At 65.1% G+C, this 67,917-nt stretch overlaps 2 protein-coding genes across 16 annotated transcripts in view; both read left to right on the top strand.

Annotated features, from left to right (window-relative positions):
- The window catches only part of SLCO4A1 (solute carrier organic anion transporter family member 4A1), a 20,592-nt gene extending 10,720 nt beyond the window's left edge, over nt 1–9,872 (top strand). For 8 of the 15 annotated variants that reach the window (XM_041733334.1, XM_041733336.1, XM_041733333.1 and 5 more), the window contains 10 exons: nt 675–765; nt 1,328–1,449; nt 1,817–1,928; nt 4,480–4,634; nt 5,898–6,093; nt 6,519–6,684; nt 6,777–6,949; nt 7,152–7,216; nt 7,447–7,595; nt 8,889–9,872. In XM_041733334.1, the coding sequence (XP_041589268.1) occupies nt 675–765; nt 1,328–1,449; nt 1,817–1,928; nt 4,480–4,634; nt 5,898–6,093; nt 6,519–6,684; nt 6,777–6,949; nt 7,152–7,216; nt 7,447–7,595; nt 8,889–9,053 (1,394 nt within the window). In that variant the 3' untranslated portion in view covers nt 9,054–9,872. Of the gene's footprint in view, nt 1–674; nt 766–1,327; nt 1,450–1,816; nt 1,929–4,479; nt 4,635–5,897; nt 6,094–6,518; nt 6,685–6,776; nt 7,217–7,446; nt 7,596–8,888 lie in introns of those variants that run through there. The other 7 variants (XM_041733342.1, XM_041733339.1, XM_041733340.1 and 4 more) reach the window with 7 other exon arrangements.
- Nucleotides 9,873–26,759: 16,887 nt separating this feature from the next.
- NTSR1 (neurotensin receptor 1) lies at nt 26,760–65,260 on the top strand. Its single transcript, XM_041732968.1, has 4 exons — nt 26,760–27,781; nt 58,213–58,414; nt 61,810–61,900; nt 63,257–65,260. The coding sequence occupies exons 1-4, from the start codon at nt 27,059–27,061 to the stop codon at nt 63,504–63,506; spliced, it is 1,266 nt and encodes a 421-aa protein (XP_041588902.1). The 5' UTR covers nt 26,760–27,058; the 3' UTR covers nt 63,507–65,260.
- The last annotated feature ends 2,657 nt before the right edge of the window (nt 65,261–67,917 follow it).

The raw sequence follows: 67,917 nt of genomic DNA, 5'->3' as shown, positions 1-67,917 counted from the left end.
CCCCACGTCCCTCCTGCCCGGCCAGGCGTCCCCAGGGGTGACACCGGCCGGTGCTCTGGGCCCGGCTGCACCTGCCAGCCGCCTGCAGCCCCCGCGTTTCCGCCTCGGGCCCAGTCCCTGTAAGTCCCGGCGGTGCCGACCCAGGGTCGCTCCAGGAGGGGCTGGGGGTGATGCTGTGCGGAGGCGTCCAATCCCGTCATCCCACCATCCCGCCAAGCGACGCCCTCAGGAGCTCGGCTCTCTTGAAGGAGAGAGTCCCCCCCCCCCCCACTACAGTTGGCTTTGATGGAAAAAACATGAAATCATTTTAGAAAGTTAATGGGGGGGGCGGGGGAGGAGGGGGCGCCTGGGTGCTCGGCCGTTGAGTGTCCGACCCTTGCCCTCAGCTCAGGTCCCGATCTCAGGGGCCTGCGTTCAAGCCCCGCGTTGGGCTCCACCCTGGGCGTGGCGCCTGCTTTAACAAGTAAAATCAATAAAAAATAAGAAACGATAAGGGGTTGGCAGCGGCCGGATCCGGGACGCAGCGGACGCTGCACAGATGGAAACCCCGGGCCAAAGGGCCCGTGCGCCGGGGCAGAGGGCGCGGGTGCCGAGGGCTCCCCCGGGGGGCCGTGGGGCTCCGGCGTCAGCGGCTGCGAGCCCCGGGGCCCCTCAGCAGCGCCGCTTCCCCGCAGCCACCTTCTACACGGCGGCCATCCTCGGGCCCGCCGCCGGCTACCTCATCGGGGGCGCCCTGCTGAACGTTTACACGGACGTCGGCAGCCGGTGAGTGTGCAGGGCCGCCGGCCCCTCGGGGACCCCGTGTGCTCAGGGACGACGCCGGCTGCTCCGGGGCCCGGGGTCCGGGGGTCCGGGGGTCCAGGGAGGGGTCCCTGATCGCTGCGGGGGGCGGGCACCAGCCGGGCGTCCTCAGTTCAGCCCAGTCCCCGCGGACTCCCCGGAGTCGGCGCAGACCCCGCAGGCTAAGGCCCAGCCCCGGAGGCCCCCTTCAGACGGCAGCCCCAGGCGCGGGGCCCGCTTCGGTCCAGCTGCACATCCGTGGCGCCCGCGGCCTCGGGCGTGAGAAGCCTCCAGAACGGCTCACGGCCCCGGGAAGGCGCTGTGCGCGCTGGACACCAGTTCACTAAACAGCTTAGGAGGCAGGAGCCGCCAGAGGGACGGGCCGCCGAGGGCGAGGGGGGAGGGCGCGGGCGTCCGCGCTGTGCGGGGCCACCCCAGCCGCCCGCCCAGAAGCCCCCAACGCCCCCGGTAAGGTGCCCACGGAGCAGCGGCGTGGACGCCCGGACACGCGTGGACGGGATGCTGACCGCAGGCCCCTCTCCCACAGGACGGAGCTGACCACCGAGAGCCCGCTGTGGGTCGGCGCCTGGTGGGTGGGCTTCCTGGGCGCGGGGGCTGCTGCCTTCCTCACCGCCATCCCCATCCTCGGCTACCCCCGCCAGCTGCCAGGTGGGTGCGTCAGCCCCTTCCTAGGGCTGCTGGGGACCCTGGGACAGTCTGGGGCCTTCACCTCCTGGGCGGGGCCTGCAGGGCCTGTGCTGCCCACCCCGGGCACCCTCCACCCCCGCGGCGCCTCCCCCTACGGGCTCAGAGCGGGGCCCATGGCAGCCTGAGCATCTGCCCCCTCTGAGCCCTTCCTCCCCCCGGTCCCAGCGTGTGTCCCTGGCTCTCTCCAGCTGGTCGCCGCTCACCGTGCTGCATCCCCACCACACCTGGCCCCGCGCCCTCCATCCCGGGACCGGCCCAGACCTGGGGGCGGGCAGGGGCCTGAAGCAGAGCCCTTGGTCCCCGCTCTCACCGACACGTGTCCTTCCAGGCTCCCAACGCTACGTGGTCATGAGAGTGTCTGAAACACACCAGCTGAAGGACAGCGGTCCCACGGCCGCCAGCAACCCCGACTTCGGGAAAACCATCAGAGACCTGCCTCTGTAAGGACCTCACGGGGGGTGGTGTGGGCCTCTTGCCCGTGTCTATGTGTCCCGAAGACCCTTAGGGGGGCCCCACGCACGCTGGATCTCGACCCCAACCTAGGAGAGTCCATGTGACCCCTCCAGGGCCGCATGGTGAGCGCACAGCCCCTCAACCTCCCTCATGACCCAGTGCAGGGCAGGTCTCGGCCCCAAAACTCGACCTAAGAGACCAAGGAGCAGCAGCCAGAGGCCTCTGGTCCCGATGGAGGGCCCGGGCCCCAGCTCCTCACTCCCCCCTGTCCTCTGACCGGGTCATCAAGCGCCACCTGCCTGTGCCCTGGGGGCTCCAGGCTCGTGCCCTCTCTCTGTCTCGAGGCTCTGAGGACGCTGGGGGAGCGGGACTGACCCCAGCCCTCTGCCCTCTGCCCTGCACTGGCCCCTCTCCGGGGCTCCCCTGATCCTCCCTGTGTGTGACTGGCCTGGCTTTGTGGTCTTCACACGCCATCAGGATGAAAGGCCCCTGGCCTGCTCTGCTCTCGGAGCTCCTGGGGGCCCAGCACCCTCTCCACGGACCAGGCATTCCAGGGGGGCGGTCGCAGGGATGGGGAGGGAGGCCCCTGGACAGGCGCCTGCCTGAGTCCTCAGCCTCGCTGAGCTGCCACCTGTCCCTCCAGCCCTCTGGGACCCGAGCCCGGGAATGGCCGTGTCTGATGGGCCTCGTGGGGCCGGGGGCCGGTGGTGGCTGGAATGAGTCCCCGTGCCTGCCTTCGCCGGAGGGAGGGAGAAGGGCCTCCAGGGAGGCCCCTGTGCCTCCCACCGTCCACTGCTTTGCTTCTGCTGTCATGCTACGGGCGGAGGGTGGGTGGCCCCCTGCTTCCACGTCCCGGGAGACCTCTCAGGAGCTGCCCCCAAGGCAGGCCGGGCTGGCCCGGGGCCTCACCAGCCGGGGTGCAGGAGCCTCTGTCTGGGGGCAGCTCGCCCGGTCTCCCGACACCGCGGTGGAGCCCCCGGTGGAGCAGGCCCTCGGGTTCCCTGCACACAGCGCCAGCGACCCAGCCCGTGGGCAGCCCCAAGGTCCCTCCTGGCCGCCCACCCGAGCGTCCCGGCGCAAAGGCTAGGTAGGGCTGCACCGCACGTCCCTTCTTTCCAAAGTCCAGTTGCTCGCCGGCCTGTGCCTCCAAAGGAAGAGCATTTGAGGCTCAAGGTGTTTGCAGCCGCCGTGACAGGGCTGCGAGATGTGGCCGGTGCTCTCCGGGCTGGCGTGGGGACGGCCGGCGGTGCTCGTGGACGCTGGGTCTCCGGGGGGCGGGGGGCTCCCGAGGACAGGCCTGGGCACCTGCTCCGGTTGTAGAGCAGCTCCGAGCTGTACACTCGGGACTGAAAGCACAGGAGGCCGGGTCGGAGCCGCCCAACGGCCGCCGGGCCGTGGCCACTTACGTCCAGGACCTGCTTTTCCTTAGGCGCCGGAGAGTGAGGGTCTGTCCCGCCGCGACCTGGGGCTCCCGGCCACATCGCCCCCGAGGCCGGGGGCCAGCAGACACCTCCGTGCTCTAGTCCAGGCACCTGCTGTCCGGCGGCTAGAGGGCTGGGGACGGCTCGGGGAGTCGGGACGTGCAGGCACTAGAGCTCCCGGGCAGGGTGACCGGCTGCCCCACAAAGACGGAGCGTCTTTACTCCCGGACCCCCCCACCCTTGGCTGCGATCTTTGTGTGTTTCCCACTCTGGGCTCCGCTTCCTTCACCAGCCCCGTGAGGACAGTGTGTTCTGTGCCCCTCGTGACATTTAAGGGGCAGGTGGGGTCACATGTGTGATCACAGGCTCTAGCCCTGCTCGGCCTGAACCCCTAACGGGATCCTGGGTCCCATTGAGCTGGAGCGAGTGGCCCCCAAAGAACTTGGGCTCATCCCGAGGGCAGGCAAGGTGGGTCCGGGGCTAGTGACCGGCCAGGCTCAGTGGGGACATGGAGGACGGCAGCCAGGGCCCATGTCCGACCCTCACAGTGAGGCCGGAGGCCAAGGGTCCCCTGGGCTGTGCAGGGTCGCACTCCCGGTCCTCCCAGGACCTCCACGGGGACCCCGGCAGCAGCCCCCCAAGTATGCAGCAGAGCAACTGGGGAGCCAGCCACGCCCACCCCGAGGCTCCTTGGAGGCCCCTCTGTGTCCCCTCGAGGGCTGGCTGAGAAGGGACCCCCCCCCATTCATCCCCCGTCCGCAGGGCCTGGCCAGTCCTGGACTTGGGGACAGCCACCTCCCGGGCCCCCGGCCCCTGGCTCGGGCCGCCCACCCGTCCTCACAGCTGACCCCGCGGTGACCGAACAGTGCACGGTCATTGAGGGTGTCCCCGCGCTGGAGGGGGCGGCCCTGGGAGGGCTCCTCCCTGCGTTTCCGGCTTTCTTCCCCGGAGCCCAGCCTCACGCCCTGTCCTCACGTCCCTGGGACAGATGTGGGGTGACCACAGCGGAACGGGGGCTGTGCACCCGGGAGGGGGGGCCGTGGCCTCGGGGACGGGGCTTCCGCTCAGCCCGGCGCACCCCCCTGAGCCTCCGTCTCTCTCTGGCCTCCGCGTGCAGCTCCATCTGGCTCCTCCTGAGGAACCCCACCTTCATCCTGCTGTGCCTGGCCGGAGCCACCGAGGCCACGCTCATCGCCGGCATGTCTACCTTCGGCCCCAAGTTCCTGGAGGCCCAGTTCAGCCTGAGCGCCTCGGAGGCTGCCACCTTGTTTGGTGAGAAAACTCTCTGGATAGGGGGGGTCCTCTGACCTTAGGGCTCCCGGCCGTGTGGTCCTGCGGGGGGGCTCGGGAGTGGGCACGGGGCCACCTGATGTGGCCACAGGGACGCGATGGCCCCTTCCCCGGAGCTGGGGACACTGGCCACGGGCTGTCCGGCTCTCGGCCGACGCCTCCTGGTGGGAGGGTGGGGCGGGCTCAGCTCACGTGTGCCACCCGCGCACCCACAGGCCTGGCTGTCCTCACCCCTGGCCTGTTGCAGGAAGGGCTGGGGCCCCCCAGCTCCGGACCCTCAGGCTCGGCCATGCCCGTGAGCCAGGTGTCTGGGGTCCCAGGATTCCATGGCACCATGAGGTGGGTGTCCCCGGGCTGTGCCTGGGGCGGGCTGGCCCTCAGGAGAATGAGGGGCCCTCCTGAGACCCCCCACCACTGTCCAGGGGCAGCCGCGGCCTTGCTGAGCACCCGCTGGGCAGAGGGGCCGATGCCAGGCACTGGGTCCGGCCCCACGGGGGTGGATCCTGGCTGGAAGGGGCGACGCCACGTGTGGAAGGTGGGCGCATCTGGGCAGCACGAGGGCCATGCAGCTGCACCCCAGCCCTCAGGGCTCTGTTCCCAATACGGGGCTTCAGCGTTCGATTCGGGACCCTGTTCCCTGTTACCTGACACCCCAGACACCCCTCCTCACCTGCCTCTCAGGTGACCTCACACGCCCAGGCCTCCGTCTACAGCTGCCTCCCCTTCCCTGGGCGGCCCCCTCTCCTGTGCTGACAGCCCCCTAAGAACAGCTGCATCCTCCAGGGTCCCCCATGTTCACCCCAGGGGTGTAAGTGGTCCACGCCAGAGCTGGCCTGGGTCATTGCTGGAGAGATGGGCCCACCGAGCCCCCACTGCCATCTGCCCCCCGCTCGGGGACGGCCTGGGAGCCCCGGGCCAACGAATCCCTCCTTCATGTGAAATGGCAGTGGTCCCTGCTTTCCCCAAATGTGGCTCACAGTTGGGCTCAGGTGTCCTGGAGGCCCCCCCAGCAGGCAGGCCGGGGGCCCTGACTTTTCCTCCCGTCTCGCCCGGCCCCTGCGTCCCCTGGACTGAGCCCCCGCCCCCACCGTCCAGCGCCTGACAGCTCAGGTCAGAGCCAAGTGCTGCCACATGGACAGGTGGGCGGCTCCGGGCCTCAGTGTCCCCACCTGTAGAGACCCAGTGGGCACCGGCCCCCCTCCCGCAGCCCCCGGGGACCTCGCCGAGCACCTCCCTCTCCTGCAGGGTACCTGGTGGTGCCGGCGGGCGGCGGCGGAACATTTCTGGGCGGCTTCTTCGTGAACAAGTTCAAGCTCCGCGGCGCGGGCATCATCAAGCTGTGTCTGCTGTGCACCCTGACCAGCCTGCTGGCCTCCTTCGTCTTCTTCATCCACTGCCCCAACGTGCCCATGGCGGGGGTGACGGCCAGCCACAGCGGCAGGTGAGGGTCGGGTGGTGCCGGCATCGAGGGGAGACCCCGGCCCCCTGTCGGGGCACCTGTCGGAGGACGGGGAAGGTGGGAGCAGGAGCCACGGTCTGGGGTTTTCCATTTGAGTGGACAAGAGAGGAGAGCGTGTGTCTGTGCTCGCAGACGTGTGCACGCACACATGAGCCGTGCGGGGGTGCAGCCGAGCCCCGGGGGGCTGGCGCCGTGGCGGAGGGTTGGCCCCGGCACGCCTGTCGTGTCGGTGTTGGGAACCCCGGGCACACGTTGCCTGTGCAGTAACCGAGGGGAAGCGCGTGTTGCAGCTGCGGTGGGGGAGCAGGTCGGGGTGTGGTGCGCCGGGCACGAGGCTCCAGCGACCGCGTGGAGCAGATGAGGCTGGGGTCCGAGCCCGAGCCCCCCACCGCCTGTCTCCCCCGCAGCCTCCTGCCCGACGGCCACCTGGACCTGACGGCCCCCTGCAACGCCGACTGCGCCTGCCGGCCCGAGCACTACAGCCCGGTGTGCGGCTCCGACGGCCTCACCTACTACTCGCCCTGCCACGCGGGGTGCCCCGGGGCGGCCGTGCCCAGCCCGGGCGGCCAGAAGGTGAGTGGCCGCCGCCCACGTGCCGTCCGCCGCGCCCCGGGAGGGCCCCTGTCCCTTCCTCCTGTAATCAGCGCTGTTGTTGCGCCCCTCAGGTGTACCGAGACTGTAGCTGTGTCCCTCAGAATTTTTCCTCTGGTTTTGGCCATGCTACTGCAGGGAAATGCACCTCAACTTGTCAAAGAAAGCCCCTCCTTCTGGTTTTCATATTCGTTGTAATTATCTTTACATTCCTCAGCAGCATTCCTGCGCTGACGGCAACGTTACGGTAAGCCCCGGGCCTGGGTTTCGCTCTGGTCCAGAACCTTTCCTTGCAGCCCGCCGCGTGGAGCTCTGCACATCCTGCAGGGTACGTGCTTGCCCCCGGGGAGGCGGCCACGCGGCCCGGCGGCGCTCGGCTGCCGGCGTGGGGCTGTGACTTGGCCACCCTCCCCGGGCGCTGACGCCGCCGCCGCCGCCTTCCGTTTCAGGTGCGTCCGCGACCGGCAGAGATCCTTCGCGCTGGGCATCCAGTGGATCGTGGTTAGGACTCTAGGTACTGTGGCCTGTGTAGACTAGCGCAGCCGCCCAGCAGGGCTCCCAGCAGGTGTGCTCCCGGCCGCCGCGGCTTCGGGAAGGGCATCATCCCCTCGCAGCCCACTAGAGGGACCCGTGCCCGCGTCTCCGCCCCGAAGGTGGCTTTGCCTCGTTAGCACAAAGGGGGGGCCGGGCCGCGGCCCCGCGCAGCCCCCCAGTGCCCGGTGCTGACCCAGCCTCTCTCTGCAGGGGGCATCCCGGGGCCCATCGCCTTCGGCTGGGTCATTGACAGGGCGTGTCTGCTGTGGCAGGACCAGTGCGGCCAGCAGGGCTCCTGCTTCGTGTACCAGAACGCGGCCATGAGCCGGTACATGCTCATCTCCGGGCTGGCGTACAAGGTGAGGCGGCGTCACCACCCTGCGGCTTGCGGGCGGCCTGGGGCTCCGGTCAGCGGAGGCTTCGCAGAAATGGCACCCAGGTCCCCTCCTGCGCGCAGACGCTGGCGGGCCCGTCACCCCCCCCCCCCCGCCCCGGGCCAGGCGGCTCGCTGGACCCACGCGTGAGCCACGCCGTCTCCTGGCCTCACGGTGCCCAGGGCGCCGCACGCCCCTCCCCCGGCCCTGTCTCGATGAACCTCTGGGGGCGCCCGAGGCTGGCGCTGCGTGGGGGCAGCACAGCATTTACATCCTGGATTTTGCGTGATGGCGGGGAAGGGCACAGCGAGATCCCAGGGCCGGCCGGTGACAGGGTGTTGACGACCTGCTTTGGGTGGAGGCGGGCTCGGGCTCCACGTCCTGCCTCACGTTGTTCTTGAGCCCCCACCCCTCCACCCTCACGGAGGACCCCCGCCCCCTCGGAATAGCAGAAAAGTAGCCCCGGGGTGAGGAGGGCTTGGTGTGGCCCCCGCGTGGTGGGTCGGGCTCCTCCGGTCCCTCAGGCCAGTAGCCGGCGCCCGCCCACATAATGACCCCCTGGGCGGCGGCGCGCCGATGGGATCGCTGCTAAAGGCAGGGTTAGTTTTAGCAGGAGGAGCAGACAGGCTCCAAACACGTCCCATTCGGTCATTGTCCCAAAGTGGAAACTGGCTTCAGGCCCCCCGGGGAGGGGGGATGCTCCAAGGGGCACGGTGGGGGTTCCTGCTAAAACTCGGCACTTACACGGTCAAGTACACGCGTGAACGCAGAGGCCGGCATTCGTGCCCCTCCTCCTCGAGGCTGCGAGGGACCCCGCGGGAGCCCCGTGTCGCAGGGTCAGCCCCAGGCCGCTCCCCAGCCGCGCGGTGGCCTGGGTCCTCGCCCCCTCGCACCCCCCGCGTCTCTGCCTCCGCGGCCCGTGGCCGCCTCCCTGGCTGCTCTGGAAAAGCCTCCCTGCTCGCTCCTGCCCGGACACCCGGCACCAGGTCCAGGGCGATTTCATCCCAAGATCCCTAACTGAGTGACACCTGCAAACACATTTCCAGCTGCAGGTTCTGGGGGTCAGGGCTGGGACGGCTCTTCTGGGGGGACGCTGTGCAGCCGGGACAAGCCCTCCCCCCACCTGGGGCCTATCTTCACCCGCATGTGGTTTCATTCCCTCTGTGATAGTGTTGGTGTCCGCGCGAGGGGTATCCCGGAGAGATGGTGTCCTCGCCGGAGCAGGGGGTCCCCGGGACCCGGGGCCGGGCGGGCAGCGAGCTCTTCCTCTCTTCGCAGGTGCTGGGCTTCCTGTTCTTCGCCATCGCCTGCCTCCTGTACAAGCCCCCCTCGGAGTCTGCCGACGGCCTGGGCGCCTCTCTGCCCAGCCAGTCCTCGGCCTCCGACAACGCCATGGACCTCCCGGATGCCCCCTCGGCCCTCCAGCCCCACAGTGACGTCTGACGAGGCGCTTCCCGAGGACACCGATTTCTCCCCAGAAGGGCTGACCCCTCGCCGGTTGATGCCACAGTGCTGAGGACCCTCCGGGAATCTCCCACGGGGTGCTGAGGGGTCTGCGCTGGTGGTGGACGCACGTGAGTCTCAAAGGCGCCCAGGAGCGAGAACGCGAGGCGCATCCGCAGTGGGCACAGCTCCCTCGTGGTCCCCGGGGACCGGGCTGATGGTCTCTCCCGAGGAAGAGGCTCCGGACCCCTGGACACGTTAACAGCCGTGCTTCCAAGACAATCTATGCAGCCGCACCGCACTGTTAGCTCTAGAAAGTGCAAAGCCCCTGCAGGCCGAGGCCCAGGCCGAGCTCTCCGGGAGCCTGCGGGGCCGGCACACCGGGCGCCCCGACGGTCGAACCACTGGCTGAGAGGTACAAAGCCCGGCCCCCCGCGGCCTCGGGTGTGGCTCACCGCATCCTGGGGGCAGCCTGGCCCCTTCCGGGGGTTCTCCTGCGAAGCGGAGCAGCTGCGAGGCCGTCCCGGGGGGCTTGGAGCCGCCTGCCTGGGGTGTTCAGACCTGCTGTCCCCTCCTGTCCTCGGAGCTGCTGCAGGACGGGAGCCACTTGCATACGTAGATATTTATGAACCAATATTTTGCATCAACTTATTTATAGAATCTGTTTTATACCTGAGAGTGCGGTGGGCAGAGTGGCACAGTCAGCAGGCACCTGCGAATTCTGCTGGGAGGACGTCGGGACTTCCGTGGGACGTTGGTTCCCAGGTGTCCTCAGTTAAAATTACGTGTATATAAATATATTTTAATATTTAAAACGTATCTCTGTGTGATGAGTTTTGTCTCCACGAGTTTGCAGTCTGGTGGCTTTATACATCCTTCCTGTGGGGTTTTGTGAGTTTGTGTCTCAAAGCCGGTGGCGGGCTGCCTCCCCGATGAGCACTTTCTGGACAGTGAACCCACCTGGCGGGCATCTCCCGTCCCCCACTGTGACCCGAGCATCCCCTCCCTCTGGAGTCCAGCCCCCAGGAGGCGGGCCGGAGTCCTCCACCCAGGGCCCCCCTTCCTGCCACTTTCCTGAATGACCTACAGCTCAGGGTGGAGCCGGGGGCGGACACAGTAGGTAGTTCAGGAGTGTGTGCACGGGACGTGGGACAACAGGGACACCCGGCGCTCCCCGGACGTCCGAGGTGGGTGGAGCAGTGAGCACTGGGGACGATGGCCTGGCCACATCCTCCTGGCACCCAGACGTGGCCACCATCGTGCTCAGCTTCTTAGAAGAAGCAACGGTGGAAGGGAGACAAGACTGCCAGCTGGGGTTCTGAGCACCCTGGCCCCGAGTCCCCGTGATGCCACAAGCAGGGGACCTGTCACCCCAAGCCGTTGGGACACCCAGGGCAGGTGCCCCTCATTGCTCATCCCGCAGGCATGGGGCACCTCTGCCCCTTGTCCTCTGGGGACCCTCTGTGAAGGCCGAGGACTGAGGCCACAGGGTCCCTCCTCTGCTGGAATTCGGGCCCCAGGCACCAGCTCTGCCTACGACTCCGGAGCTCAGCACCCGGGCTGCAGCCCCTCCCCGCTGGGCACCAGGGAGCCCGGAGAGGCCACAAGCATGGCTGGGGTCACGGGGGAGCTTGGAGCTGGGCTGGGGTCCAAACCCCAGATGGGGCTCTCTTCCTCCCTCTCCCCACGATTCTGTGAATGTGACCTGCATGCCAGGCCCCCTCGGCTCCTGACCCGGACACTTCCACTGGCCAGGACCAGGGGGCAGGGTTAAGTGATGAGCTGGGACCACCCGGGCTCCCTGGCCCTCTGGACCCGCTCAGGACTGAGCACTTGCTCCACACCAGGCCTGGGCTGAGCGGCGGGGAGCGGGGAAGGCGCTGCCCTGGGACCCACCCTGACACCTGCCCTAGGACCCGCCATGACACCTGCCCTGGGACCCACCCTGACATCTGCCCTGGGACCTGCCCTGGGGCCTGCCCTGGGACATGCCCTGGGACTCACCCTGACACCTGCTCTGGGACCTGCCCGAGGACCTGCCCTGGGACCTGCTTGACACCTGCCCTAGGACCTGTCCTAGGACCTGTCCTGACACCTGTCCTGACACCTGCCCTGACATCTGCCCTGGGACCTGCCCTGACACCTGCCCTGACACCTGTCCTGACATCTGCCCTGGGACCTGCCCCGGGACCTGCCCTGGGACCTGCCTTGACACCTGCTCCAGGACCTGCCCTGGGACCCACTCTGGGACCCGCCCTGGGACCTGCCCTGACACTTGCCCCGGGACCTGCCCCGCAGGCTGCCCTGCCACCTGTCCTGCCACCTGCCCTGCCACCTGCCCTGGGACCTGCCTTGGGACTAGCCCTGGCACCTGCCCTGGGACCCACCCTGCCACCTGCCCTGGGACCTGCCCTGACATCTGCCCTGACATCTGCCCTGACATCTGCCCTGACACCTGCCCTGACACCTGTCCTGACATCTGCCCTGGGACCTGCCCTGGGACCTACCCCGGGACCTGCCCTGGGACCCGCCTTGACACCTGCTCCAGGACCTGCCCTGGGACCCACTCTGGGACCCGCCCTGGGACCTGCCCTGACACTTGCCCTGGGACCTGCCCTGCAGGCTGCCCTGCCACCTGTCCTGCCACCTGCCCTGCCACCTGCCCTGGGACCTGCCCTGGGACCAGCCCTGGCACCTGCCCTGGGACCCACCCTGACACCAGCCCCGGCACCTGTCCTGACACCTGTCCTGACACCTGCCCTGACATCTGCCCTGGGGCCCACCCTGGGACCCGCCCTGACACCTGCCCCGGGATCTGCCCCGAGGGCTGCCCTGAGGGCTCCCGGTAGCCAACCCAGGGCAGGAGGGCAGCAGGGCCCTGGGAGGACAGCTCAGCCAGGCGCTGGGATTCACTCTCGGGCGGTGCCTGGCCCCCTCTGGTCCCTGATGCCCTCTCCGGGCGGAGGAGGCCCAGGGACCCCAGGCACTCGGCAGAAACAGGGGCTTCCATCCTGCCTTCGTCCTTGGAAGGGGTCTGAGCGGGGTGGGTACTGCTTTCAGCTCGTGTATGTCCTTAAACAGCTTTACTGAGACCTGAGTCACCCCGTAACTCACCCACTGAAAGCCCAACTAGTGGGTTTTAGTCCATCCCGAGCCGTAGGATGCTCGCCGCGGCCAGCTAGGGCGGCCTCATCACGGCCAGGAACGCCCCCGCCCCCCCCCCCCCCGCCGCCCCCGCCCAGCTCCCGCCCCGGCAACCAAATGCACTTTCCATCCGATGCCCGCTCGGGGCATTTGCTACAGGCGGGACGACACGGGGCCTGGTGTCCCCGCCTGCCGCGAGCACTGGTGCGTCCACGCTGGAGCCCGTGTCGTCGGAGCGAGTGGCAGGCCGCTGCGCGGGGGCACCTGTGTGTCGGTCGTATTATTTGAAGAAGAAACGCCGGTCCCGGCCTCTCCCGCCACTCGCAGGCTGAAACAGTTTCGATCACTGCGACGTTGGAATCAGGATGGTGTCCTGCAGCGGGACCGGCCAAGAGCCACACTGAGGCGTTCTCGGGGGACACGGCCGCGCACACGCAGCCCCACGCTCACCGGTCCGGACAGCGGCTCCCACGCCGGTCCACGTCCGCTGACCCCGGGCCGTGAGGTCCCGGGATGGGGTCTGCGAGCTCACCACCGGGACCACGGGCCGGGCTGGCCAGGGAGGGGCGCCCCGGGGCTCGGAGCATCAAGGGGTCAAACCGCGGGGGCAGGTTGGGGGGGCAGGCAGGAGAGGCCTCCCGGGGCGGAGGTGTCTGCCACCGCCTCACAGGGGACAGAGGGAGCAGGGAGCCCGGGGGGTGAGCTGTCACCTGGCACGGGACAGGGGACAGGGCTGTGGGCTGCCGGTGAGGCCCTGGAGACCCTGCAGCAGGCAGGACGGCGAGGGCGGGCCGGCTCCACGATGGGCCTCGGTGCCCCGGCGGGCAGCGGCTTCAAGCTGGAGGGAGCCCCTCCCTGGGGCCACCCCGTCTCAGCCCCTGCCCCCTCCCGGCTGTGCGGCGGCTGCACGGAGGACGGGAGGGAGGAGTCGGGGCAGAGGGAGTGCCAGGAGGCCCCTGGAGGACCCAGTGGCTCTCTGGGGGACCCCGCAGCTCTCTGGGGCACCCCATGGTTCTCTGGGGGACCCTGTGGCTCTCCGGGGGACTCTGCAGCTCTCTGGGGGCCCCGTGGCTCTATGGGGGGCCCTGTGGCTCTCTGGGGGACCCCACCGCTCTCTAGGGCATCCCACAGATCTCTGGGGACTCCGCAGCTCTCTGGGGACCCCGCATCTCCAGCCACACTGGCCGGGGCCGGGGGCAGGGGGCTGGCTGCACGCAGCATGGGAGTGAGGACGCCTCCCTCCGGAGCCGGCAGGGCTCCTGGCTCCCAGGTCCCAAGCACCACGACCTGTCCTTCCCCAGATTCCTGACGTCCTGTCTGGGGACGGTCACCCCTCGGGGGATGGCGGGCATCTGGGGCATTACCCCGCTGCTTGGAGTGTGCGCGTGCATACGTGTGCCCGCAGGTCCTGTGCACGGCTGACCGTGCACACCTGCACACACACACTCCCCTCTAAAGCACTGTCCCCTGGATGGTCCCAGACCTGATCCTGGGGGGGCTTGCAGTGCAGGCTCTGGCACTTACAGGTGTTTCACCTTGAGCAAGTGATGTTGGCCGCGTGCCTCAGTCTCCCTTCTACTCATGGGGCCCAGACGGAGACCCGCCCCCCGCGCGAGGCCAGGGTCTGGGGACGCTCCGAGGACGCCCGGCCCCTCCATGCTGGTCACTGCAGGATCCCAGGGGCACCTCCCTGCTCTGGTGGGAGCCGCCAGCCCCCGAGGCCTGGAGGGGCGCGGCCTGAGCCGCCGTGCCTCCGGGTGATGGTTTCCTTGCGTTTCATGGGCAGCACATTAGAATCGCGAGCGTGACCGCGGACACTGGTCGTGCGTCCAACCTGCTGGGTCCGCAGCTGCGCCCGCAGCCCGTGCGTCCTGCTCTGCCTCATTCCACGCCATCGGGTCCGGCACGCAGGCGGGCCCCAGGCTCGGGGGGCTTCCTGCAGGAGCGCCGTCCGCGGGGAGAGCCTCTCTGTGGCCTGGGGGGGTGACCGGCGGGCTGCCTGACCCCGCGCCGGGACGGGAGCCTGTGTGGCCTGGGGGCGGCAGGAGGCCCCGAGGACCGCCAGGACGAGAAGCACAGGCAATCGGACGTGGGCTACGTTATGAACTCGGAGCACTTCCTAACCTGGTGCGTTACTTAACCTTTCTGTGCCTCAGTCTCCCCACCTCTGAAATGGGCATGATGTGGCCCTAGGGGTTTGTCATGGTTTATGAAGACGAGGGTCCCTGGGCCGGGACTAAATGCAGCGGACGTGTTGGCCAGGTGATTGGAATGGTCCTCGTCCTCGCTGGCAGGTAAGGCCAGGGCACCAGCCGGGTCAGCCGGGCTCCCAGACAGACGTGAGGGACGCTACGTGCACCTGTGCAGATGTCCTGTGGCAGAGGCGGGGGGTTTGGTGATCTGCCGGCCGGGAGGCGCGGGCCCAGGAAGCCAGTGGGGAGATCCCGGCGGAGTCCAGCTCCCTGAGCATGGGGCCACCTCCCAACCCCTCCCAGGAGTCACTCATTTGCTCAGGAGCAGTGACAGCACTCAGGCCATCCCGTGCCTGGGAGTCACTGGGGGCCCTGCAGCCCCATCTGGGGGCTAAAATGTGGTCAGGTCGGGGCTGGGAGGGGGTCAGGTCGGGGCTGGGAGGGGGTCAGGTCGGGCCAGCAAGGGGTCAGGTCGGGGCTCACCGACCGGTGCAGAGAGGAACCGTCTCCCATCTTGTCAACACAGGTGGAGGCCGGCAGGGCCGGCACAGGGGTGGGTGGGACAGAAGCAGTAAGATGAGGAGGGTGGCAGGTGTGAGGGACCTGGCGCTCTGTGCCCCTCCCCTGCTAGCCAGCGCCCCTGCAGACGCCCCGGAGCAGCTCCATTCCTGGGCCCTCCCCGCCCTGTGCTGAGGGCACACACGGGGTCTCCGGGCCACCGTGTTTGGGTGTCAGGAGGCAGAGCAGGAACTCGGGCAGCCGCCAGCCTTCCCAATACCCTCGTCGCACCCCGCGGGTCGGGAGCACACGGGTCCCCGTACACACAGGTTTTCACGGGACAGGACAGTGAGCATTTCGCCTCCTTTGGGTTTTCTTCCTCCAGGACGAACCCGCGGCGCATCTCACACAACAGGTGAGTCGGTGCCCCGGTGGCCGGCAGCGGGTGAGCGCGGGGCAGGCACTGGGGTTTCAGGGGTGCCCCACCCTGGCTCCCTCGAGGGTCCACCCGTTCCCTCTCCGTGGGACCCCGGGCACCAGGGTCCTTCTGACCACACCCCCCTGCCTCGCCCGGCCCCCCAGCTGCCTCCCTGCCCCGCAGGACAAGACACTGCACCCCGGGCTGTAAGGACGTGGACACAGGTAGAGACGGGGATGCAGAGCGAACCCAGGGCCGCGCTAACACGTAGGGGTTTATGTGGAGCCTGCTCCGCCCCGAGGAAACCCCGCCCAGGGTGCGGAAGGGGGGTCCTCCAGGCTTCCTCCTCCAGGCCTCCCCCCTCCCCTCCTCCACCCCCTCCCTCTCCGTTCCCTCCTCCTTCTCCCCACCCGCCCCTCCTGCTCCCCCTCCTCCTCTCCTCCTCTTCCCCACCTGCTTCTCCCTCCCCCCTCCCCTCTGCATCGCCTTCCACCCTCCTGTCCTCCTGTCTCCTTCTCCCCCCTCCTCCTCCCACTCTCCCCTCCCTCTCCTCCCCCGGCCCACCCCTCCTCTCATCCTCCCTCCCCCTGAGCGGTGGCCGTCAGTGGGCGCCCGGGCTGTCCCCTTCTTGGCCCCCTCTCATCTCTGACAGCGGTTCCCCCACGAAGCGCGAGAGCTCCTGGGTGGAGACAAGGCTGTGTGGCGGGTGGTGCCCCTCAGGGCGGGTGGGCTTCTGGTTCTAGAGCCCCCAGGGCGACCGCCCAGTGCTCCGGGCCAGTGCGCCCGCACAGCAGCGTGCTCGGGAGCAGAGCCGGCTCAGCGCTCCTGGCGAGAGTCCCGGGCTCAGGACAGGCGGCGGCTAAGCAGGTCCCAAGCACCGGCTGCAGGAGCCTCTTCTCTCCCCGCGGCCGGCCGAGGCGCTGCAGACGCCTCCTGTTCACCAGGGACCACAGCGGACTCTTCTGACGCCCCCGGGGTGACTGAACGTGGGGTTCACAGCCTCAGAAGAGGAAATCTCCGCTCTGCCGGGGGCGGAGGGGGGGACGGAGGTGGAGGTGCCGGTGCCAGGTGCACCCGCCGCGGACGGGCAGACGGTCGTCCGAGGGCCAAGCTCCGGCCCCGGGGCACCTTCCCTGCCTCCCAGAGGCCACTCACAAGTCGTTACCCTTTAGGCCCACACTGTGAGCCAGGCCGGGGCAGCCTGGGGGGCAGAGCCTGCAGGAGGAGGACCCTCCGTCCGCCCCCGGCCACACCTCAGGGACCCCGGGGACGGGCCTCCTCTGCATCCACACTGCGAAGCCCACGAGCAGGCCTGCGTCTGAGCCAGGCCACCTGGGAGGTGCAGAGCTGGCACGGGGACCTAGGAGGGGCCTGGCCCGAGGCACAGCCGCGGACGGGGGCGCCACCGACTGAGGACGGCAGCCGGGAGCCCCCAGTGCTGCAAGCAGCAGTGCGAGGGGACGGGAGAAGGAACGCCCGGGGCCTTGGGGTGCCAGGCCGGCAGAGGAGGGTCTTCATTTCCTGAGAATCCCAGTCCTTCCAATAAGCCAAATGAGCCACATCTCAGCACGAGAAGTCTGGGGCGTCAGGTTCATCGCGGCTCCTTGAACTCCCTTCCCGCGGAGGCCCTGCCCGACCCTGCCTCTAGCAGAGCGCCGCGCCGTCCAGCCAGGCGGTGGCCCCGCTCCCCCAGGCGAGGACCCAGCCTGCTCATCAACCCGGCCGAGCCCTGGCTCTCTGAGCCTTCAGCCTGTCCTGTCCCTCCCTGAACCGCGGACCGGTGGGACCCTGCCTCTCGGGGCGTCGGGGGGCAGCGGGGACACACACGGCAGGGCCTTCCTTTTCTGTGCCTCCTTCACTTCATTGCAGGAGGGTTTGTGGAGAAGCCAGAGGAGGGCAGACGCCATCCTGGGCCAGGACGGCAGCCCCGCAGACGGACAGGCAGACGGCAAGGCTCAGGGCGTGGGTCGTGCTGTAGGGACCCCGAGCCCCCAGCAGGGCCGTGAGCTGGGCTCGCCGTCCGGAGGCATCTGCACCCCACACCCTTTCCTCCTCTGCGGCCGAGTCCAAACACTTCCTGGTGGTCTTCGACACCCGGGACTTTCCGAGGTGGAAAGACTCAGCGGTTGATGAAGGGGAATGGACATCGCCCGGCTCAGGGACCCTGTCGTTCCAAGCAGAGGTGACCTGCAGCGTCAGTGCCCCAACACCTGTGTCCGTCAGCCTGCGCTCGCTGGTCAGGTGACAGGTGAGCAGGGAAAGAGGGTGGAGCTGAGGGAAGCCTCCCTAGTGAGGGGCTCAGGTGACATTTCCTTTGTCGCACCGCGTGTCCCAGTGGCGGTGAGTCCTGTCATGGTGGAAGGAGAGCTGCTGTGGCCCGAGTCACCTGCTGCAGGTGCAGAACAGGTGTGTGACTCAGGAATGCAAGTGTCCTGGCCCCACTCCCTGCCCAGCGCCGCTGCCTGGTGTCCTCCCCCCACACACCCTGCAGTGACCCCTGCCGCACGGGTTGGGGGAACCCAGCAGCAGCGCAGCTCCCCGGGTGCCCCAGTAGTGGTCAGTTCCTGCCACAGCCCTCGGAGTCCTCAGGTCCACATGAGGGACACGGAGCTCAGGACGGGCTGTCACCTGCTCGGCTCCTGGGCCACCTGCTGGAAAGCCCGGAACAGACCCCAGGCCGCCTGCCCCTCTGCCCCTCCTCTGCCCGGGCAGCGAGAGCCCCAATTGGAAGGAAGGGCGAGGGCGCCCCAGGTCACCTCGTCCCTCGCTCCGCGTCCGCACCGGGGACCCACTGCTCACCCCACAGACAGGGACTGGGGAGGCAGCTCGCTGACTCGTTCTGAGGCAGTGGACAGGAGCCACCCAGTGGTTCCCAGCCCAGCGACAGCAGGAGCAGGTCCCGGGCCGGGGAGGCCGTTGGGTAAGCACTTTCCTGCAGCCCAGACCTCGTTGTGTCATCCTCGTGGACGAGCCGCCCAGAACGGCGCCGTGAACCCCGAGCACTGCCCCCCCACCCCACCCCCCGTCTCCACAATTTCCAACACACAAAATCCCACTTCGTCCACTTAGCAGCTCGACCTCTGGCCCCAAATTCCTTTTTTTTTTTACACATTATGCCGAGGTCAGAAGTCCCTCTGCGATGCCCCGGCGGGTTAGGAAGGGGGTGGACCGCGGCCTCGGCGAGTGCCCTACGCTTCCTCAGGGGGGCTCCGCAGCAGAGCAGACCCCGGCGCCGCCTGGGCCCAGGGGAGGACGGAGTGGGGGAGGTCGGTGCCCCATGGGTCCGGGCGGGGGGACCCCAACCTGGGCCGCTTGGGGCGCCCAGAGAGGGACGCGCAGGGCGAAGGCTCTGGCTCACTCAGACAGAAATAGCACGAAGGCCCCAGCATTCTGTTTTCTCAAAAACATGTTTTTCTTGAGTAACTTGGCTGTGCAGGCAAATCACTGCGAGCCGGTGGCGTGCCGCCACGAAGCCGATCATTAGCTGTCACAGGAAGAAGCAAATTATCTCCACCCCGTTCCCCGCAGACCGAAGCGTCTCAGCAGCGAACGTCTTCGTCTCCAAGCCTTGAAATTTCCAGAGAAGACAAGCGTCGGTCGGGCGTGACGCCGGGCGCGTGAAACCCGGCACCTGCGGCGGCGGCGTCTCTGCCACGACCCCTGCTTCACGCAAGAAGGACTCAGGAACCCAGCGGCACGAGGGCCCCGAGCCACGTCTCAAGGGCCCACGGGCACGATGCTGGGCTGCAGGCGTCAAACCAGCTTGAGGAGGAGACGCCGGGCGGGAGCTGCTGGGCCCCGGGCCCCGGGTGCGAGCCCCGTCGCCAGGCCTCCTTCCGTCCCAGCCCCGCGTGCAACCAGCTCAGCAGCCAGCGGGCGGCCGTGGGGAGGCACCTGCTCTTCCCAACAGGTGGGGCGGGTTCTGAGCGTCCACCTTCTGCCCCTGGGGCAGGGGAGGGCGGGCCAGCCCTCCCGAGGCCACACCAGGGGCCCTGAGACCCCAAGACCTCCGTGACCCAGCACAAGGGGCAGGGCTGGAGCAGGGGGCACCCGGGTCGGACAAGCAAAACCCCCAGATGTCCCCTCTGGGGTCGGGGCCAGCTGTCCACGGCACAGCCGCGCTGTCCACCTGTCCTGAGGCCTGACGAGGAGCCGCGACTGCCCAGCCAGAGGACCAGCCTGCCACACAAGTGTGGTATTTGGGAAAAGATGACAAAAGCCAGACTCTGAGACCGGGAGCCATGAAGGATGTCACCAGCAAGAGTATTTGCTTGGTGACACCTAGCAGGCTCGGCCCTTTCAAAAAGAAAGATGGGGGGATCCCTGGAGGGCTCAGTGGTTGAGCATCTGCCTTCGGCCCAGGGCGTGACCCCGGGGCCCTGAGATCGAGTCCCACATTGGGCTCCCCCCAGGGAGCCTGCATCTCCCTCTGCCTGTGTCTCTGCCTCTCTGTCTGTCATGAATAAATAGGTAAAATCTTTTAAAAATAAATAAATAGATGATAGATAGATAGATAAATAAAAGCTGGATTAGCCACCGTGTCCCTTGACCATCACGCTCACGCATGGGTGTCCGCGGAAGGGATGGTCCCCAGCGGTGTATGCGGCAGGCGGCGGAGGCTGGCGAGGGCCACCAGGCGGAGCGTCCCTCCAAGTCGGGCTGTCGCAGCGTGAGGATGGGGACGCAGCGTGGGCCTGCACGTGCGCGTGGTCGGTACGTTCACCCTCTCGGCAGCGATCGCGCGGGGCGTGCGGGACGGCAGCGTGCCGTGACTGCTCATTTACACTGGAAACGTCTCCTGGCGGGTGCTGACGCTGCTCTTCTCCCCCAGTGATGATATTTTTAAAAACCAGATTGCAGAGCCGCGCTGGCGAGCTCGCGCCGAACACGTCTTTTGAGGGGAAAACAAGCGTCCGGCCCTGCGAGCTGGGACAGCGCCTCACGGGGCCGCAGCAGCGGGGGCTCCGGGCCCCAGGGGAGCTCCCCGCGCCCCCCGCCGCCAGGCCACCTTCCCAGCGCCCTCGGAGATGCCCTCGAGCAGGGGCGACAGTGACCCTGTGTCACCGCTGCCCTGCGTGGAGCCCGGGGCGAGGGACTGGCTTCCCGGGCCTGTGTTCGCTGACGCCGGCGGAGAAGGGACGGGCCCCACACCGGGGCCTTGGTGAGGGGGCGCCCAGGCGCTCAGGGCCCGAATGACGCGCAGGAAAGCCTGGGACCCAGCGCAGGGGCTCGCCCGCCTCCCCTTCCACCCTGCGGCCCATGCCCCGCTGCAGAGTCGCCTTAAAGTCCTGCAGCTCGGGATCCCTGGGTGGCGCAGTGGTTTGGCGCCTGCCTTTGGCCCAGGGCGCGATCCTGGAGACCCGAGATCGAATCCCACATCAGGCTCCCGGCGCATGGAGCCTGCTTCTCCCTCTGCCTGTGTCTCTGCCTCTCTCTCTTTCTCTCTGTATGACTATCATAAATAAATAAAAATTAAAAAAAAAAAAAAAAGTCCTGCAGCTCTTTGGACTTTGGTTCACGCCGACGAAACAGGGGCTCCTCAGCACGCCCGTCACCCCGTGAGTGGGGCGCCCCCCGTGCCACCGAGGGAGGCCACCAGGCAGCACAGCCGGTGCCAGCGAGGGGCCGGCCACAATCTGTGGCTCCGACTTGGCATCATCGCAGGGGGTGCGGCGGGAGCCAGGCCGCCAGTGGGCGTGGGGCGCAGCCCCCCCAGCATGAAAGCCCGGGTGCTGGCGCTCTGGGCGCGGGGCCCGCGGGGACGGCTTTCGAAGGCCTGGGCCAAACCCCGCGTCCAGCCCCCGGAACTGATGAGGATGCAGACACGTGGCCAAGGGGACCTTGCAGACGTGACAGAGGGAGGGCCCTTGTCCCAGATCCGGGGTGGCCGTCTTGCCAAGGAGCCCTTGATGGCAGGACAAACGTGCCCTGCCGTCGGGAAGCAGCAGGAGCAGACCCTGGGAGACAGACGGTGTGGCCACTGGCTCGGGGCCACCAGGGACCCGGGAGGACTCTAGGCGCTGGGGCGGCTCCTGACCGCCAGCCGGGACCCACTCTGCAGCCCCGCAGCCCTGGGGACCGGAGAGGCAGGACACCTCCCCAGAACCGCCTTCAGGGGCCCGCGGGCTGACCTCTGGCCGTGCTCGCTGCCGGGCACCCTGGGGGTGGGGGAGGCCTGCCTTCCCTCCGGGAGCTGTGGTCCAGGGGGCGCAAACACGTGGCAGCGATGACAGGGCTCCTGCGCTGAGGGGTCTCCTCGCACCCAAGTGGGGAGGGGAGAGTCAGCAGGGGTCACCTGGGCACTTGGGCCCTCACACACAGCACCCTCGGGGCTTCTGCCCCAGGGGCTGACCCCAAGCTGCCTCATCCTTCAGGAGGTGGAGAAATGATGAATGTGTCTTATAAGTTCGTGGATAGCTATCTTGGGGCACTTGGGGAAGTGGGGTCCTAGGAGGTGGGGTCCAAGAAAGATGGAGTCCCAGGGAGGTGTGGGGTCCCAGGGAGGTCGGGTCCCAGGGAGTTGTGGGTCCCAGGAAGGTGGGGTCCCAGGGAGGTGTGTGGGTCCCAGGGAGGTGGGGTCCTGGGAGGGAGGTTCCCAGGGAAGGGGGTTCCAGCACCTTCCCTTTGCTGCTGGGCATTTCCGCCGTAGCTTCCAGCCCAGGGTCCCATGGCCTTGAACACACCCCAGGCCGTAGAAGCCAGAGGAGGACCTAACTGGGCTGGGCGCCTCTCTGCACACCCACTGGCCAGATCACACCCAGACACACCTGTCTGCGGGGCAGGACTCATTGTGTTGACAGGGGAGATGCAGGGTGGAGGGAAGAGGGACATGGGGACGCCTGCTGACGCCCCTCAGCTGGGCCCCAGTGGCCACGGCTCTCCAGGTCCCGGGCCTGCCGTGGGGGCCGCACCGGAACCCACCGGACGCCTGGCCGGCCGCTGCGCCTCTGTGGGACCCCCTCCTCCATCCAGGCTCCCGAGGTCACTTCCCTCAGCCCCCGAGGGGCCAGCCACGGTGTTTCGAGTGGGCGTGGCCTTGCTCGGGCCCCGGAGCTCCACGGCATCATGACAATAGAGCCTCCGGTTCGGGTTTTATTTTTGGAACTTGTATGAAGTCACTAGAAGATGAGAGACATTTCTTCTATTTAAATATTTCTAAGCAACTAGAACTCCTGATTACAGACAAAGGGAGCGGGCTTCGGATCCGCAGAGAAAGAGCTGGAACCGCCAGCGTCATGTTTATGCAAACCCCAACTCCCCGCCAAGGGGGAGAGAAGTCAGAAAGGCGGGGGACAGAGGCGCCGGGCCCACCTGCCCCAGGGCCACCTGCCTCCACGGGCGCAGCCTGGGGCGGGAGGGCGCGGGCGTCCCCCACCCTGCTGCCAGGCGGCCGGTGCTCCGAGCCGACAGCTCCCGGTCCCCTCTCTCCTGATAACAAATGGAAGCCTCGTGGGAGCCCAACGGGACCGTTTCGGCTTCAAACCGCCTGTTCTGTTCAGAAGCGCGCCTGGGAAATTCAACCACAAATTGGTAAATTTATAACAGGCGTAAGCGCTCAGGCTCCCGGGGTGCGAGCGACGACAGACTGCTGGTCCCGCACGGAGCAGATGGGCTCGGCCGTCCTTCTGTGGGAGATGCGCTGGGGGGGGGGGGGGGGTGCATGTTTTGCACAAGAGCAAAGTAGGGACCCTCCCCCCTGCAGGACCGGACGCGGGGGGGTCACCGTCACTCCCAAGCCTGGTCCAGAGACGCAGCTGCGCGGCCTCCACGGCAGCTCGGACAAGCGCCCCTACGCCCCTGCCCGACACGAAGCCGAAGCCGAAGCCGAAGCCTCCTAGGAAACTTCCAGGGAACCAGGCTGCCTTGAGCGTGTCTCGGGAGTTGGATCTTCTTTCTCCTTGGGAGACGATCTGATGCCGCCCCTTGCGTCCCAGACCCCAGCTCCCTGCGAGGCTCACGCTGGGGGGCTCCACGGGCCCCCGGCCTTCTCTGGGAGGGCCAGAGCTGTCCCGGGTGGTTAGGGTCACGGAGGAGGAGGCGCCGGCCTCTGGGGGCGGTGAGGGTCCCAGGTCACAGTGTTCCACGAGGCCCAGAGGGAACAATCCCTTGTGTGGCCTTGTGCGCCCCCAGCCCCGGCGCCCGGAGCTGAGCCCCCGCGGCCTCTCCCCTCTCCCCTCACCCCGGGCCACCCTGTGCCCACCCCGTCCCATCAGCCCTCCTCCCCTCGCACCCCACCCCGTCCCCCTGCAAATACCTCTGCACTTAAGGCTCCCACAGTTTGCTGGGAGCTGCAGAGAGGCGGCCCCGAGTCCCTGGGTGCTGGCAGTGGACCCACGGATGGGGGATGCAGCGGGAGCGCTAGGGAGAGGGCCTCCGGGCGATGGAAACCCACTCTTTGTCTGTGTTTATCTACAGAGATCCAAGGATGAGGGGCCCCGGGCCTGGGAGGAGCCCTTCAGTGAAGGCGTCTCCCGTGGCTCTACTGTACCCTCGACAGGAGAAGCTGCAGCACAATCAAGATTCTGCACAGCAGGGATCTCTGGGTGGCGCAGCGGTTTGGCGCCTGTCTTTGGCCCAGGGCGCGATCCTGGAGACCCGGGATCGAATCCCACGTCGGGCTCCCGGTGCATGGAGCCTGCTTCTCCCTCTGCCTGTGTCTCTGCCTCTCTCTCTCTCTCTGTGTGACTATCATAAATAAATAAAATTAAAAAAAAAAAAAGATTCTGCACAGCAGCTCCCAGGAAGGGGTGATGCAGGACGCACGCGGCCCCCGCGGGGGCTCCTCTCCCTGCCCACGCGGGCACGGCTCTGTCCGAGGAGCACACACCCAGCCAGGGGGCCCAGTGCAGAGGCAGGAGGCGGGCTTGCCGGTGAGGACCCTCCGAGGCCTGGGCGCCCAACACTCTGCGCCTGAACACACACGCACACACGTGTGCCTCGTGAAGGGCAGGTGGTTCAGCGGGACAGGAGAGACGAGGACGAGACGGCAGCCCTCCGTGGGCCGGCGCTGGACCTCTGGGGTCTGCCGACAGCCTCCACGGGAGCGGAAGGAGGCTCTGCAGCCCCTCTGGCCGGTCACTCTCACACTTGGCTTACACTTGCACATGTGTTGCTCTATTTTTAAGATTTTCCTTGGAAAGCTGTACATTCGGAGACGTGTGTAATTTCCATGCCGTGGATGAGAAAATCCACAGCTAAGACTCTGCACGTATATACATACCACATTTCCTCAAATTACATTTCCACATTAGCGCTACTCCCCCGCCCCCAGCCTTGCAGGAAACATCATCAATTCTGTCCTGATACGGGCACGGCTGTTCACTTATCATTATTTTTAATTTAGGAAGAGGTCTCTTCCTGGCAAAGATCGCCCTGCAGCCGATGGGCCCAGAGGGAGGGCAGGGTCCTCCGGTGCAGAGGGGAGCCCACGGCCCGACCCGCGCCAGGGACTGAATTCCTGCAGCCAGGAAAGGGGTCGTCTTCACAACCGTGATCTTCTTTTCTGGGGGGAGTAAAGGCCCCTACTCCTCCCACAGCCACAGGGCTGGGGCGGTGCGGGACCCTACCCATGGGGCCCTGCCCTCAGTGCCTACGGGACTTACAGGATGGGCCAGCGGCATCTGGAGCATGGGGTCAGGGTGACAGGCCCCGAGGCTCACGCTGCAGGGCTCCGCTCCCCTGAAGCCAGCCAGGTGCCAGGCTTCGGCGTGTGAGTGTGGGGGCCGGGCACCTGCCAAGGGCATGGCCCGGTCACCCGGAGACACAGCCGCACCCAGGATCCGCCCTCCCCTCACCTCGCTGACGCGTAGTGGGAAGGGTCTCAGCTGCTTAGGAAGTGCTCACGTCAGGGGAAGTCAGAGGGAGAAAGGGCCTCCGTGCCGTGGGGCTCCCCATACACGGGATAGGGGCTCCGAGCCGGCCCCCAGGGAGCCCCCACCAGGGCCCGTGCCCACCTCGTGCACCTTCCGAGTGACATTTCCTCCATGGTGTGAAGCAAATGCCTTGTCCAATATTTGAGCTAAGTTGACTTTTATGATTTGTTAAGCTCCTAGGCTGGCTCGGAAAGAAGGCCAGCTCAGCGGAAAGGTCAGGGCTTGAAAACCAAACAGTGAGCTTCAGCAGCTGGACCACAGTGCGTTTCCACCGGCGGCGTCCCGAGGCGCTTTAGCTACTGGCCGGCAAGGAGCCTCCCCCCCGGAGGCCCCTGAGAGCGGTGAGCAGACGCCGCCGTCCGTGGGAAGACCCCCCCCCCTCCCGTGTCACCTGTGAGCCTGGATGGCAGTGAGTCCCCGAGGCTCCGACACGGTCTGGCACCATCACTTCCTTGGTGAGCGGCACACTCAGGTCCCCATCCCAGGAGCCGTTGACTTTGTTGGCAGGCTTGCCTCCCGGAGAGCAAGCTGGTCTGACCCGCTGGGGGTTCACGCCACTTTTGTTGGCCTGGGCCCTTCGCCCTCACACCCTCGGAAGCCACCGCACAGTCCTGTCACCAATGCCTGTCACAGGGCACCGACTATGTGCCAGCCCTGCTGGCATCAGAAGCAGCCCTGGCCCCAGGGCCCATCCGTCCCGGCATCAGGCCCGTTTTACAGGTGACGAGCCCAGGCACAGAGCAGCTCAAGCGGTTGCCCAAAGCCGAGCGGCAGGACCAGGACCAAGCCGTGCGGGATGTTTGTGTTGCCTTTGAAGGCTGAATTTTTAAGCGCACATTTTTATGCACTGGGATCCCCTGATGAGAACATCAGGTTTCTGCGGAACAGGCAGGCCCAAAGCCACTTGAAAAGAGGAATAAATACAGACCCACTCCAGCTGCGGACGGTGAACAGGTCTGGGCCCGGGCGGGGTGGGGGGGCACTGGCGAGCTTCTCAGCCTCACGCCTTCTTCAGCCCCCACCCACCCCAGCCTGCAGGTACAACCGGCCAGGTCCACACAGGGCAAGGCTGGGACCCCTGGGGCCACGGGCTCTGGGGTGACTTGTGATCCAACCCAGGTGGTGATAAGAGGGGTGGGGTGCCCACCCATGCCCATGAGGGGATGAAGCCTCCCCGGGGTGCCAGGGATAGGAGCCCGCGGCTCTCTGCCTCCCCTCGTCCAGCACTCCCAGCCGGGGCACGGCCCAGAGGGAAGGGCAGCTTCCAGCTCTGCAGCACCCCAGCCACCCCAAGGGGGCTCGGCGCCCTGTCCCCCTCCCCGGCACCTCCCTCACCCCCCCTGGGGGAGCGGGCCAGCTCCCTTCCTGGGATGGGCGGGGGGGGGGGGGTCGTGAGAAGTTGGGACCACGGGGAATGAAGGGCGCGCTCCGGGGGGGCTGCGGGGACGGAGCCAACATCCCCGCCCCCGGGGCGGCCCTGCGCGGGGCTGGGCGGGGACACCGGCTGGGGCCGCCTCCGCCTCCGCCGCCACCGCCCCCCGCGCTGGGCGCGCCGCGCCGCCGCCAGCCGAGTGGAGGCGCGGAGCCCGGGAGGGCGCGGGCGCGGCGGGCGGTGCGGGCGCGGGGCGCGGGGCGCGGGGGCGAGTGACCAGGCTGCCGGGCGCCAGCGTGCGCCCCTCTCCGTGCCCGGACCCAGGTGTGCAGCCCGGAGCGCGGGGAGCCGGTGCAGCCGGAGCGCAGGGAGCCGGGCGGGCGGGAGCGGGGAGCCGGGGCCTCGAGCGCCCAGGGAGCGCGGCCGGGGCTGGACGGGGCGCCCGCTCGCAGTCCCGGGGCCTCCCCACGGGCTCCCCCTGCTCAGCCCCCGCCGGAGCAGCGCCCACCATGCGCCTCAACGGCTCGGCTCCCGGGCCCCGGGGCGCTGCTCCGGGCGCCAAGCCCTTCCCGCTGCCGCCCTCGGGGCTGGAGGCGGCGCTGCTGGTCCCCGGCCTGGGCCTCGGCAACGGCTCCGGCAACGAGTCGGAGCGGCCGCGAGCGGCGCCCAGCAGCGACCTGGACGTGAACACGGACATCTACTCCAAGGTGGCGGTGACCGCCGTGTACCTGGCGCTCTTCGTGGTGGGCACGGTGGGCAACTCGGTGACGGCGTTCACGCTGGGCCGCAAGAAGTCACTGCAGAACCTGCAGAGCACCGTGCACTACCACCTGGGCAGCCTGGCGCTGTCCGACCTGCTCATCCTGCTGCTGGCCATGCCCGTGGAGCTCTACAACTTCATCTGGGTGCACCACCCCTGGGCCTTCGGGGACGCCGTGTGCCGCGGCTACTACTTCCTGCGCGACGCCTGCACCTACGCCACCGCCCTCAACGTGGCCAGCCTGAGCGTCGAGCGCTACCTGGCCATCTGCCACCCCTTCAGGGCCAAGACCCTCATGTCTCGCAGCCGCACCAAGAAGTTCATCAGCGTCATCTGGCTCACCTCGGGCCTGCTGGCCGTGCCCATGCCCTTCACCATGGGCCAGCAGAACCGCAGCGCCGACGGCCATCACCCCGGCGGCCTGGTGTGCACGCCCGTCGTGGGCACCGCCACCATCAAGGTGGTCATCCAGGTGAGCAGCGCGTCGCGGGGGGGAGGGCGGGCAAGGGCAGGGGCCGGCAGGCACTCCCTCAAGGTGCGTCCGGCTTCTCTGCCCCTCAGCTGACAAGACTCCCCAGGCTGGGCACCCTCTGGGACAGGGAGCGGGGTCACCAGGAAATGTGACTCCTGCGCAGCTGGGAAGGGGCGAGGGGGAGGGGGCCGGGTGCTGGGGGCAGCCCCTCCCCCTCTGCCCACCTTCCACTGCGGACCTGCCAGCTCTCAGCCCCCATCGCGTCCCCTCCTTCTACCTCAGGAGGCTGGGCTGTCAGGTCAGTGACGGCTCTGACGCTCCACAGATGGGCCTCGGCTGTCCCCAAAGTCCCTGAGAGCTAAGGCGGCCACTTTCACCGGCTTCCCAAAGGCTTCGTGGCCCCGGAGGCTAGGTGCGTCCCCCCATGTGGCCCCCCCACCGCCCCCGTGCCTCCTGGCTGCCCTGCCCCTGCTCACACTTGGGAGGGGGAGCCGAGCCCGATGCCCCCTGCGCCGGTTCCTGGGTTAAGCCCCAGTAGTCCTGGCTGTGAGCCAGGTGATGGCAGCCCTGACCTCAGGGGGGAGAGGATTCAGGAGAAAGCACGTGGAAGCGCTCGCGTGCTTCCTGGCACGTCTTGGTGGTGATGACAAAGTTGCTTCTGCAGGGAAGGTCTTACGTATTTGGGCGTGGTGGCGGGTGGGGAGCTGCGTGGGGGGCAACACCGGGGCCCAGTGGCCAGCAGCCCCCAAGGGCCTCAGCGAGGTGCTGCGGGAGCCCGGGGAGAGCCCCCCCAGGGACGCAGCTGGGTTGAGGCGTCCCGGCAGGCGGGGGAGTCGGCCCTGGAGAGAAGGCCTCTGGGTCAGGGAGCACTTGGCAAGGGCCCTGAGTGGGAGGAGGTCTGGGCAGAAATGCCACTTGGGGTGGCATCATGGCCCTGGGACCGGGCAGCCATGGAGGTGCAGCGTGGCCTGAGGATGGAGGGTCTGGGTGGGGCCTGCAGGCGCTCAGTGGAGCCAGAGGAGGGGGCCGGGGTGCCCCCCACCCGTCCCCACCTGACTGTCCTTGGACGCCTACAGCAGGGCCCGTGCTGGAAGTAGGACGGTGTGCTGGGGCGGGGAGCTGGCATCTGCCCGTCATCCCCTGGGCTGCAGCTGACCCTCCACAAGCCACCATCAAGTGCCCCCCGCAACGCCTGTGCTGAGAACCTGTGGCTGCGGGGTCCCCTGCGTGCAGAGCACCCCCACCCCAGCCACATGCAGCAGGGAGGATAGTAGAGCCCGGCTGCCTGTCTGCGATGTGGTCTCTGCACTGGAGGCAACAGCACATGGGGCCGCGGGCCATGAACAGTGGGAAGTTGCCTGCTGCGGCCTCAGGGGCCCCGCGCCCCCCCTTGCCGACCACTCGTCTCTGGCCGGCTGTGCCCAGGGGCCTAGCAGGAAGCCTCCTGCCTTCAAAGGGCTCACGTGGCCGGTTTGGGTCAGCAGATCAGGCCCGTAGCACTCGCTGCCCACCCGGGAGACGCCCCCACCCAGGCCCCAACCCTCTGGCTCCCAGGGGCTCGGCCAGGAGCTGGTGGGTGGGAATCCTCATCAACAAGCCGCAGCAGAGCAAGCGCAGCCCCCAAAACATCCCCTGTGTCGGTCCTGTGTGATCAGACGCCTAAGTGGCACCACTTCACCTCCCAGAGGGTCATTCCTCGGACTCCCTGTGCTCGGAGGCTGCGACAGCCACGCACCCAGGTGCATCCTGGTCGTTCCCCCATTTGCCAGATGTCTGCTGAGCGTCGACTGCAGACAGGCCCCCCTTCTGCGCCACAGACATAGTGCCGCCGGGGCATTTACTCGGTGCTCGCTGGCTTCCTGGCGCCCTTGGAGACTGGCCGCGCCGTCTTCCCCTGAAGGCCCGAGCCACGTGCGTGGAAGGCTCGCGCCAGGCCCTCTTCCCTCCGTGTTGACCGCTGCGGTGGGGGGGGCCTCACCACCATCCCCGCTCCCTTCTCCATGCCCCGGGAGAGGGGCCCCGGGTTCGCGTCCCCCACCTGGCCTTCCAGGCCACTGGGCAGGTCAAGGCAAACATCCACTGTTTTTAAGCAGTGACTCCTGACGGGGGCGGGGTGGGGTGGGGGGGTGGGAGGGTGCCTGTCCTTTCGTGCCCCTCTCCCCGACCGTGCTGCAAGTGGGGAGGTGTTGGCCAATCAAACGGCCCCCCTTTCCAAAGCAGAAAAGCCTGCATGTCCCCTAGGAGGCGGCCAGCCCTCCCCATCCACAGGAGCCCATCCCCGGGCACTTGTGCTCAGAAATCATATTTAGAAATGAGAGGATTTGGGATCAGATTTCTGAGCAACTTTGAATAGTCATTCCTGAATTCAGCCGGGCATTTTCTGAGCGTGCGGCCTGGAGCTGGGCTGAGCGGAGCTGCTTGGGAGGGCAGCTGGAGCAGAGGCCCGGGCCCTGGGCCCCACGTGGACAGGTGGCCGGGAGGAGGTGCCCACAGAGCCCGGGCCCTCCTCTGAGCCCGGGAGGGAGCGGGATTCAGTCTCCCTCAGACTGTTGACGGCAGTGAAGACTTCCAGAATGGAAGGCTCGTGTGTGCCAGGCCATCGAGGGGTCTTCCCACTAGACCGTCGCCCTGAGAAATAGCCCTGCCTCCACCACGTACCCGGAACGCGTCTCCCTGGGTGCACGGCGGTCCCCACGGAGGCCCTGCCCAAGTGGAGCAGCTGTGCGGCTCCTTCCGGTCCCCTGCAGCCCTGCCCGCTGCCCTGCTCTGACCTCAGGCACCATGTCCGTCCTGTGCCCCGGCCGCTCTGTTACCTGGCTTCAGGTGGGCAGGGCCGTGCCCTTCCCTCCCGCGAACGTGTGCGAGCCCTCACTGAGTACACGGGCAGGTCCAGAGGGCCGAGGGGACCGGTGACCAGCGGTGGCAGAGGCCTGGGGCTTCGAGCGTCTGGCTCAGCTCTGACTCTGCCGGAGGCTCGTCCAGCCTCGTGATGCTGGTGACCCCCAGCCCTGACCCAGGGCTCAGTGAGGGTCCAGCTGCCCCCAGGGCGGTTGCTCACCTGCTCGCTGGCGCAGCGCCTAGGCACGTGCTGCTCCTGTGCCTGTTCTCGTTTTCCCAGTTAAAGAGGGAGGGCCGGGGGGGCTGCTGACCCCCCAGTCCAGGGTTCTAAAGCCTGGGGGACTGTGCCCATAGTCGTGCAAACACCTGTAACGCACACACAGAAACACACACATACACGTGTGAACACGGAGTGTACATGCGTGCACATAGACACGTGTGCATGTACACAGACACGCACACAGAGGTTTGCACACATACGTGCACACACACACACTTGTGCATGACCACATTCCCCCGCAGCATCCTGCCTGCGTTGCAGGGTGGGATCTGGGGTTTGGACACGTGCAGTGGGCAGGGGAGGGAAGCTCAGCGCCCAGACTTCTCTAACAGGTGTCCTGAGCATCGACCCCCAGGATCAGGGTCACCCTGGCCCTCGGTGCTAAGGGACAATGCAGGCAGAGGCCCAGGGCCCACGCTCGTCCTCACCTGGTGCCCCGTGGTGGCTTTGCCCTGGCAGGGCTTCTCCTCTGCTGAGACCTGGTTCTGCTGTTTTGGCAGTAAATTTAGTTTTTGTGATGCTCAGACCAGTGGTAAAGTATTTGCACGCCGGGTGCAGGTGTGCTCCGTGAGCAGGGACGGAGGGAACGTGGGCACCTCCTGGGGCAGGACGGCCCCTCCGCGGCCCAGCGGTGCCCAGACGAGGCAGGGAGGGGGGGCAGAGTCAGGGCCTCATCGCCACGTCCCGGTGGCAGCCTCGCCCCCCAGCAAAGGGCAGAGGCCCGGGCGGCCTGTGCCAGCACCGCCGTGTTGCTGTTTTCAGGCTCCGTGCGCCTCCCGTGGCCCCCGGGCTGGAGGACCCGCTCCTGGGGGCTCCCTGCTTCTGTCACCTGCTCAGATGGAAGCGCTCCCGCGGGGCAGGAGCTGGGCCCCACAGCCACCTGCCCCGGCCCTCACCTGATGCGACTCCACGGAGCAAGAGGCCGCAGGACCTCTCTCCACTGAGGGGAAGAAAACTGTTCCAGGAAAGTCAGCCCGTGAGTCGCGTTCTCAGGATCTGCATCCTGTGGCACCTCGATTCTCGGCTCCTCCCCCAGCCCGTGAGCCTCCGTGACGCCGCACCTGTGGGAGAGGTTAGCGCGCCACGGGGTCCCCAGGAAGGTGGCTGCGCGGCCCACGGATGCTCCTTCGGGTCCCCCAGGCTCTGGTTCAGGGACGGTGTGACATCGGTGGGCAGTCCCGACAGGGGAGGGGGCCGCATGCCCCACAGGAGACAGAGGCCCAGCACCCGCCGCTTCCCGCCAGGGGCCGGCACCCGAGGGGACATCGCGGTGAGGTGGCTGCTGAGCCCGCGTCACTCCCGGGCCCGTCGGCCGGGGACGGGGAGGCTGCGTCACACCCTGACAGTCGTGCGCGCGTTGGGGAAACTCAGGAGCTGCGCTGGGGGTAACCTAGCGAACGTGGGTCCGTGGGAGGCGCACATGGAGCGCTCTGCGGCCCGGCCCGGCACGTGAAGGCTCTGGGGGTGCCCGGTCCTCCGAAGGGCCAGCGGGTCCCCCAGGCGGCGCTCTCCCCGCCACGCGGCACCCGGGGGCACGGGGAGGGCCTGCCGGCGCCCAGACAGGACCCGGTGCTGAGCTCCCCCGGCTCCTCCCCAGCAGCACCTGCCGTTTGCTTGGCCGCTGCCCGCGGACGTGCAGCCACCCCGAGGCCCTGCGGCCGGCCCGGGCTCTTCAGGTCCCACCAGGAAACCGAGGCCCCGGGAGGGAGCCAGACCCTGCACCCGGCGCCCGGCCTCTGCCCGCGGGGGGCACGGCACACGCGACGGCAGTGGGGTCCTCCACCAATCCCGGGCCTGGTGTGGGGCCCCGGGGGTGGCCCGGAGCTTCCCTACGGCTCGGGGGGCAGCTTGGGGCTCCGCAGCCCGGTGGCCTCACCGCTGGGCAGCTGCAGGACCGCGGCCAAGCAGCGTGACTCTGGGCCTCGTTCCTTTGCCTGCCGACTCCGGGCTCAGACCTAATACACGCGAGATGCCTGCCACGGCTGCGGGCGGTGGCCGGTGAGGGCGCTGGGATGCAGCCGCCTCTGGGGGGGCCCAGGGCCGTCGGATGCGTGGGCTCCCCTCCCGGGGCGGCGAGCTGTTTGTCACCCAAGGGCATCCACACTCTAGGGGTGCACACAGCAGGGCCCTGCAGGAAACCCTTTATTTTAACATTTACACTTAGTAAAAATCACTTTTCCTTTGTTTACTTCTGAGTTTTGGCAAGTGCACAGGCCGGCGGAACCACCTCCCCAGGGGCTGGAGGCCAGTCCCCTCGCCCCGGAGCTTTGTCTCGTGCTATTGCTTTGGGGCCCGCTGCTCCCCGCCCCACCCCGGAACCCAGGATCTGTTCTCCGGCCTTGCACCTTCCCCAAAATGCCTCTGGGGTGTCCCTCCGTGAGTCTGGCTCCTTTCACAGACTCTGGCACTGGTGGCTCATCCAGGCTGTTGCCTGCATCAATAGGGTCTTCCTGTGTCGGGGGAGGATTCCATGGTTTATTTATCCATTTGGCAGGTGAAGGACGTTTGGGCAGTTTCCAGTTCGGAGCAATTATAAATAAAGCTGCTACTAATATTCGGGTATAGGATTTTGTGTGAACACGCATTTTCATTTCCCCCAAGCAAACACTTAGGAGCTGGATTACCGGGTCGTGCAGGACATGTGTTCAACCTACTAGGGATAGCCAAGCCTTTCCAAAGCGGATGTGCCGTACGGAGTGTCCACAGCCACGTGGGAGGAGGACTCGGGGCTCCGCATCCTTGCTGGCAGCTGCAATAGGGTTTTTTTTTCTTTTTTAAATTTTATTTATTGGTGAGAGACACAGAGAGAGGCAGAGACACAGGCAGAGGGAGAAGCAGGCTCCGTGCAGGGAGCCCGATGCGGGACTCGATCCCGGGACCCCGGGGTCACGCCCTGGGCCAGGCAGACGCTCACCCACCGAGCCACCCAGGCGCCCGGCACCTGCAACAGTTGTAGGTTTGGGTTCTATTTTCATTTAGCCATCCAGGGGGTGTGCAGTGGGGTCTTGCTGTGGCTTGATTTGCGTTTCCCTAACGACAGGTGATGTGGAGCGTCTGTCCGGGTGCTGCGGGCACCTGTGCTCCTTCTCTGCCGAACTGTCCGGCCAGGAGCTCGCCCAGGTGTTAAATGCCCTTGTTTTCTTATTGTTGCATTTCGAGAGTTTTAAAGATACATTCTGCATTCAAGTCCTTTGTCCAGACGTGTGATTTGCAGACATCTTCTCCCCTTCAGCGGCTTCTCTTTGCGTTTTCCTAACACTGCACGTCCCCAAGGAAGCAGCTGCGGTTTTGATTGGGTCCAACTTACCAGGCATTTTAACGGATCATGCTTTTGGGGTTGTGTCTAGGAATTCACAAGGCTCTTTCCTGCTGTTGTCTATCGTCTTTATAGTTCCATATTTAGGTCTGCGATCTGTTTTGAATTCATTTTTCTATAGGGTAAGATATGGGTGCCTTTTTTTTTCTTTTTCTTTTTTCTTTTTTACGTATACGGATCCACGTGGGCAGTATTGGTCATGAAAAGATGATCTTTTCTGCATTGGAGTTTTTTTGGCACCTTAGTCAAAAGCCGCCTGACCTCCTGTGCGGGGCCCCGTCCAGACCCCGCTCCATCTGTGTGTCTGTCCTGCCCCTGCCCCCACATGCCTCCAGCACCGCAGCTCCACAGGGCGCGCTCCAAGCAGCCTGCGTCCTCCGGCTGTGCTCCTTTCCAAAACTGCTCTGCTACTGTTGTCCCTTGGCCTTCTACGTAAATTTTAGTCCCCACAAGGAAAGCATGCAAGGGTTTTGATTTAGAGGGGGTCAGTGTGTCAAGCCGTGCTGGGGAGACACAGCATCCTGACCCCGAGACATCCAGTCCCCGAGTACAACGATCCCCCCTCTGAGTTAGGTCCCCTTTGCTGTCCTTGGAGCCGGCTTCCCGCATACAGATCCTGACGTAGTTTCTTAGATCTATGCCTAAGCAGTCATGTTTTGGGAATTATTTTTCTATTTCCAGTTTTTTTTTGTTGTTTTTTTTTTTAATTTTATTTATTTATGATAGGCACACAGTGAGAGAGAGAGAAGCAGAGACATAGGCAGAGGGAGAAGCGGGCTCCATGCACCGGGAGCCCGACGTGGGATTCGATCCCGGGTCTCCAGGATCGCGCCCCGGGCCAAAGGCAGGTGCCAAACCGCTGCGCCACCCAGGGATCCCTCTATTTCCAGTTTTTCATGGCTAGCGTAGAGGAGTGCGATTGGGCTTCGTGTGGTGACGTCCTGTCTTGCAACCGTGAAGAGCACACTTACCAATTCTACAAATTATTTTGTGGGTTCCCCGGGATTTTCTGCGTAGACAGTCGCGTTTTCTGGGAATAGAGGAAGTTTTATGTCATCCTTTCCAATCTGTGCACCTTTGATTTCCTTTCATTGCCCTATTGCTCTGGCCCGTGACTTCCAGTAGGATATGGAATCGGAGCGGAAGAGAAAACTTCCTGGCCTTCTTCCCCATCTTAGAGGGAAAGTCTTTCCACTTTACAATCAAGGATGAGGTTTTTTGTTCAAGGTTTGAGTAGATGCCCTTTATTGGATTAAGAAATCATGAATGGATGTTGGATTTTGTCCAGTGCTTTCTCTGCATCTATTGATTGGTATGGTTATGTGGTTTTTCTTCCCTAGTTAATATAGTGAATTACATTGATTACATTTTTATTGCAGTAAAATACATATAACATAAAATTCACCATCTTAGCCACTGCGAAGTGTACAGCTCAGTGGCCCGAGGCACGTTCTTGGTGCTGGGTGACCATCCTCACCACCCGTGTCCAGCAGCCTTTCACCTCCCAATGGGAACTCTGTCCCCAGGAAGCGGCTGGTCCCCGGCCACCGCTCCCCCTGGCCCAGAGACCACCGCTCTGCCTTGTGTCTCCGTGGATTTGACGACTCCTGGGACCTTGTGTCGGTGGAAAATGTTGACTGGTGTTCAATGTCAGAGCAGCCTCACGTGTCTGGTCTGGGCTCCTTTTTATATATTGCTGGATTTGGTTTCATATTTTGTTGAGAACTTTTGTGTCCATGCTCATGAGAGATGTCAGTCTGTGGCTTTACTCTCTTGTGCATCCTTATCTGGTGCCAGTATCAGGGTCGCGCTGGCCTCATGGAGTGATCTGGGAAGTACTCGCTCCCTCCTGTTTCCTGGAAGCGATTGTGTGGACCTGGGAGTCCGTCTTCTTGAAAGGTTGAGTAGAGTCCCCTAGTGAGTCCGTTGGCCAGGGGTTTTGTTGGAAGGTTCCAGCCATGGGTTCAGTTCCCTTCATGGGTGTGGAGAGATCCCAGGGTTGTGTTTCTGCCTGAGCAGGTTTGGGCAACTTGTGACTTTCAAGGAATTGGTCTATTTTCACATTTGGGGGCAGGGAGTTTGTGGCATTCCTGTCGCCCTGACGCTTCCTGCGGGTGCCAGGACCCCCCCTGCTCTCTCGTTCCTGGTGACCCGTGCACCCTCTTTCCCCTGGTCGATTCTGCTGGGAGTTTATTGATATTATTATGCTTTTTTGAATGACCAGCTTTCGGTTTCATGAATTTTTTCTGTTGTCTCCCTGCTTTCATTTTTATTTACTTATGCCCCAATCTTCAACTCCTTTCCATGCTCCTTTTTGGATTTAATTTGTTCTCAGTCCCCTAGATTTCTTCAAGGTGGAAGCTTAGATTATTGACTCCGGGCCTTTACCCTTCTGTAGCTTAAACATCGAATGCTCTGACTCCCCTCCTAAATGCTGCTTTAGTAGGATCTTAAAACTGTGGAAACATATTCTAATTTGATTCAAGATATTTTATTTCTCCTGAGACTCCCACTAGTGTTTGGACTGTTTAGAGTAGTGTTGTTTAGTTTCCAAATGTTGACAACATTTGTCATGATTTGTAATTCCTTGTGCTTAGAGAACACACTTGCATGATTTCGGTTCCCTGGAGCTGTTCACATCTGTCCGGCGGCGAAGAGGCGCGACCTGTGCCAGGTCCCTTGGCCTTCTACGTAAATTTTGTGACGTGTGCACAGAACACACACTGGCTCTGGTGGGTGTCTCTCCCTCCGAGGGTCAGTTGGGTGGATAACATGGTGTCATTTAGTTCTAAAGCTTCCATTGGTTCTTTCAATGTAGTTTCTTTTCATCTTGTAAGAACTTGTATCTTTCCATTGATTTCAAGAGTGTTGCCTTTACCTCAAGGAGCATGGTTCTCGCACCTGCTCCAGAATCCTCGTCTCAAGTCCCACCATATACGCCTTCCTGAGGGAGGTCCGTATATTGTCTTTCTTGTGAGTATTAGTCATGTTTTCCTGGTTCTTTCTGTATCAAGTGAATTCTGGGTAACTTTCTGAACACTTTGAATATGGCTGTGTTGTTTAGAACCAACCCCCTGGAGAATGTTGATGTTTTTAGTGGATTCTTTTCTTTGGGCAGAGAGCCCAGGTAGAGTGGCCAGTCGGCCTCCCTGGTGGTGGTGGCTCCGTCAGTGCCATTCGCAGAGCCTGTGCACACACCACGCAGGGTTTCGTTGGGGTTCCGGGAGGTGGCTTATGGTGCGGTGCACCTTTCTGGTCCTTCCTTTACGCTGCTTCTTTAGGTGTGTTCCATGCACGTGCAGGTCAAGGGTAAGCTCAGGATCTGTGTCAATTCGTGCACAGAAATTGGGGATCCCCTTGCCAGCTGTCTCATGGCTGAGATTTCCTCCCACACCCACCAGTTTCCAGAGACTCTTCTCTGAGTCCTCTGACTGGAAAGCCAGAGCATTCCATTTTATTTCCTCGCCTGACTTTCTTGGGTACACCCGTCTGTATTTGTTCTTGTAATGGCTGCTCTGGGGCTGTAAGCATGCATCCTGAAGTGAGCAAAGTCTGGTAAGAATTCACGTTGTGCCCATTCACACCTGACACTTCTCACTTCTCATTGCTCACCTGGAGGGCTGCTTTAATTAATTAATTTAATTAATTTTTTAAAATTAATTTAAATTTAATTTAATTTAATTAATGTCTGTTAAAAGGTGAATTTATTGTAAAATTCAGTAACTCTCCCTTGACGTATTTAACAGGTCACATTTTCCTGTTTCTTTGTGTATCTAATAATTTTTTATTTATGCTGAATGTAGTAGATGGTGCATTGAAGAGCCTCTGTGTTCTGTTATCTTCCTTTCAAGAGTGTCGACTCTTGCTGGGGTGGGTCTTCCGGTTACAGACTGATCACCCTGGTTTACAGCTCGTCTGTGCAGCTTAACCGAAAGCCCAAGTCCCTCTGACTCAAGTCCCAGTGTCCCCTGCGGATTGGGAGGTTTCTTTCAAGGCTCAGTTAGGCTTAGTTTAGGGCACAATGCTCATTCCTCAGGTGTGGACCTCCTGGCATCCGAGCAGGATACTCGGGGTGTTAATGAGGCCTCTGCCCTCCAGCACTGCCGGGATGCCAGGATGCCAGCCACCTCCCACAAGGCTGTCAACATTTCAATCTGTGAACCCAGCCCAGCCAGCCCAGAGCCACGGAGAGCCCCTCACAGGCTTCTGAGAACCCACCCCCCAGGAAGGCCTCAATTTTCAGTGCCTTCTCTGCAGATTCAAACTGCCCTGTGGCCCCAGGGCTCTTGCTGAGCTCTGTGTCCTCTGCTGGAATAGCCGTGCTGGGTCCAGACCTCAGCTCCTAATGTTACAATCAAGAAAATTCCCCAAGGAGAGAAACGGGTGACAGTGGGGCTCGCCTCGGGAGTTTCCCTGCTCTCAGCCACTGTGGTCTTGTGCCGTAGCTCGTCCTGTGCCTGAAACGACTGGCTGGTGCATTGTGTACAGTTGCATGGTTGTTTATGACAGGAGAGCTAGTCCAGTACCCAAGTGGGAGTCATCCTGGATTTTAAACACTGCCTACTTTCAAAAATATCTGAGACAGTTTATGATAGAAGATGTTGGTTCAAAGGAACTATTAAAACAAAGCTGCAAAGAATACCCAACAAAGAAACATGGTTATCCTAGAAACGGGAACTTGAAGAGAGCCACTGTGTTTGAGTAAATCTTATACTGGAGCTTATGAAAAACAGAGACATTATTTGGACTTAAACATTTTTAGCACACTGTCTGTTAAAAGGTGAATTTATTGTAAAATTCAGTAACTCTCCCTTGACATATTTAAAGGTTAAGAGCATTCTTCAGCGAGTTCTGTGCTCTTATAACTCAAAAATGCTTCCTCTATTTAAAAAAAACAAAACCCACATGATTTCAGCCTCCTGAAGTTCAGAGTCCGGGCTGTTTGGGACGAGTCCCTATTCGGGGGTTGCTAAGTTGTGACTGCTCCCAGCAGGCCGCGGGAGGCTGCTGTCCGGAGTCTAAGTTCCCCGTCCTCTGGCAGGACCACGAGGCCTCCACCTGCGAGGGCGGAAGTACACCTGGGTCATGTCACTTGGGAGCCCCGGGCGTCGGGACATCCAGGACTTGCTGGTGCCGAGCCAAAATCAAAGATTTGTCCATTTGTAGGTCCGTCTGCTTCAGGCTCTGTGCCCAACAGGATGTGCACGGTCGGAAGCTGTTGAGGTCACTATTTATTGCCTGGGGCTGAGGGAGAAGCGATCACATCTGTCCGGCCTCCCTCCCAGGATCTCTGCGTCTGGGCTCACCAGCTGCTCCTGGAAACCCGTAAAGGGAAGGAGCGCCGGGTGGGGGCAGGGAGCTCCCCAGCCCAGGGGAGACCCCTCCTGGACTGCCGCAGGGTGCGGAGCCCCGTAACGCTGCGGCTCTGTCTTCCCTGCTCCAGGGACGGGCCTGGCGAGGCGGGGGCCAGCCAGATGGAAAAACGTTCCGATTCTTTGAAACCAGCTTTGCTCTCCGGCAGCCTCCATGGGGTCGCGGCCTCCAGGGGTCCCCTGTCTTCCCGGGATGACCAGCCGGGAGCACAGGCACCAGGGGCCAGGGGCCAGGGCCCGAGGCAGGATAACGAGACGATGCAGACGGGAGCCCCTGTGAGCCAGGCGTCGGGCAGCCGGATCGTGGCCAGTCCCCTGCGGCGCTGGCAGCGAGGCCCACGTGAGGCAGGACTGGCCGCCCAGAGGCCCCCCTGCCCCCCCAGGCTGGCAGACGCCTGGGCCCTGGACTCTGCCCCGAGACCCGCTCTGCTGAGGGGGCTGCCCTCGGGGGCGCTGGGGCCCACTGGGGACCCCTGCCGCCTTGGTGCTGCGTGGAGTTTGAGGAGGATCAGGCACTTGCCAGGCCTGGGGCTTGCAGGGTGCAGGTCCATGGGGGCCCTTTCCACCCTCGGAGGCCCAGAAGATTGGGGAGGCGGCCACGCAGACGCCTGTGCGTGATCTGGGGTCGCGAGGTGCACCCCAGCCGCAGGAAGCTTTCGGGAAGAGCGAGGCGCCTCTGAGGCACCCCCGTCACACTTGCCAGCGTGCTAGACGCAGATAATTGCAGGGCACTTACACAAGCTTAACACCCGTTCGACTTCCTGCAATTCATTTTCCTGACAGCTTGTTTAAAAGACGCCCGTCTAATGTATTAAAATACCTACATTTATGTCAGATGTGGAGATGAGCTAGAAGATGCGCAGAAAGCTTCCAGTTCAAACCAGCCGGGCGGGCCTTCGTGTCTGGAACAGGCTGTAACCCCACGCAGCTTCCTGCTCCTGCCCGTCCTGAGGGCCGGTGCAAGTGTCCTGGGGCCGCGGTGACCAGGGACCACGACTGTGCGGCTCAGGGGGCAGGAACCCAGCCCCTCACAGCTCTGGAGGCCAGAAGTCTGAGGCCAGGGTGTGCGCAGGGCTCGGTGCCTCTAGAGCCTCCTCCCTGCCCCTTCCAGTGTCCCTCCCATCTGCGCAGGTGTCTTCTCCTCGTGTCTCCTCTGTCTGTGACTCTCCTCTTCTATTATAGGGACGCTTCTCACTGGGTTTAGGGCCCCCCGAATCCAGTGTGAGCTCATGTCGACGTCCTCACCTGCATCTGTAAAGACCCTTTGTCCAAATAAGGCTACACTCGCAGGTTCTGGGAGTAGGACCTGGACATACGTCCTGGTGTCCCCCAACAGCCCCACTGGACAGCTCTAGGGCCGACCGGCCCGGCAGGGAGCTTGCTCCTGGGGCAGACGCCCTGTATCCTGGCAGGTGACTGGTGCCCTGGGTCCAGAAACACAGCAGGTGCCGGGGCCTCTCTCTACAGGACGGGGGTGTGCGCAGACCCTGCGACCCCCCATGAGCTTGCCCCCCAGCCCCGAGACCCGCAGAGACCTGGCTGTGGAGCCCCGACCCCGCCCTGCCCCAGCCCTGACCCTGCCCGGCCCCCACCCCGGGACTCCCCAGACAGGAGCTGAAAGGAGCCACGGTCCACGGGCTCCGCGGGGGGGCAGCGGGCGCGCAGGGGCCGTGCTCACCCGCAGCCTCGTCGCAGCCCCAGCGGGAGCCCTTCGTTGACATTTAGGGCGTCGAGCACCACTTCAGCCCTTTCTGAGGGCCGCCTGCCGGGTTGTGATGACCCTTCCCTGACCTTATTAACGAATCACAAGATAGTGGGGGCATCCTGGGGTCAAGTGCCCCCGGCTTCCCCCGCGGTGCGCTGGAGTCACCAGCGTGAAAACCCCGGCTCCGCCGCCGGGACAGGGGCAGAATGGCTCTGGGGCGGCAGCTGGGCCCAGCCCCGGGATCTCCACCTCCGTCGGCAACAAGCGAGACGCCTCGTCATCCCTCCTGGCCCGGAGGAAGGGCCGCGGCGCGGGGAGCCCAGGAGGACGGGCTCTTTCCGAAGGACGCCCAGGGGGTGCCCGGCCTGGGGGGTGGTGGCGTCGGGCCCGGCCACCCCTCCCTGCACCCTGTGTCCCGCCTGTGAGGCGGCACCGCCGTCCCCTGCCGCCCGCACACTGGTCCCCGGAGAGGCCAGCTGTCCCCTCACGTGCGGCCCCGAGCCCACGCGGTGCTTCCCGAGCGCCCAGGACGTGCCTCCCTATTATTATTCATTATTGGTGACTGACGTGGGGTCGCGTGGTACCGTCCTCCTCTCCGCCGACGTGGGGCCCCCCCGGCCCTCCCGCGGTCCCCGAGCTTCTGTTTCCACAGGCCCGTCCTGCAGACTTCCACTGTCTGGTTTCTAAAAGTGGCAGAGCTCATTTCTCAACGTCCCCTCTGCAGAGCTGTTTCTATTTCAGTAAAAATTGAAGCCGTTTGTGGCTTTAACTGCCCGCCGGTGCTTGGGCCCCATTTCCACACGGGGCCGGTTGAGCGCTCGGCGGAAGGTGCTTCTGACTGGGGTCAGACGGGCCAGGCAGGAGCCCCCCGCAGCGGGGAGGCCTCCAGGCCCCCAGGGACACCCCCGTCCAGGTCCCCGCCCGGGCACAGCCCAGGGCTCAGGCCGCACCCACGTCCAGCCACCGGGAACAGGACCCGTAACCCCTCTCAGCAGCCTGGGCGGGGCTCAGGGCCACCGGCCAGGACAGCGGGTGGCGGTGCGTCCAGCGGGGAGCAGGGAGGGCAGATGACTCAGGTGGAGGGGTGAGCGGTGATGTCTCAGCGGGGCGGGCACCCAGCCTGGGGGCCTCCTGCCCTGCTCCCGTGGATACGAGGACAGTGTCTGTCCGTCTGTGCATCCGTGGAGGGCCCTCGGCCTCAGCCAGGCAGCCCGGCTCTCAGCTGCGTCCCCTACAGCCAGGGCCAGTGCTCGCCAGCGCCAGGGCTCCAGGCCTTGACGTGAGGCTGGCAGGTTGTGGGGGAAAAGGAACAGGAAGGCTGACGGGGCCCAAGGGCTCAGCCACAGGCCGCCACGCCCCTGCCGGGCAGCCCACCAACACAGGGGTGCTGGGGGACATCCAGGACCCCCTGTGGGACCTGAGCTCAGCCCTGCCGGGCTTGGGGGAGGGGCAGCAGCAGGAGCTCAAGCCCCCCAAGGCCCTGAGGGGGCGACCACTCCCCCGAGCCCATGACTGAGAGCCTCCCGGATGTGAGGCTGGGGCGCTATTGGGCCAACCGGGCAGGGTGGCCCCCCGAACGCCCAGGATGGGGCCCTGGGTACACCCCGGGCTTGCTGAGCAGAGAAGCTTCGGGGTTTAGGTCTCGGTTGGTCTGGGAACCCTGGCAGGATGTGAGGCGTGGCGACAAATGCTGAGACCCCTGGGAGTGGCCCCCACAGTGGCCCCACCCTCGGGCCCAGGGGCAGGGCTGCTGTGATGCCGCCTGCAGCTGTGGGCCCTGCCCGCCCCCAGGGGCTGCTGAGCTCACATGGCAGCCCCGTCCCCCCGGAGCCAGGTTCTGCCCCCCCACAACAGGCGAGCCCGCAGGGGTGGTGGAGGGGGACGGGAGCCTGGCCTCTGGCTCCCCGCAGCAGGTGGAGGATGTGGGGCAGCCGCCTGCAGGGAGGGGCTGGTGGCCGTCGGGGCCCTCAGAGGCCTTCCGTCCCCCTTGGGCCATGGGGGGTGAGGACGGGACCCCCGCCTGTCCCCACCGGGGGGCGGGATGGATACGGTGGCTCAGGGAGTGCACAGCGGCCCCGGGGTCCGGCCACGGCTGGGCGGGCTCCCCAGCTCTCGCAGGGGCACCTGGCAGCCCCGGCTTAGGTCTCAATCCTGTAATTTTGCGTCTGTTTTAAGTGGAACTGGGTGCATCCTGAGAAAGGTGACGGTGGGCGTGGGGTCCCCAGGATGGCCGTGGGAACAAAGAACTACGGGGACCCAGGGACCGTTCCCAAACATCCGAGGGCCGTGACGGGGTTCTGCCCGGAAGCTGTTCCTTTTCCCCATTTCCGTGGTTATGCCTTTTCCACCCGGCGGAGCTGGAGCCGTTGGGGGGGGGAGTCCCTGTGCCGATGGGCTCCTCTCTCCCTCCTCCCTGTTTCCCTGGCCTGGGAGCCCGTTTCTTCCTGGCCCTGAGTAGCGCCGCCGTCCGGATGTCCGCAGTCCACCGTCACCCGCTCCGGGGCCGCCCAGCCGCTCCCAGGGTCTGGCGATGCTGAGCCCCGCCGCCGCGGACACCCACATGCGATGCTCGTGTGGCTGGAGGTCTCTGCTGGCGGGAGCAGAGCCACCAGACCACATCCCGTCGTTTTAACCAGCAGTTCCCGATGACATAGGGTGTCCAGCATCGCTGCGCGTGCCTGTTGGGTCACCCGTAAATCTTTGATGAGCTTCAGATCCTGCGCCCGTGTTTTGAGGTATTTGTTTGCTTATTGAGTTTTAAGAACTCTTTGTATGTTTGCAGGTTTCAGAGAATTTTTCTGACTTTTTTAACGTGATGAAATTCACATAAAACCTACCGTCGTAATCGTATTTGAGGGCGCAGCGCCCTGGCACTAAGCACGGTGCCGCCGCATGCGGCCGCTGCCCCAGCCGCCTCCAGGACTCTCTTCATCTTGCAAAACGGACACTCTGTCCCCCCACCGGCCTCCCCCAGGGCCTGGCGGCCGCCGTCCCCCACATATCCATGAATTGGCTCCCCCAGGGGCCCCCGTACGTGGGTCGGGGGTTGTGACTGACTCGTGGCACGGGTTCGAGTCTGTAGGAGCAGGTGCCAGAACTCGCTTCCTTTCTCAGGCTGAGCCACATCCCGCATTGCGGACGCAGCACATCCTGTTCGTCCGCCCCCTGGGGGTGGACACTTGCTGGCTGTGGGGCTGGTGCGGTGAACGTGGGCGTGCAAACGTCTCTCTTTGGGGAACACACCCAGGTGGGACACACGGTAGTTCTTTTTTTCATTATTGTTATTGTCTGAGGAGGTGCCAAGCCGCATGGCACAGAGGCTGCATGTGCGTGTTTTACTTCCCGCGCAGGAAGCGATAGGGCCACCATCCTTTTTTTTTTTTTTAATTTTTTTTTTTAATTTTTATTTATTTATGATAGTCACACAGAGAGAGAGAGAGGCAGAGATACAGGCAGAGGGAGAAGCAGGCTCCATGCACCGGGAGCCTGACGTGGGACTCAATCCCGGGTCTCCAGGATCGCGCCCTGGGCCAAAGGCAGGCGCCAAACCGCTGCGCCACCCAGGGATCCCAGGGCCACCATCCTGTGGGCCCGCCTCGGGCTGGCTGGGCCACGCAGCCTCGGCAGCAGGTCAGACGTGGCCGAGGGTATGGGCCCCTGGTCACCCCAGCTGTCCAGGCTCGCGGGGGGGGGGGCACCGTGGGGAGCGCATCCCCACGCCGTCTGCTCCCTGCTGGTGAGGGACGGCGACGGCCTGCCCTGTCCTGGGGGAGCTGCAGCTCGACAGGCTCCTGCCCACCCCGTCCAGCCCTCCTGCCCTTCCCGGGCTGTGCCTCCCGGCCCATTGGGACCCCCCAGGGGCGACCCTGAGGACTGTGCGGACAGCGGCGTGCAACGGGCAGCTCCCAGGTTCCAGAATGTGAAGCCCCCACAGGCGTCGGAGGACTCGTCACATGGCAGCGGAGAGGCGGGGCCCAGGCCGGCTGTGCCCCCAGAAGGGAACACGCATCCATGAATATTCACGCCGGCATTGGACTTGCAAATCCCCAGTAATTTAAATGTCATCAAGGCGTGCGGGCACCTTTTGGGGAGCAGATCTGTCAGAGAAAATGAATCGTGATCACCAGTCATAACGGGGAAGCGGCCTCCTCAGTCCCCGGCGGGGCGGCCGGAGGCTCCTCCAGGGTCACGGCTCCGGGGGTGTCGTGAGCGCTAACTCGGGGGGAGCGGCGGGGGAGGGGACCCTACCCGGCTCCCCACTTCCCCAGCTCGGGAAGAGAAGCCCTGGAAAGCCAGGCCATAGAGGACGCGGTGGGCCGCAGGTGGGGGACACGAGCCCCGCAGCCGCCCGCCACCTGGGGCTCCCACGGCCGAGCGAGGGCCGTGCCCACCTGGCTGAGCGGTGCTGCTGCGGCCAGGGTGCGGCTACCGGCTTTTCTGGGTGAAGCGCGACCGCGCCCGCGGGTGGCTCCCGCCACTCCTGATGGCGTTACGAGCTGGCTCCGACCCTCACGGCCGCCCTCCAGGCTGGGGGCTCCTTGGACAGTCCCCGCTTACGGGGCAGGAGACTCCCCAGATGGGGACACTGGGGGGTCAGACACACGGCGACATCGTGTCGGGGCGGCTTCTCCTTGGCGCTCCCACCCGTCCCCAGCGTCCTGTCCTCGGGGCTTAGCTACTCAGCGTGACTCTGGTTCATTTTTGAGACGCGGGGGCCGGTGGGGGCAGGTGACGGGGCAAGAGGGGGAGCCCTCCCCGTGCACACCCATGGGCCCACCCTGTGAGGCTCTGGTGTCCTCGGCCCGTTCGTCAGGCTCCGGTGCCACTCGCGGGGGAAGGAGGGGGGGCCCTGACATATCTCCGGGTGTTGCACACGGGCTTCCCGCCCCTTTGTTCTTAGGGGACGCCTTCAGGTCCTGGCACAAATGTTTCGTGGGGGGGGGGGGTTCTTTAAAGATTTTATTTATTTACTTATTCCTGAGACACACAGAGAGAGAGGCAGAGACACAGGTAGAGGGGAAGCAGGCTCCACGCAGGGAGCCTGATGTGGGACTCGATTCCAGGACCCCGGGGTCTCACCTGAGCCCAAGGCAGACGCTCACCCGCTGAGCCCCCCAGGTGTCCCGTTTTGTGGGTTTTAAATGACCGAGGACAGTGGCCTCCAGGCCCCGGGGCTTCCCCGGCAGGTGCACCGAGGCGGCCCCACTGCTGCGGGCAGGTGCACAGCCCCTCGGAGCCGGGCCGTCTGGTCTGAACAATGGACACGTGTGCCTCCCGGGGTGGAGGCTGCGTCCGAGGTGAGGACACGGCGGATCCGGTGTCTGGCGAGAGCACAATTCCCTGCTGGTGACGGCGGCTTCTCGCCTGTCTTCACACGGTGCGGGGGGGCACGGGAGCTCCCAGGGGTCCCTGATGCAAGGGCCCCACCCTCACGGCCCACTCACCCCCTACGGCCTCCCTCCCGACATGACACCCGTGGGTGCCACATCCCAGCGTACGAACCGGGGACACAGCACTCGGTGTGCGGCAGACCGACCTCCGGGCGGCGGGAGGCGAGCGCACCCCCGGGCCGTGTTGGGGGCTGAAGAGGAAAGGCTCGGGCCGGGGAGAGGGCGACTGGGGCCTCCGCTGCCCCCTCGTCCCCGCCTGCGAGGCCGCCCAGGGGGACCAACGGGGAAGGGTGGCCCGAGGTGGGGCGCCCACCGATTCCTGTTCACGGTGCAGCACCCTGCGGGGGGTCCCAGCCGCGGTCCCCACCCCACAGCCTGGTCGTCAGGGCCCCGCACTTACCCTTCCCGCCCCTGCAGGACCCGGCACGACCCGGAAGCCCCGTGAGGGGACAGTTGGTTCTGAACACAATCCTTCAGCGGCAGCCTGGCTCAGGGCGCGGGGCAGCGGGGACGCGGAGGGCAGCGGGGTGAGGGCGCCAGGCGGGTTCCCGGGGCCCGCAGCACCGCGACGCGAGTCCGTGTTGAAGGGACTGCCCTGCTTCTGCTCGCGCCGAAGCCAACTGGGAGCACATATGGAGCCACACGCGCCCGCTCAACACGCACACGCACTCACAGAGACGCACACACTCATGCGCTTGCACACACTTTTGCACGCACTCAGACACGCTCACGCACACTCACACACGCTCACCTACATGCTCGCCGTGCACACACACACACAGAAATGCACATCTGTGCACACATGCACACGGGAACGCTCATGCCCGTGGACACGCAGGCGCACAAGGGCACATGACAAGCCCACGAAGCACGAAGCAACGTTTGCTGATGGTGGGGACAGAGGGAAGGTCCCCCTGAGACGCCAGCGAACCCAGACCCCGAGGGACCCAGGCCCGCCGGCTCAGCTGCCCGGCTCCACGTGTTTGGCTCCACGCTCGAGTTCCGAGCCGTCGGCCCAGAGCCCGCTCTCCGCGCTCAGGTTCACTGAGATGCTGCTGCTCTTTCAAGAAGTCAGACCCACAGGTGAGCCTGTCTCCTCAGGAAATAAAAATGAAAGGAAACGGTCCCCCGGCCCCATGTGGGCCCCTCGTCCCCGCTCTGCAGCACAGCCGACGGGGGACGCCGCAGGAGCCGTGACTGTCCTGAGAGAACCAGCCCCCAGATTCGGGGGCAGGACGGCCCGCTCGGCTGCGCGATGATGCCCTGCCTGCCGTTCCCCGGCTTCCTCGGCGCCCTGCCTTCTCGGGGCTTCTTGTCAGCCCTGGGGCGGGGGCGGATACTTACACGAGGGGTGTTTCTCTCCAAAGAGAGTGTAGTGATGCGGCTGATAAATCAAGAGCCACAGGACTCGTCGGGAAGGCAGTGCATCCGCTAGCTTCTGCTGCGTAACAAAACAGCCCCAACCTCGTTGGCACGAACAGTAACGTTGCTTGTGATCCTGTGGGTGGCGGTTCGGCTGGCTCTGCTGGTCTGGGCTGGCTTGGTGGCTGCTGTCACCCGGAGGCTCCCAGGCCTGGACGAGTCCGAGACAGCCTCACGTACCTGCGTGCAGGTTGGCGCTGGCCCTTCCCTAGGCCTGGCCGTTCAGGAGACCAGGCACGGTCTCCTCACGCTGTGGTGGCCACGAGAGCAGGAAAGCGGCGGCCTGGCTCGGGACGCAGGGTTTCCACTGCACGTCGCCGGTCAGAGCCAGGCCAGCACGGGCTGGGCCGCAGACTCCACGTCTCGGTGGGACAGGTGGCCGACCACATCGCCAGAAGTGTGTGCCCAGGGCTCCGGAAACCGTGAGCAGCGTTCGAGGACCCTCCTCCATGGGCCACGGCTGGCCAGTTCGTGGCAGTCTTGCTAGCAGACGGACCCGTGACAGTTGTGTCATGGCCCAGGATGTCTAGGGGAGCACCTCGCCGGGGGTGGGGGGGACATCGCGAGGCCACGGCTGCCTGTGACGGTTAAGAAGGCAGCTGGGAGGTCCCCAGGATTGCAAAGATGCAGGCCATCACCGCCGTGCTGCTTAGGGACGTGTGGGGGCGGGCAGCAGCCGGTGTGGGGACAGCAGGCACGAAGGCCAGAAGACACGGCTGCTCACGCGGAAGCAGCCACAGCGGTCCGCGGCCTCACAGCCCGAGGGCGGCCTCAAAGTTATTTTTCCAGTGTTAGGAACGCGCTGTCTCTGCTCAGTCCCCCGAGCTTGGGTTTTTCCCGTAGCTTCCGAGCTGGTGAGACTTTGTCTCCCTGTGGCCGAGTTCCCTGGGATGACACAGGCTGGCCGCAGTGACCGCACACCGTGGCCCACCGGCACCTGCGCAGGTGGTTGGCCCGCGGCCACGGCCAGCGCGGGAAGCCCGAGCCCCAGGACGCCGGGCCGGAGGGGCCGTTTCAGGTCGTCCGAGAACACTGGCCTCGCCTGTAGGGCCGGTATCCACAGGGCCGCACGGGATGGCCCGGGGGAGCCGGGAAGTGCCCGAACACCGCACACCCGGACAGACCTTGCAGAGGCCGCTGTTTTCACCTGGGTGGATGGCGGGACACGCGGCAGTGGCAGCAGGGGCAAGGAGGCCCTGGGGCCGCAGCTGACCGGCGGCCGCGGCCTGTCGGGGCGTCCAGCGCGTCGCAGCAGCGAGTTCTCGCGCTCTGCCCGCCCCCGCCCCCGCCCGCGTGGCCAGGCTCAGCTGGGAGGGCAGCTCTGAGGACCCCCAGCTGCAGTTTTCCCCGACTCCGCTGAAGCAGAACAAATCCTGTTTCACAGGCTCGCGGCGGGGGGACCAGGACTCTGACAGCCCCGGGCTGGCTGACGGGCTCCGGGGAGGACGGGCTGTCAGATGACAGGGAAAGCTTGTGCTGAGACATTTGCACGAGCCGCAGACTCCTGCCACGGGAGGAGGACGTGAGGGGGCCTCCAACCTGGGGGCCGTTCCAGGGGACGCCCACCTGGGGGTTATCACAGCAGGAAGCTGAGGTCAGACACCTGGACGCCCGACAGGCCGAGTGTCACTGGGGTCGCCCCCCGCCTCACCCTGCCCGCCTCCTGCCTGCCGCTGCCCCACCCCACCCACCCCTGCATCCTGCCTCAGCCCCCCACTGTCTCCCGACCGCCCACGGCGTCCAGCCCCGTGGGCCCCTGAGGCCCCCACCCCTTTCTCTCGCCCATTCGTGCCCCCCATCTCTCAGGTCTCTGCATAGACTCCTCCTCCAGGTAAAGGCCCCTCGTCTCCCCCAGACTGTCGTGCTCCCCACTGAGTCCCGTGTGTTCACGCACTCCACACACACCACGTACAGCAGATGCTCAGTAAATGCCCGTGAAGGTCAGACGAGGTGGGCCTGGGCACCTGTGCGCTCAGAGGATGGGGGGCGGGCTGGTGGGCCCAGGAGCCTGACGGTAGACTCCACGGAGGCAGCAGCCCTAGGTGCTGAGACACGCCGAGCGGAGACGCCAGGGTGGGTAGGACGCGTCGCCACTCACCCTGCGGTTCCCAAGCTGGAAGGCAGCCCCTGCCCTGGGCCCGCCCCGGGGGACAGCCTGGTCCCCTTGAACTGCCCCAGCTGCCATGTGCTCCTGCAAGAGAGAAGAGCTGGGGGCCGTGGAGGTGGGGGGGACAGCGAGCTTCCCTGGAGCCAGTCAGGCCCCGTGGCCCCGTGGGCTGGGGCACCCTGCTGCCAGCCATCCCTGGCCCAGAGTCGGGGGGGGGCACCCTGCCGCTGCCCCTCCGCCCACGGGAGCTGGACCCAGGGGCGCGTTTGTCCTGGTCCTCGGGCCGAGCCCGGCCCGGACCCCCCTGCCCCTGTTCCCAGGAATCAGGATCTTCAAGAGGGACCAGGCCGCCCCCCACCCCCCCAGCCTGAGAACGGATGTGCTCAAGCCGTTTGGCACGACCCAGACCCTGGCTGCCGTGCTCTTCACTGCGGTGTCTAGAAACACAGGCAGGCCCCTGCGCGCCGCAGCGCCATCCCGCCCCTGCGGGGACGGTGGCACCTCTCAGGCCGACCGGCCCGGCCTATTTACTGTTTCAGACTCTGGCTGGAAAGGAGGGAAGCAGAGCGGGGCCCGGGGGCCACGTGGCTGTGTTCTCTCGGAGATGGAAGAACGACGGTCCTTAGGCCACGCGGGCGTCAGGGGCCTGTTCTGGGGTCACTGGGCGGCGTGCAGGCCGGCCCTGGCGGCGTAGCTGAGAGCTAGAGCCGGGCCCTCGCAGGGCAGGACGGGCCGGAGCAGCGGCCAGACTCACCACCACCGTTCCTGAGGCCGCGGCCGCCCGAGGTGGAAGCCGGGGAACCCGACAGAGGGAGCGTCAAGCATCAGTGCTGGACGTGGAGCCAGGGCCCCGGGTCCCCTCCGGGCGCAGGAGCTGGTCAGCTCGGGAGGAAACCGGAGCCACGTGCAGGCCCAGTGGGGCCCGGGCCGGGGTGGCCGCTCCCAGCCCTCCCCGCCGCCCCCCGCCGGCCGCTCCACCCCGGGTCCACCATAATCAGATTCACCCCAAGCAGGACAGAGCGCTAATTCTATTGAAAGGAGCGGAGATGCTGGGTGCAGAGCCAGATGGCCACGGCAACACAGTGACCAGCGCTGCCGGGGGACGGTAATTCGAAATTGGGAAGGAACAGGATATTCGCTAAACTGCCCACACGATTTCTTGGCAAGAGAACACTGAGTCCTGGGGGGCAGGCCCTCGGCCAGCGATGCCGGGAGCACGGAGACCGGGGCAGGCGGCGGTACCAAGTGGGGGACGGTCCCCGGCCGAGCCCTGGCTCCGCAGCGCCGTGCTGACCACATTGCTCGGGTGCCCCGATGCCCGCTGCTGCCCGGGCTCGGACTCTCGGCCCACAGCACACGAGCTCGGCGTCTCACCCAACCCCAGCCTCAGGCTGCCCGAGGCCTCTGCTGAACTCCCTGGAAACCCAGCCCCGGCACGCGAGCGTCTGGATCAAGACCAGGTTCCCGCGTCTCCCTGGCGTGGAGCAGAGCTGCGATGCCTGGAGCCCGTCAGAGGCACATGCAACGTCCCAGGGGCCTCGGTGCTGAGTTGGCACCACTTGTAACCCTCAGAGTCAAATTAATTCCCTACACGTTAGAAAAATGCACACAAAAGGCTTAGCAACTGGATCCAATTCAGCTCGCATCTGAATGGGGGGGCGGGGTAAGCAGCAGCCAGTCTTGCAAAGGGAGCGACCCTGCAAGACAGGCTGTCACCCGGCGTGCGGTGGGGACGAGAGCCGGGCACACCCCACGAGGGCCGTGGTCTCCACGTGTCAGGGCACCACTCGGGCACTGCTGCCCACGTTTTTTCAGGCACAAAAGTGGGGGCCGCGCTCACTTCTCCACCCCCCGTCCTTCTCGAGGATTTTTAAAGCCCGTGTGTTGCTTACTTAGCAGATGTCCCACTGATGTGAACGTTCTCCTGGGCTTTTTAGCCAACGGATATTTGAAAACACGGCACACAGGCCTTCAGCCCACAGCCCTGCCAGCTTGCCGCACTGCACAGATGGCTTCCGTGTGGTTTCGAGAGTCCAAGAGCCAGCTCGCCACCCCAGCTGCTGCGGAGGCTGATGAGCCCCCCAAGTCCCAGCCAGAGCCAGGCCCCAGTGCGCCTCCTGTGTGCCACCAGGGGAGGGGCCGTCCGTGCTGCTCCTTCCCCGTCCCTAGGAAGGGACAGGCGCATTGGGAAGGCCATTTCCTTAATCCGATTGAGGGTCTCGCAGCAGCCCAGCTGGTGCCAGGACTGCGGCACGGCCAGGAACAGACAGGATGTGGCTCCAGGGGGGCTTCTGTTCCAAGTTCACTCTCAGACTGTGGCCTCCGTGGCTGCAGCCCCACAGGACGCCAGGACTCCCCAGCACAGGGCTGCTGGCTGCGGGAGCCGGTGTGGGGCGGGGCCTCCTCCGGGGGCCACAGGTGTTCACCCCTTGTCAGGACAGGAAGGGCCTGGAGATGGGGTGGAGTGTTCCTGATGGCCCCTGCTCCAGCTGGCCGGGTCCCCAGCCCGGGGTCCCCCCACCCCTCCCACCCCAGCCCCTCACAATGGGGTCCCCCACTCCCCATCCCCCCAGATCCCCCCACTCTCTGTCCCCTCCAGGTCTCCCCCACTCCCCATGTCCCCCCAGTCCCCAGGGCCCCCCTGGCTTTGGTGGGACTTCCACGGTACTGAACCCCGCCCTCCCGGCTGGATCCTCCGTCCCTCTGAGCCCCCGGTAACTCCGGGCCAGCCTCCCCAGAAGATCCCAGGCCTGGGGGAGCATGGAGACCAGGTGAAGCAGATCAAAGGAAGGAGAGAGAAACGGAGCTTCGGCCCTGAGAGCCCTCCGAGGAGTCAGAATCTTTGGCCTAGAATTTGTCCTCAGAAACTCTCACTCACCCGGACCGGCGGCGTCTGGGCAGCTGAGGGCGGGCATGCGCCGGCGGAGCTCCCCCCCCCCCCCCCCCCCCCCCCCCCGTGCGGGTCTGGCCCTCGGTGGGGCCCGGGTGCGCGCTCCTTGCGACGGCTCCCGGGGGTCACGCGGCCCAGTGACAGGGCAGCTGGCACCGCCGCTGCGGGTCGGGCTGGGTCCGGGCTCCTCGCTGGGTCGGGTCGCTTCTCTGTGGGGTGAGAGCACCGACCCTCCGACCTCGTCCGTCCGCGCCGTGCGTGCTCTGCAAGGTCCGCGGGTCTGCGGGGCCCCGGGCGTGCAGCCTGGCTCGGGACCAGCCTCCGCTCGCGCTCACTGAAGGCCGAGTTCGAGCCCGAAAGGACGAGGTGGACGCGCTCGGGCGCCCTTTCATACGGAGCCCACGATGCTTCCCAGAGCCAAGTGGTGGGAGGGATCGGGTCGGGCCGAGGCCTACCCCGGCGCACCCAGGCCTGGACTCTTCCTCCCCGGTGGCCTTGCAGGTGCTAGACGTGACTCCCGTGGCCTCTCCAGGCCGCATGCCCCACCCTGCCGCCGCCCCCCACCCCCGGTTGGCTCAGAACCGTCTTCCTTCCCTCCCCGGAGCCCAGGCCTGCGGCAGGTGCTGACCCTTGTGCGGCTCGTCCCTGGGCCGCCGGGCCACACAGCTGCGACCACCTTCGAGAGCATCACGGTGCTTGTTATGTGAGGGGCGGGAAATCTGGGCTGTGTCACCTTGGAAGACCTTGTCTTATCTTTGGCCCTGAAACGAGGACACACGCACCGAGGTCTGGTCCTTAGGCCTCCGGCACTTCCCGGTTCGGGGAAGGTAGGGTGGCACGTGTGACTGTCACGTAAGCAGGGGGCACGGGACGCACACGTAGGTCCAGGTCCAAGTGTGTCCCGCTGACTCCATCCCTGTGCCCTGAACGGAGGGCACGACGGGAGCCTCCCGCCCCAGGCCTCGCCCGGCCGTGTTGGCCTCCGCCGGGATTCCTTCCCGGGAGCCCCGGCCGTGGAGCCATCTCCCTACTTCACGCAGCTGCTCTGGGCTTTGCAAACGGCCCACCCGTGTTTAGTGCCTTCCCGCCCACCACGGGCCGGCTGTTGGGCCTCAAGGCGGGGGGCGAGGGGGCATCTCTTCATCGGAACAGGCGGCTGAAGTAGAGAGAAATGGGCCGCAGCACAGAGCAGACGACTGTGTAGCAGGGGTGGGAGTGGGAGGAGGCCCCGGGGACTCAGGGGACCCCCCGCCGACCCAGGGCCGGCCCGCCGCCTGCATCCACAGACGCCCCTCACCGGGTGCAGCCTGCCACACGCACCCCCGTTCCGGGTGGACCCGAGGTCCCTACACGCACCCCCTTATCGCTCAGCGGTCTCCCTCCGTCCCCGTCAGGAGGCTCGCAGGGCTGGAGTCGGGGCAGCCCTGGTCCTCAGGCAGGACCGGCCACGCCAGCGCCTCGAGCGACCCGGGCAGGCCCCACCGAAGCGCCCGCCTCGCCGCCCTGCCCTCCCAGGGACACCCTGGCCCCACGCGGCCGTGCTCGTGAGAAAGCCCGGTCTGAGGGCCCTTCTGGAACTGCCCGAAGCTGCAGCTCGCCAGCCAGCCTGAGGCCAGGGCCCACACCCCGACACCCCGACACCCCGACCGTGCCCCCCGGTGCCCTTGCCTCCCAGAGGCCCTGGGCCGCGGAACCCAGACGGAGGGCAGCGGGGTGGGAGGTGACCCCACTCATGGCCTGGCGCCCCAAAGACCCGGCCTCCCAGGGTCAGAGGTCACCCCGCAGCCAGTCAGGTGCCCCGAGGTGCTGGGCTGACAAAGCCGCGACCTGGGTGTCTGGGGGCCCCAGCTCAGGACGCCGCCTCCCGCCGGCCGCCAGGGCCACCTTGAAGACCGAGGGTCCAGTGGGAGGGCCCGGGAGGTGACACAGGACAGGAATTTCTCCCAGGGCCCAGAGAATTGATTTTTTTTTACAGCAAATTTTAAAGCAGTGCGTGAACTACTTTATTTCCCAAATTCCACCAGGTTAATATGTGTGACAGTAAGATTTCCATGATTCTTCTGGTAGTTTTCTGGCTTCAATTTCTGTTTTAATCTCTGCTCCAACTTGTTCTGCTGTGGGGTCCCCGGGAGTCCGGGTACCAGTTCTGAGAACCAGCTCGGATCGTCATGAGGGGAATGGAGAAATGCTTATTTTGCTCAAAAAAACCCTAAAAGTCCGGGGAGTGTGGCTGCAGGCAGCTGGGCCGGGAGCTCGAGCGATGCCGTGGGGTCCCGTCCTCCACCCGGGCGGGTCTCCCCACCAGGCCATCGCGGTACCGAAGGTTCCAACCCCTCTTCCCTCACCCCTGCGGGCTCAGCAGGACAAAAGGTCGTGAATTTTCCCTGAAGAGAAGGCCCGCTGGAGGGGGCCCCCGGTAGGGGGTGGGCACTTTCAGGGAGGCAGCGGGGGGTCCCGGGAGGGGGCAGAGGTCGTGGGCCCCGCGGGTGACCCACCCTCTCCGTGTGGCGGAGCCGCTGCCCGTGCCTCCCTGGGCGCCGTTGCACCGTCTCTGTCCATCCGCTTCTCCGTGCCGAGCTGATCTCACGATGTCTGTTGAGAGTGTCGGGTAGTTGGTAAGTGGGGGTGTCTCCCCGTCTGGTACTGACCCATCGTCCTTCCTTTCCAGAACTTTCCTGGCTGTTCTTCGATGTTCTGTTTCTATCTGAATTTTAGGATCAGCCTGTCTGTCCCCGAGTCTTCTGTTTTATTGGGACAAATGCGTAGACCAGGCTCGGGGTCCGCACGTGCACCTGCCTGTCTGGGGGGCGCTGGCTTCCCTCAGCGGGGCCTTCCTGCCGTCCCGTGCTAGCACTTGCGGCGTTCCCAGAGAGCGTGCGCAAGGCTCAAGAGGTGTGTTCCTGTTTGCTCGGGGTCGGGGTGGGCTGCTCCCCTGTTCCCGGGAGTGGGGGGTCGAGTGCAGGACACAGCCCCCGAGCCATGCTGGGGGCTTCGGCAGGAGAAGGCAAACCCCAAGGGTCAGGTGTGCCCCCCACGGTTCAGGTCCAGGCTGGAGGGTGCAGGAAAGGCATCCGCCCTCCGACGGCCTGTGAGGGCCCCGCCTGCCATCAGGGCAGGCCTGCGGGGTGAGGCCTCTCCCCACTGCGGGCTTGGGACCTCTTCCCATGGGGGGCCAGGCCAGACCCCACGGGCCAGCGCACGGGGCCCCGGCCCACTGCCTACCTGGCCCTCAGAGGCCGCTATTCTTACCGCCCGCGCTCAGCGAGGTGTGGTATCTTAAATGTTTTGACATTTAAAATGTTTTGGATACGTTTGTTCTGTTTAAACTACACCCGGCTGAGGTGACTCACAAGGAACCAGTTTGTCTCCTGGGCCCAGACCCAGCGTCCCGCTGCACCCCCGCCCCGCCTCCAGCCCGGCGAGAGCCCCAGAAACCTTCCTGGGGCGGCCCCTGGCCCGTGCCAGCCCCTCCCCTCCCTGCAGAAGGTGGACGCCACCAGCAGGGAAGCCAACGGGGGTGGGAAGGGCCCCCCCCCCGGACCTGCCCCTGAGCTCGGGCACACGGGAGAGAAGGGAGCCCGGCGGGGGCGGCTGGCGGGGGCCGGTGCAGGCAGGCAGTGAGTGCCGGGCGCCGGGGCCAGGAAGTGTGGGAAAGGCCCCTCCCCGGGGCCTGCTGGCCCTTCCCTGGCCTCTTAGCCCCCCAGCTTAGCAGAGCCGTGTCCAGGTGGAACCGAACGTATCCTCAGGGCCCCGCGTCCTGGAAGGCCTCGGGATCTCCCAGGTGGGGCCTGGAGCCCTGAGAGGGGGGGCGGGACCCCTGGAGGCCTCAGGAGAGCGGCAAGTGAGTCTGCCCCGTTCTGGACAGAGGCCGGGCCCCTGAGAGGAGAGCAAACCTGGGGGCAGCCTCGGGGGCTGCTGGGCGTCCCGGGCCACTGCTGCGGGAGCAGGACGGAGCTGCAGCGTCCTCACCCTGGAGAGGCTACTCCGGCTCTATTCTCGAGGGCTGCAGGCAAACCGGGTTAGGAGGTGGCAGGAGGGGCCGCCCGGAACCCGGGGAGCCCTGGGTGTCGGCCGCCCGGAACTTTCCGGAGGAGCCAGAGCCAGCACGGCCTCTCCACGCACAACTAAAGCCTTTGTGAACGTGAAGTGCAAAGTGAATGCGTGGGGGATCCCTGGGTGGCGCAGTGGTTTGGCGCTTGCCTTTGGCCCAGGGCGCGATCCTGGAGACCCGGGATCGAGTCACACATCAGGCTCCCGGTGCATGGAGCCTGCTTCTCCCTCTGCCTGTGTCTCTGCCTCTCTCTCTCTCTGTGACTATCATAAATAAATAAAAATTAAAAAAAAAAAAAAAAAGTGAACGTGTGGAGCACCTGAGCAGGGACAGCAGGGCGAGGCGCCGGGGCCACACCGCCAGGGCCAGGAGGGGTCGCCCGGCAACAGGAGCGTTCAGAAAGAGTGAAAAGCCAAGCGCGGTTCACAGCGCTCGAGGCTGCTAGTCCGCTGCCCCGGGAGGCGGTGCCAGGTCCCCGCTGCCCGTCAGGTCAGCCCCCTGCGTCGGCACGAGGACCGGTCTCAGCCTGCTGTCCTGCAGGCTCTGGCTTGGGCTCAGACGGGCCAGGCCAGCTGTAGTCCAGCCTCTTGGCCTGTATGAGGCTCAGTTTCCCCAGATGCGAAGACGTGGGAGGTAGAGGTGCCCGGAGGAGGCTCTCCTCGGTGAGCCGAGGGTGAGGCAGGACTAAGGACCTTCCATTTCTGTCCAAACACGAACCGTCTGCGTACCTGAGGGATGCTGGCGCCCAGGGTCTGCATCCAGGACACGTCGTGTCGAGACCTGCGAGCGTAGAGCCCTGGCCGTTCGCCGCGGCCAGGACGCACCGAGTCTGTGCTCCGCACCGTCTACACGGTGAACCCTGCGCAGAGGGGCTCACTGAAGGGACAGTCTGTGAACCCCACCTGCGCCAGGCGGGAGCGGGAAGCAGGCGGAAGGTGGAGTGTGCGTCTGCCCAGAAGACCAGGCACCTTCCACACTGCAGGCCCCACCTGGTGCGACAGGCAGCAGGGCGCTGTCCCCTGCACACCGGCCTGACGGCTGTCCTTCTCTTCCTCTGCAGATTAATACCTTCATGTCCTTCGTGTTCCCCATGGTGGTCATCTCCATCCTAAACACCATCATCGCCAACAAGCTGACCGTCATGGTCCGCCAGGCAGCTGAGCAGGGCCAGGTGTGCACGGTTGGGGACCAGCACAGCTCATTCAGCATGTCCATCGAGCCTGGCAGGGTCCAAGCCCTGCGGCACGGCGTCCGGGTCTTACGTACGTAACCGCTGGGCCCCCAGGGTGGGTGGCAGCCAGGGGCCAGCAGAGCAGCAAGCCTCACACCAGCGAACAGGGTAAAGTTTAAGCCCAGGAAATGGAGCGGTCCCAGCAGAGACGCCGAAGGCTGGCTCACCTACAGACTGCGGCTCTTACTGCACCCACCATCCACCTACCCACTCATTCTCCCATTTCTCTCCATCCGTCCACCCATCCTTTCATCCATCCGTCCTTCCACCCATCTATCCTTCCTTCCCTCCATCCATATATCTACCCATCCACCCACCCATCCATCCATCCATCCTTCCATCCACTGATTCAACTAGTCTCCTGAGCACGGACTCTGGGTCAGGCAGCTTGCACACGTAGCCACCGAGCAGCAGAGGTGGGTTACCGAGTGTGCGGGCGGTCAGGTGCCAGCTGGAGAGGCCTGAGTGCAACCCCACCGCATGATGACCCACATTCTCATGAGGATCCTGAAGACCTGCCCTTGCAAAGGTCCCCACCCAGCCAGCCCCCAGCGCAGGAGAGTGTGGAGTGGAGCTTGTGCTCATGTGGCTTGTGATGTTTCATGTGTGGGACCCTGGGCCCGGCCTGTGCCCAGAGCTGGCATCCTGGTGGAGGGCTCTTTCTCAAAACACCACCCCCCACTCTGCTGAAGGCAGCCCTACCCACCCCCTCCCTGACCTTGTGCTTCCCAGTAGCCCTCCCGATTGCTGTCACCCTCCCCCTCAGCCGACAGGCCTCTGGGCCTCTGCCCCAGGCCACCTGACCCTCAGCAGCCGCGGTTTCTTAGCAGAGAGACGTCCAGAGCAGCACTGTCAGTAGGAATATGACACAGGCCCCACGTGATGTTAAATGGTCTAGTAAGCACATTTTCAAAAGTAAAAAGAAATAGATAAAATTCATTTAAATAATTTATTCAGTGTAGTATTTCCAAAGTCTTGCCATTTCAGCATTAATCACTGTGGTAGTATTGATAAGAGAGCCCCCCAGCCCGTAGCCAGTGACCAGGGTCAGGCTGTGTCCAGGGGTCTGGGTCACAGCTTTGCTTCTGCTGTGTCAGGGACAGGCTTCCTGGAACGTCCCGGTGCCACCAACCTATTTCCTGCTGCTGCCAGCAGGCAGCCCTCCCGTCTCCTGGGCCTGCGGGGTCAGGGCAGCTGCCCAGGGGCCAGGGCCCCAAAACCAAGCCCCTCCTGCAGGCCCCCCCATGCCCCAAGATGAGGACGCACCATCTCAGGGCCAGGCTTCTCTCTGCACCAGGACAGCCCAGCCAGCCCCAGGTTTTCCCGAGCGCTTGACTTTTTTATTGCTTTCTTTCCCACTGCGGTGAAGTACACTCAGCATACAATGTACGACCTTGACCATTTTCAAGTGTCCGTTTAGGGGTATTACGTGCATTCGCACCATCCGTTCCAGAACTTTGTCATCTTGCAAAACTGAAACTCTGTCCTTACGAAACACGAAGTCCCCACCTGCTCTCCCCGCAGCCCCCGACAACCACCCCCTCCTCTCCGTCTCTATGAATTCGGCTACTCCAAGGGCCTCATCCCTTGGAGAAGAGGGATCGTCCTTTTGTGTCTGGCTTACATCTCTGAGCACTGACGTCCTTAAGATTCAGCTACGTCCTGGCAGGCATCGGAATGTCCTTTTTTTAATTTTTTTTTATTTTTTTTAAGATTTATTTATTCATTTATGATAGACATTGAGAGAGAGAGAGGCAGAGACACAGGAGGAGGGAGAAGCAGGCTCCATGCCGGGAGCCCGACGTGGGACTCAATCCTGGGTCTCCAGGATCGAGCCCTGGGCCAAAGGCAGGCGCTAAACCGCTGAGCCACCCAGGGATCCCCCGTCCTTTCTTTGTAAGGCTGAGTGTCTGGATGGCCCTCCCTGTGTCTGTCCATCAGGTGTGTTGGGGGATCCTTGGGTCGCCTCCACCTTTTGGCCATCGTGAACCCTGCAGCAGTGGCCTGCAGACACCTGTTGGAGTCCCTACTCTCAATGCTTTGGGAAATTACTCAGAGTAGAATTGCTGGGTCATATGGTAATTCTATTTTTAATTTCTTGTAGAATTGCCGTACTTTTCCCCAAAGTGGATATACCATTTTGCATCCCCACCAACCATGTGGAGAGGTGCTCGTTTCTCCACATCCACACCAAAAGGCACTATTTCCTCAGGATGTTGTGTTGTTTGTGGATTGTATTTTTGTTTTGTTTTGTTTTTTATAGTAGCTGTCCTGGGTGTAAGATGGTATCTTTTTTTTTTTTTTTTTTTTGAGATTTTATTTATTTATTCATGAGAGACACGGAGAGAGAGGCAGAGACACAGGCAGAGGGAGAAGCAGGCTCCATGCAGGGAGCCCGACGTGGGACTCAATCCGGGGTCTCCAGGATCATGCCCTGGACTGAAGGCGGCGTTAAACCGCTGAGCCACACGGGCTGCCCCCTTTTTTTTTTTTTTTAAGATTTTATTTGTGAGATGGTATCTTAATGGGGTTTTGGTTTGCATTTATCACATGATGAGTGACGTGGAGCACTCTTTCATGTGCTGATTAACATTTGTGTATCTTCTTTGGAGAAGCGTGTGTCCAAGTCCCTTGTGCCTTTTTATTTTTTAATTTTTTTTAATTTTTTTTTTCCTTGTGCATTTTTAAATGTGTAATTGGGTTTGATTTTTGCTGTTGAATCTTCATTCTCTGTGGGTCCTGGATTTAAATCCCCGGTCAGACGTGTGAAGCAAACACTTTCTCCCGTTCTGTGAGTCACCTTTTCGCCCTGGTGACCGTGGCCTGTGATGCACAGCTTGCTCGTTTTTATGGAGTCGAGGGCATCTGCTTTCCCTCTGTTGCCTGAGCCCTCCAAGAAGTCGCTGCCAGATTCAGTGTCGTCAGGCTGGCGCCAGTCATTTTCCTATGAGAATTCTGTAGTCTTCGCTCCTACATTCAGATCTTCAATCCGTTTTGAGCTAACCCTGTATGAGGTGTGAGGTAGGGGTCCGGCCTCCTCCTTCTGCACGTGGCTGTCCCGTTTTCCCGGTACGTTGGTCTCGGCAGCCTCGTAGGAAGTCACCTGCCCATATCTGTGAGGGTTCACCTCTGGGCTCTCTGTCTTTAGGCCAAGGGCACACTGTTTTGACTACTGCAGCTTTGTGGTAGGTTTTGAAATCAGGACACGAGAGTCCTCCAGCTCATCTTCCTCAAGGTTGTTTCAGGGGTCCCTCCAGACGCCGCACGGATCTTAAGATGGGTTTTTCTATTTCGGGGTTTTGAGAGAGGTGGCGCGGAGCCTGTAGACTGCGGTGGGTACACTGACAACTTAACACTGGTTAGTCTTCTGGGCACAGACAGGATGCCCCCCTTCACCCACCGAGACCCCGTCTCTCTGTGTCTCAGGGGCTGTGGTCATCGCCTTCGTGGTCTGCTGGCTGCCCTACCACGTGCGGCGCCTCATGTTCTGCTACATTTCCGATAAGCAGTGGACCCCGTGAGTACCGGGAGCCTGGGGCGCAGGGGTGAGGCTCGGGCTGGGAGAAGCTCCCCAAAACAGGTTGGCATGGGAGGTGGGGGCGCGGAACAGAGCAGCTCAGGGCAGGGCTGCAGGTCAGGTGTCCCCGCATGTTCTTGGTGTGGCTGTGAGTGGGCTGGGGGCGGGAGGAAGGCCACGGAGGGATGGACACTGCAGGGGGATGGACGGGGGTACAGATGCCACAGGGGGACGGACACCACGGGAGGCTGCTCAGCCACGGGGCAGGTCACAGAAGAAGAGGAGAGCAGAGCTGAGAGTGAGTATGAGACGAGTTTAGAGCCATCTGGAGAGAGACAGGAAGGGCTGGCCCTGTGGGACCTGGCGGCGTGGCCACTGTCTGGGTGCCCTAGACCACCCCCAGGCTGGGGGAGCCGCGGAGCACTCGGGGGACCCCAGGGCAGCCACACCCACACGGGGCCCTACCGCAGCCCAGGGACACACAGCAGAATCAGTGACGGGAAACAAGCCCGCAGAGGCGTCCTGGGGACCAGGCCCGGCTTCCAGGACCCCCTCCTCAGCCAAATGCCCCGAACGAGCCGAGGCCACGTGTGAAACGCTGTCGGCTGGGCAGCCGGCCAGAAGCCCGGGGCTCCTGCTGGGGCCGGTCACGTAGATGCTGCGCGCCCCAGCCCCAGACTCCCGGGAGGAAGCAGCTGCTCTGCGTAGGACGCTCTAGGCCCCGAGAGCCCCTCCTCGCAGGGAGTGGCGACCCCGGACATCCAAGCTCCCAGATCCCGGAGCGAGAGGCCAGCCTTGCCAGGACGCCCTTCTGACACGACAGCCCCAGGCCCCGCCGTGCGTGAGCTTAGCAGGGCAGCCTGGTCTGAGGGTCACAGCTTCTTCAAAGTGACGGGGGACCATGGGGAGGGCAGATCCAGGACAGACAAGGAGAAGTTGCAGGTAGCAGAGCACGGTGCTGGGTAAAGGGTTTCTGAAACCCAGGGCTGCCTGGTGAGGGAGTGAGATCCCTGTGGGTGGAGGCAAGCAAGCCGAGGCCCAGGTGCACAGCCCTCCAGGGGGCAGGGAAGGGGTCCGGCCGCGCCCCGCAGCCCCGGCCAGCTGGCCTCCTGCACGCAGACGGCAGGCCCGGTGTGTCGCAGGGAGGGGTGGAGGCAGGCGGGGAGGACGGCCACAAGCCAGCCCCCCGACCGGCGCCAGCGGGAGCGTGGCCGGAACTCCCAGCATCTCAAGAGATGCCGCAGCCCCGGAATTTGTTCTGAAATAGCCCCACGTCAGAGAATTTAACGTCCTTGTCCCGAGCACCGAGGGTCGCGGCGCCACCAGGCCGGGTCTGACACCTGCCCTCGCCCCCAGGTTCCTGTACGACTTTTACCACTACTTCTACATGCTGACCAACGCGCTCTTCTACGTCAGCTCGGCCATCAACCCCATCCTGTACAACCTGGTCTCCGCCAATTTCCGCCAGGCCTTCCTGTCCACCCTGGCCTGCCTGTGTCCTCTGTGGGGGCGCAGGGGGAGGAGGCCGGCCTTCGCCAGGAAGACCAACAGCGTGTCCAGCAACCACACCTTCTCCAGCAACGTCACCCGGGAGACACTGTATTAGGGCCGGGGGGAGGAGGGGAGGCCCGACGGCGGCGGCGCCCCCCTCCCCCCTCCCTCCCTCCCTGCAGCCCCCCACCCCCGGGGCAGAGGCAGGGCTCAGCAGAGGCCGGGGACCCAGCACCCACCCCCAGAGGCCTCATTTCTCGCAGCTTCTCCCTCGGCCCTCCCCATCCCTCCCTCTGCCCCTCTTTGAAAGCCGGAGAGAGATTGCTTCACCCCAGATCCAGAAAGGGCCTTTAATGAGAAGAAATTAGTGGTGGGGGAAGGCAGGTTTCTTTGTTCCCACACTACGGGGTGATCCGGGAGGACAGAAATGAAAGGCACAGGCCGGGCCGGGCTGGCGTGGGGAGGCAGCCGCCCCGAGAGGCAGGGCTGTGGGCGGAGGGCGGCCGCTGCCCTGGCGCCCCTGCGAGGAGAGGACCCCTGGCCTCCTCTGGTACGGCCTCGGCGCCCAGATCCCTCCTCTCCACGGCCGGTGCCCAGGGGCCCCCGGGGGTCGGGGGGGGCAGGCGTCGGCTGGACCCGGCTCCCCGTCCTCCTCGCCCATTTGTGGGGACTCAGCCACAGGTGAGGAGGAGGAGCCGTGGGCACAGGCGCCCGTGGCTGCAAGGCTGAGGCCCCGGGTCACCTGTCACGGCCGCACGGAGCGGCCCCAGCCCCGGGCACCCGGAAGGGCAGGCGCCTCCGTGGTCTGTAGGAGCCGGTCTCCAGACAGGATGGCCTGGCCCTGGCCGTGCCCTGGCAGGTCCCCTGAGCCGGGGGAGGCCGAGGCCGTGTGAGCTGCCTCACGGGAGGCTCGAGGGGCAGAAGGGCCTGGAAAATGAAATACGGGCTTTTGTTAGGGCAGGTTGTCACTGGGCTCCTGAAGGGAGCAGACGGGCAGCGGGTGGGCAGCCTTGACCCCGCCGGGGAGGCCTGCTCCCAGCCCGGGCACCAGGACCCGCCCCTCCCGTAAGAACGGCCCGTTGGCTAGCACGGTACCTGCGGCGGCGTTGGACCTGGGCCCTCTGCTCCGAGCTGTGCGCTCCGAGAACCCCTGGCTCCTTCTGCAAGAGCCGTGCCGGGAGGGCAGCCGCCAGCAGCCCCCCGGGACCCTGGGACCCAGGCCAACCCAGACCCCACACATGCCGTCGGCTCCGGGCAGGCGAGCAGGACAGGTGGGCAGGCGGCGAGTGGGCGCCTGCAAGCAGAGGCTGGTGCCCAGGCCGCGGGCTTTGAGCGCAGGCCTGGACTCGTCCCGAGAGGCCCTGAGAGCCGCCCCCGCGCTCGGCACCTCGGCCACGCCGTCCTCCGAGGCTGACGAGTGGGCGTGGGCACCGTCTGGGCCCGGCCGATGTGCCCTCCCGGAGGACCCAGCCCAGGACGGGCGGAAGACAGGGTTCCCTGGGGTGGGGGCAGAGTGGACGCACAATGGGGACGCCCAGCAGCCCGGACCCTCGCAGGCGCAGCAGGGACAGGGTCTGTGCGGCGGCCCCAAGTGCCCGTGACCGTTGCGGTCTTCACGTTCCCGTCTGCGCACTTCCCGCGGCCACAGACGCATCCACGCACAGCCCGCGCCCTCCGTGGGCCACCGGCTCCATAGAGCCAGCCGCTGGCCACGTCACGCAGTCGCTCCAGTGTCCTGTGTGACTGTCGGCCGCGATGCTAACCCCCGTTGTGTCGCTCGCACAAACCTGCCCCGGCCCTCACCACGACCTACCGTGGTCGGCAAGAACAACCCCCCCGAGTCCCAATAAAGGAGACGATTGCCCCCCGCGGCGTGGACTCTCATGTCGGGGGCCCAGCGGGCCTGCGTGCGCCTAGTCGTTCGCTCGTTCATTTATTTCTCGGGCGCCTGCTGACGCGGCACACAGCCGTCCACGGGGCCTTCGACGGAAACCACGTGGGCTCCCACAGGCTGGAGGGCTGGGGCCGGGACCCCCGGGCTCAGGACCAGAGCTTCAGGAGGCAGCGGGAGAGGAAGGAGTTTGTGCAAAAGGGGACCCACCTACCACGGGGTCCCCTCGAGGCCTGGAGTCGGGGAGACCTGTGGGGCCGGCCCCTTGCCCCCCCCCCACCACCGAGCTGCTTCCCATCCATGGGCCAGGCACAGAGGAGGCCTCGTGACGGGCGTGTGGGTCCTGCGAGTGTCGGACTCTGGGCGCCGCAGCCGCTCTAGCGGCCCCTAAAACAGAGGGAAGCGAGTCAGCTGCCCCCCGCCAGGGGTCAGCGGCTGGGGGACACCTGGGGCCCGGGAGGAGTGCTGACCCGTCCCCACACGGCTGCCCCGTCTCCCCCGCTGAGCCCTCCCCTCTGACTGGCAGCATCCCCGAGGACCCCAGCCTGGGTACCAGCAGCACGGCGCCAGCCTGCAGGACCCCGGGGGCCTGTCCCTCCCCTTGAGTCCCCAGGGCCAGAGGGGCCGGCTGGCCCCCAACACCGCTCGCCTGGAGGTGCTGCCTTGCCAGGCCCCAGCCTGCCCCATGTGTGCACATGGCTCATTCCTCCACCCGCCCAGTGGGTGTGGGGTCCCGCGCCGGCCTCCCCTTGGGTCCCTCACTCCCTCACTCATCCACCTGCCAGGTGCTCTGCAAGGACCGGTGTCCTCAAAGCTGACTTGCTGCTCCGCTCTGACCGGCACAGGGATAGGGTACGAGGCTCCGGGTGCTCCCACCTTGGCACTAGGTGTCGGATGCCCCTCGGCAGCTGGGGAGTCTCGGGACCCGTCTCCACCCCCAGGGTGCGGGGCTCGCTGGCCAGCTCCAGTAGGTGCACTGGCATTTTACAAGAATATCCAAAGGAATGAAACTCTAACGGTAGACTTTCAGGCCAGCCAAGGAGAGAAAAATGGGGGGCAGCGGGCAGGCAGTGTGCAACCCTAGGCACAGGCAGGTGCCGCTGTCCCGCGAGGCCAGAGCCCTAGACACGCCCCTCTGCAAGTCTCCGGACCTTGATCTGCACTGGGGCACGTGCACGCAGAGGAGCCCGCCCGCCCGTTACCCTGGGGCTCCCTGGCCTACCACCCTGGCTAGGCAGCAGGGGGCTTCGTGCAGAAGTCTGTGCGTTTAAATGTACGCTTGAAGGAAGGAGCCCCGCCATCAGCCCAGGCGCGCCCCCGCCCCCCAACCCCCAGCACTGCCCACAAGGATGATTCGAATTCTAGTTTTCATCAGAGCTCCATGGAAACTACATCCGGGCTGAATTCACAAAGGGAATGAGGGTGTGGAGGCGGGAGGGAGGAGCCCCCCACGCTGCACGTGGGGTGGTGCTGGGGGCCGCACAGGCGCGTGCACACACGCGCACGAGGTGCAGACCCCCGGCCTCCACGGCTCCCTCGGGATGGAGAGCCACGTGGGGGCCCGGTCCAGCTCCAGGAAGCCCCCGGGGGACGCCTGCCAGGCCTAGAGCCGGGTCCCCCACCTGCCAACTATGGAGGGCCCCCCAGAGCGCGTGGGGACGGGCGTCCGGCCTTATCACCCCGCGGCCTGGGCAGGGTCAGCGGGTTCTCACGTGGTGTCAGGAGACCCAGGGGCTGTGGCTCAGGGCGACGTGAGAACCGTAATCCCGCCAGCTGGGTTTGAGGGCCGTTTGGCCCGACGGTCAGCCCCCGGCTTCTCTGCGCAGGCGGACGCTGGTGCCTGATGGAGACTCGGAAGATCTAGTGCGCACACGTCCTCCTCCCTCAGCAGTTCCTGTAGGCGCTGGGCCTGCTCGCCTGCGCAGAACAGGAGACGAGGGCAGGGGCGGGGGCACCTCCACAGACACGCGGGGTGAACCCAAGGCACAGCCCGACCCAGTGCGGGGTCCCCTGGGTCTGCAGCTGCCGCTCAGCTCAGCAGACCCCCCTCCGCGCAGGGGGAGAGTGGACGGCAGAGCCACCGTCTCCGCATGACCTGGAGCAAGGTGAATGTGCACAGAACATTCCGGAAGCCTTCCCGGGAGGAAGTAATGTGCAGGTTAGGACGGACGGTAGCCAAGGGGGCGGGGGCTGCTCTGGGTGCCCGTCGGCATGGCAGGGGGTCCCCTCGGGCCGCGCTGGGCCACCCATTGGCCAGAAGGCCCCAGGGGCTCCCGGGTCCAGCCTCTGGGGAAGCGAGACGTCCCCCGGGGCTGTGCCTCCCAATGTCCAATCCCAACGAAACCCCAGGGGGGACGTGCTGCTTGCGGCCTGATGCCCGCTGAACCCGTCAGTTCAAAGGCTCAGGGCTCACGCTCCTTTGCCTCCCGAGACCCACTGATCCTCTCTCCCGGGGGCGAGTGGGCATCCCAGGCTGGGCTGCGGGAGGTGTGGGGGCCCCGACCACCACTGTGCTGGGAGGGGAGGTCACCCCCACCTCGGGGAGTGGAGGCTCCGTGCCGGCAGCAGGGGTGGCTCCTCCCCTGGACAGGTGGGGCTCGGGGGAGCTGCCGGGCAGCTCCCCTCCGCACCCTCC

This window comes from Vulpes lagopus, chromosome 18 (assembly GCF_018345385.1).
Source record: "Vulpes lagopus strain Blue_001 chromosome 18, ASM1834538v1, whole genome shotgun sequence".
Taxonomy (NCBI): Eukaryota; Metazoa; Chordata; class Mammalia; order Carnivora; family Canidae; genus Vulpes; species Vulpes lagopus.
Note: the sequence above shows the minus strand (reverse complement) of the source record. Positions and strands in the feature narration are given on the sequence as shown.

Coding starts and splice junctions, on each gene's coding strand:
- NTSR1 (XM_041732968.1), top strand. CDS start 27,059: ATGCGCCTCAACGGCTCGGCTCCCGGGCCCCGGGGCGCTGCTCCGGGC. Junction 58,415..61,809: donor GCACGGCGTCCGGGTCTTAC/GTACGTAACCGC, acceptor TCTGTGTCTCAG/GGGCTGTGGTCATCGCCTTC. Junction 61,901..63,256: donor TCCGATAAGCAGTGGACCCC/GTGAGTACCGGG, acceptor CCTCGCCCCCAG/GTTCCTGTACGACTTTTACC.